At 41.8% G+C, this 72,089-nt stretch overlaps 1 long non-coding RNA gene across 1 annotated transcript; it reads left to right on the top strand.

Moving 5' to 3' along the window:
- Positions 1-10,642: 10,642 nt before the first annotated feature.
- LOC146027087 (uncharacterized) lies at positions 10,643-24,184 on the top strand. The gene is made up of 3 exons (XR_014454658.1): positions 10,643-10,727; positions 20,849-20,920; positions 24,047-24,184. It is a non-coding gene; the product is annotated as an uncharacterized LOC146027087 (long non-coding RNA).
- The last annotated feature ends 47,905 nt before the right edge of the window (positions 24,185-72,089 follow it).

Consider the following 72,089-nt stretch of genomic DNA (forward strand, 5'->3'; position numbering starts at 1 on the left):
GAGAGGAGGAGGGGAGCCAAAGGGACCCGATATGGGGAGTTGCAGTTCATACTGAGGACACCACTGCCTATCTTACAGCTTGGCAGGTGCAGTAGCAGCAGGATAGCAGAGGGCCTCTTGAGCCTGGCACCTCAATGCTTTACTAGCTCTCCTAAGCACGTTGCTCCTTCCCTGACTGTATACACAACACACTGCAACCAGAGGTGTAAGTAGTCCTAAAAAGGGATATTTCTCATACCATCTAAAGATGACAAGTGCAGGAGTGACCCATTGGAACCAATCAGATTATAGGGGGGAATTTACTTTAGGAGTAAAATGATGGGATGTTGCCCATAGAAACCATTTAGATTCTACATATTATCTTCTAGAAAGCGCTAAATAAATAACAAGTAGAAATGAATTGGTTGCTATGGGCAACATCCTATCTTCAATAGAACTCCCATCTTAGTAAATTTACTCCCAAATATAATTGTATAAAATATATAGATAAATGATGGCTAGAATCGAACACAACTAATTTAGAAGGTTTGATAAATATCTGCCTTAATGTCCCACCCCCTCTCTTTTCAATTAGTGTTGTCTGGAGGGGCACATGACAGATCTTGTTGGCTCTGATTATGTGGCATATTTTTATTTCATATATTTAATGAATATTTCAGAATCATGTTTACCTTTGCTGACTGGTATAAATCATGTGATATAATCAACTAAATACATTCTTGATTTAATAAATGACAGGAGCACCCTTGACAGAGGTGATATGAAAATGTATTTGACCTATTACAAAATGAAGTAGCTTCATGTAGGAAGGACCAAGCCAACTATAGATGGGGCTAACACTAAATTGGGACTAGTCCGAGCACATTTTCTGTAGAATTTAAAAAAAAGTAACACACACACTTTGACTCTGCATAGCTGTACCCAAATTTAGAGATTCCTATTGACTACAACACAAGAGCATCCTTGTGACCATCATAAATGAGAGATCATCCTGGTGACCTCTATAAAATATATAAATATAAAATAAAGAAAGTATTCTATTGACTGCAATACAGTACGAAGAGTATCCTAGTGACTTCTACATAAAATAGAGACCATACTAGTGCCCACCATACAACACCAAGAGCATTCCAGTGACTCATTGGATAATATACAATATGAAGGGCATCCTGATAACTGCCATGAAATAGCAAGTGACCACCATACAATAACAAGAACATATCAATGGCCACCATACATAATAGAGAGCATCCTAATGACTACCATATAATATGGAGAGCATCCTATAGACTACCATAAAATACAAAAAGCAACAGAGAGCAACTTAGTAGTGACTCCTCTACTAACACAATACAATGAGCATCATTGTGATCACCATACAATACAGAGAGCATAAACAGACCTTCAACACATGATTCTAATGTAGTGTATCATAGTAACTGCCATACAATACAGAAACTATTACCATGACCACTATACAATATAGAGAGCTTAATAGGAAACTAGCTTCCTATTTACTGTTATACAGATGTGCTTGCCATCAGCTTTGCCACTAGCTATCATGAGTAATTTGCAGCAACCAACATGCTTACAGCCATGCACGTGCACTATCTATGCACCCACGATCCATGGGTGCTTGGGCTCTGGCGGACAGGTCACATCAACCACCACATGATGTAGAGCACATTCTAGTGACCACTAGAATAAACAGAAAGCTTCATCATGACAGGCAATACAGAGAGGATACCATAGATCTTCATGGAATAAAGTGTGCATCCTAATTACATATCCAGACAGATACTTACCTGCTTAAGGAACCTGAACCAAGAATCCTTTTCTTTCTGCTTTTCCCAAATGTCATCTCTTTCTTCCCTCCCACAGAATACACCAGCCTGCATACCCACCATTTGTTCCATGTACAGCAGAAGTCTCCTCATGCAGGAGTAACAAAAAGCTGTGGACTTGAACTACCTACTGTACTTTCTTCCTTCTTATCTATCCTTCTCTAACCTCCTCCAAATTATCACACTTTCATCATTGCGGTACATGTCATAGTCAGAATATATTTTTAATTGAACAAATATGTCCCTAGTGCAGTGTTTTTCAACCACTGTGCCGTGGCACACTAGTGTGCCTTGAGCTGTTCTCAAGTGTGCCCCCAGATGCAGAGATGCCCAAACCAGTTTACAGCCATCACCAGTTCAACTGTCATTTACTGGTCTATTCTTTTCATGTAAAGGGCCAATGAATTTTATTTCGTTATCAGTGTGTTTGTTTTTTATATGGGGGCCAATAGGTTTTTTTTTTTTCCTGTGGGGGCCAATGTGTTTTGCCCTGTGGGGATCTCATGGTGTGCCTTGGCAATTTTAAAATCGTATTTAGTGTGCCGCAAGGTAAAAAGGTTGAAAATCACTGCCCTAGTGTATTTAGCATAGGCTAGAACACTCCTACCCCATCTGGACAGCTTTTAACCTGCAGCAGGATGGGATTCCGGATGAGTGACCGGCAGAGTGACCGGCAGTCGGGATTCCGACAGTCATTACACCGACGTCGGAATCCTGACTGCTAAGAGCCCGACAGACGGGCAGGGGCTATTCTCCTTTGTGGGAGTCCATGACCCCCATAGAGGGATAATAAAATAGGTGTCCGCAGGGAGCTTTGTTGCGCTTCCCCCGCTGTCTGAGTCCCCGAAGTCGGGATTCCGATATTGAGCTAATGACTGTCGGAATATCGAACTCTATAATGGGGAAACATAAAGGTGGTAGTATTTATTTTATGCCTTAAGGTCTCTTATAATTAAGTTTGTAATTAATATAGCTATGTACTGCACATTTTTCCATTGTCATTGGATTTTTCCTTACTATACCCCTAATCTCAATCAATTAGGAATACTGTACGCCTGTATACTGAGGAATTTGTAATTCCTTGTAAGAGTGAAATTATTGTAATGTTTTTTTAATCATTCAAGAGTTTCTTAGATTAATTAGACATCATTTTTAAATCAATAGTGTAGTTTTGAAAATGTTTTGCCTCTGCTGAACAGTAATAATGTGAGAACCTGGTACGCAGGATCTCTGCATATTCCAATGAGTCCAGCCATCCATATGGAATCTGCTGAAAATGTCCCTCCAAATATGTCTGCCACCTTGGAGGAGACAGATGCTAGAGGTCCTACTGTAGCATATTGCGCTACTTGGATGTTATGGATTCTTAGTAGCGATATATATATATATATATATATATATATTTATATATATATATATATCGCTATCCGGAATCCATAACTTCCGAGTAGCAAAATATGCTTTTGCCCCTGGAATATTATATATATATATGGCCCCTGGCAAAAAGAATTTAACTCCCTAGCTCCCTGGCAATGAGCATAAAACCCCAAACAGTGAGCATGTTACCCCTGGCAATAAGGATAAAACCCTTGGCAACGAGCATGTAACTCCTGTCAATGAGAATGAAACCCCTGTCAACAACCATTTATTTAAAAACATAACAAATGTAGGCAGGGTGGCGCATAATTTCTAGTTCCGCCACTGACAATGTGTGCACATATGCTGGCTAGATTATTATTATTATTATAATTTTATTTATAAGGCGCCACAAGTGTTTCGCAGCGCCTAGTCTATAGTTATACAAGCAACATATTATTCAGTATGTTAATGATATTTGTACCTTTCATAGATCAAGGAACACATGGCTGCAGATCATTAGACAGCCACCAAGTGTGCTACCCAAACAACCAATTACATTCAGACATATCTATCTCAGGACAACAGTGATGTAGTTTCGGGTTCCATGTGTGATATGTTAAGATACACCTGCTCAAGAGCAAAGTTTACGTGGAAATTGACTTCAATTTCTTGCAACAATGCCAACGCTCATCTACAATTCTCTAGGTGAAAACTTATGACAGTGGTGTAAGGAGAATGGATGGCAAAGGATGGAAATTGATAGCGGATCACCAAGTAAGTCATTCCGTTTGGATCTTTCTAAGATGATCCATGTGACACATGAACAGGAAAGGGGAATGTAGAAACTGGAAAGCAGCCTTATCCAAATGAAGTAGCAACATTATGCATGCAAGACTACAGCTAGCCTGAAGAAGCTCCCGGAGTAGTAGAGTGGAAAGGGCACTGCGTTTGATGTGAGCTGATCTGATTCAAATCTTAGTGTCAGATTTGTGACCTTGGCCAAGTTCTTATTTCTGAAACTGAAATGCGCGTCTTTCTTCTTATTACAAGCCTGTCTTGTTTTTTACCCATGTCACCATGTCACTGCCAGGAAAGAAAAAAAAAAAAGAGAGAGCATGTGATATTTTAAGTATAAGAAATTCAAATACCATCAATGGCTAGTTGGATTTTTCGAAGTAGAGTATTTCTGGATATGTCAGTGGAAGATTTCCAGCAAAATTATAATGTACGTAAAATTACAGTGAATTTTAGCTGTCAGGTATGCTCTCTTTATACTTTGAATCCAAAGATGTCTGAAGAACCCACATAGCTTCCAGCACTTTAGTACAATTCTCAGCGATACTTTGCTACTGGCCAGGTAATTGCTGTAAGTGCGTGGAGGTGGTTTCAGAGGGCAACGCGGCAACATGACATGTCCACTAGACATGATTATACACCACTATGATTTTCAGAAATGTAGATAGGTATGGCGTTGTGACCTCATTAAAAAGTAAGATATGGCATGATTAAGCCATTACAGACAGCTGACAACTCTCATACATCTATACTGCCGTAAAGGTCATTTATAAAAATATGTTATCTGCCTGATAGGCCATCCTTATTTACATATGCATATATATGATGGCACAATATAAAGCTTAACTTCATGATGTTGATACATAAATGATTATCTTCATCTTGATCTTAAATATGTCTTTTAAATAAATAATGTACAAAAATATTTAGTTGCCAGCCCCATTGCTCAAAGCATTGGGAAGCCCAAACAGCATGGGTCTCTGCAAGAGAGCCACTATCAGATCTTTGACAGGCTGTCACTATAAAAGGGAACACTATAGCGTGGCCTATCCCTTTCATAAGGCCTTGTCCTTGTCTGTTCTGCATAGGGCACAGTTTCCTGCCCACAAAAAAAGTCTGGGACTGGATGATATAATGACAGGGTACTATACATTGTCTTTTTCATTATTATAGTGTGGCCAACCCAACCTGCTGTATTTATAGATGAGTGATGTTAGTGACGCAATCATTCTAGGGGGGTTTCAGTCTGGGATTTGGGATGTCAGAACATTCCAACCGTCGGAATCCCAGGTCGTTTTCGGTCCTCTCAACTGTGACTTGACAGACGGAATTCAATGTTTAGACTGTCAAGTGTCGGAAAGTCCGAGGTTTGACAAAAAAGGCTGTGGATTGACAAAAAATGACAGAGAATTCGACAATCCGCAGCCTTTTCCGACAAAACAGAACCGACTTTTTGTTGGAAGCTTCCGTCAACAGCATTGAATAGGCGATGGATGCTATTTCCGCTGCTGGAAATAGCGGTCGAGATTGAATACGCCCCTTGTCGGAAACTGGCAAAACAGCCCTGAATAGGTTGGATGCTATTTCCGCCGACGGAAATAGTGGCCGATATTGAATACCCCTCTTAGTCTGTTAGTAGTAGTGTTGGCCACACTTTTGTGGCTATGGATGAAAATAGTTGCATGGTGGAAAGAGTAAATTTATCAATGCAACGTGTTATCTAAGAGTTATGTATTTGAGGTGGGAACAGAGAGGAGCGTGAGGACAACCTGTATGTATTTGTGGATATTTATTTCCGATTGTTGCAGCAAAGTGAGATGCTGCCATTAATGAGCAAGTTAGTCAGAGTGATATCATCTCTTTGCTGGGTTATGTGAAGTAGCGGGAGTTACGGGCTTAAAGCACTCTGAGATTTGTGACCAATTCTCATTTATAATTTAGTAAAGGATCTTACAGTAATACAGAAACTTTGGACCTATCTATATATGCTAATATATGCTTATGCTATATAGACATTCCACTGGTGTACAGACATGAATGTGTCATCTTTCCTGTATTTGATGTTTCATGATTGAAAAATTGCTGCAAATAGAGTTATACCGGTTAATGTCATTATTAGGGAGTTTGCTGTGTAGGAAGAAATATGAATTGTGTTTAATGCAAATTAGGGGGTTATAGGGGGTAGGTGGGTGTAGGCTTAAAAAAAGAGGATAAAGTAGATTGTTGTTGGGTTACTGGGCCTTAGTATAACTACAGTATAGGACAATACAAGATAAATATGTTTTTATCTAAAGGGAGATATTATAATTGTTGGAAGGAGAGTTGGTTAATTTATAATAATGTGACACATGTTGATATACAGACAATATAATAATATTATTAATGTGATAGTGAAATCTTTATCTGCATCCTCAAACTTACATATCATATCATACTCTTATTGGATAATTATTTATCTGTGTGTCCACAAGGGGGGTTATTCTGGTTGATTTGCAACGCTGTGAGTTTGCAGCCTTGCGAGTCCACCAAACCCCGCCCAGCAATTGCTGGACCACCTCCCAGCAGCATGTGGGAGCCGGTTGGTGAACACCCACATCATTTGATGGTCAACTACCATTGAATGATGTGGAACATGCACGCATATCTCAGTGACTCTCAGGTCAAGTGATGTCAGCTTCCCGCCACCGACATCACAGACTAATTACCATGGGAACAGTCAGCATTTACATGGGAACACCCATGAAACGCCTTGGGTGCGTGCACACGGCGAACAGTTTTTTCACCATGGCCACACGTACCCGGTGTATGCACTTATGCAGAAATGACTCTGTGCATGCGCACACGCGCACCATCGGTCAATGTGCGAATGTTCTGGTCCGTGTGAATAACCCCCAAGGTCTGGATAAGAACCTCATGCCATAGCTTGCGAGACCTTCTACCATTAACAGTATTTCTCTTGTATTATTCACATTATCATTATTTTAAACAAACACATTGCTTAGCAGTCATACCTAGGATTAGAACTTGTGACCTTTCTTACTGGAGGCAGACACCTTACTGAGAGAGCTATTTGCTCCTGCACAGTAAGTATGCAGATTCTGTGTATTATTGTTAGTTCAAACCCATTACTATTAGGCAGGGCTATAGAGTGTAGTAACTTCATAAAGCTAGAATTTGCATACTTCCTGAGTATGAGCAAATAGGTCAATCAGTAGGGTATCTGCTTCTAGTGGAACAGGCCATGGGTTCTAATATGAGTTCTAATACAGGGTGTGACGCTTAATAAAATTATATTTAGAATAAAGAGAGTTTGATGTCTAAGGTCCTACAACGAGAGGCAGTGAGCCACAAAAGCGATATCCACAGCTTTCTGATTCAAACTCGCATTGGAGGAGAGGTGCCCCCTTAAAGGCAATAGATGTTGTCCTGGATAATAAAAGTGATAGCCCACTGACCTTGCTCCTCCCCTATCATCACGTGTCACATGGTTGTTACATCAGAGGTCCTTTAGCCCACTAGGATTAAGCAACTATCAAAGCCTTTGTGCTCGGGCAAACTTAGATTTTTAGTTTATATACACAAGTTGAAGCTATAAATGTCAGCTTCTAATTGTATGAAAGCTTTAAAGTTAATGGAAAAAAAAGAAATAAAGACTTGATAAATAATGAACGAGTCGAGTAGCAGCTCAGTCAGAGGTATTTTATAAAAAGACTTGTTAAGATTTAGGTGCTCTAGACAAACAACATTGAAGTGATGATTAACAGTTTAAGAATAAAGTTGTTGACACCTTTATGTAGTCCTACAGGCAAACGTAGCAACACTAATAAATAATTGGGAAAACAATAGTACCAACACAAACATGTGTGATTAATTCTGGAACGTTTCCAATAGTTCCACTATCGTGGAAAATAACAGACAACAGCGTAATGAGTAGCAGGTGCTTAATGCTGTACCTTTCACAATTGAACAGGTACGACGTATGGCAAAAGTATTGAAGATTTCCAAATGTTGCTGGATTATTAATCCTATTTACACATCTTTTTTCCGATTATTATTTTTATTGTTAAATTGCAGGCACCAAATGTAGGCACCAACTAAAGTACATTTTTTGTTAGTAGGTATTTTATAGAAACCTACAAAGTAAATATGTTACGCACTTAATGATGTATACAGGTTGAGTATCCTGTATCCGGGCATCCCGTATCCGAATTATTCCAAAAACCGTGTTTTTTTGGAATAATTTGATTTTTTTTTTTACCCCCCTAACCCTTTTTTTTATACTTACCAAGTCAACCGGCATCCACGGCAGGCCTTCAGCATCCTATCCATCGTCTCCAGCGGTCCCAGGATTACATTAAGCGAGTGTGTGTGCGGCGGTGACGTCACCGGAACATCTGGGAGCTCACGCAATGCACTCCTGGGACCACTGGAGACGCTGGAGATGAAGCTGAAGGCCTGCCATGGACGCCGGAGGACTCCATGGATGCCGAGGGACCATCGGGGACCCACCAGGGGACAGGTAAGTATGTAAAAAAATATTCCAAAAACCGTAAAAATCCCTTATTCGGAATGCTCATGGTATCGATCATTTCGATTAAGGGATACTCAACCTGTACTGTAAATTGTAATACAGATGGGTCTTTTCCCATCTTGGCAGGGGATGGCGCTGGCGTCGCCAGCCGCCATCCCCCGCCAGCGCCATGGCGATCGTGAGAAGGGGACGCGCGCGCACGAGAGGCGCGCGCGTCCCCTTCCGACGGCGCTTCCATACGTTTCCCCGGGTCCCCGCCGGCTTGCCGGCGGTAACCCGGGGTCCCCGCCGACTGCCCGCACCCCCCCTAACCCCCCCCTAACCCTGTCCGTCTCCCTGAGGCGGAGACGGACAGGGTTTCCGTCGCGCCAGCGACGGAGACTGAGACGCGCGTGCGCGTGAGACGCAGGCGCGTCTCAGTCTCCTCGCTGGCGTGGCTGCTGGCGGGTCGCCAGCGCAGACGCCATGGCGACCCGCCAGCAAGGATGGGACAAGACCCATCTGTACCACAGTTATTTGGTGCCTCTAAATCTACACGTGTAGTAAATTACCATAGTGAGCATAGGATTGAGATTATATGAAGGATAAAAAGGGCAAATTAGAGGGACCAAGTGGTTCTTATCTACCATCAAATTGAATGTGTCTAAGAACCAAATTGCCTTGTCTGTCACATTACTGGTAAAACAGACAATTGCAAAAAATACTGGTCTATGAATGTACACATTATTGTCTCAAATAAAATAACACATTAATGTATAACACTTTAAAAATGCTGTTCTGCCTAATAAAGCAAATGCATCAGATGACCTTTTTTATCAAGTGGATTGACATCAGCCCACCATATTGCACTGTGTCCAGACTAGTCCTACTTACTAACTTGGATATTGGCCTATGCACTTACAGCATCCAGAAGCACCCTTTGGGATGAACAATCTGCTTTGCAGTAGGTCCTCTGTCCTGTAATTCCAGGTACATATCAGGGTTATAATCTGTAGTGACCATAAGGCTCAAGCTCACTGTTGGAATATACGGCCTCTGAGAGGCAATGGAGATGCCTGCCTCTGGGCTCCAAGCATGTACTGCAGCATTTGTGTGGTTCACACGGGATCAAAGGGTGACTGCTGCTCTTCCAACAGAGCTCTGTGGCACAACTGTTGATACATAGTTAAATGGCTATGTCCCAGGAGCTAACACCTGGTCAGCCAGCGCTGCAGCAAAAGACAATGCATGCAGATTCTGGTTAAAACGGCTATCTTTATAATTCTGTTATATATATATATATATATATATATATATATATATATATATATATATATATATATATATACGAATGACAATTGTATCTGGCACTCCCTGTCGCTGATGGGTGAAACTGCCCTGGTGCCCTCCCATGAGCAGGATGTCTCCTGCCCTGGTGTATGGGAAGCAGAGACGGGCGGCACTCAGGTGAAGGTGTACAAAAACCAAGAGGGTTTAATTGTGCATACAGGCAACGTTTCGGGGCTGCGCCCCTTTCTCAAGCCAAACGACAACAAGACAGTGCAGTGTGAAACAAAATGAAATAAATACCTGAACCAAAAGCCAAACGCCGCCCTGGCCACCTCCTCCTTGGTGCAGCATACTTCTTTCCCCCCCGGTGCGTCTTCCGCCCGCTCTCACCCGGCGGGTGACACATAAACAGAGGACACACCACTGACAGGATTATATGCTACAATCACATGTCTACAGCAGTTCACGGTAGACACAGCATTAATCTCATGACCTTCTGGTCATACACCTATAAGGACACATAACACTCGTTATTATAACACAGCACCCCCATGGTCGACATGTAGTACGGCAACACTGTAGGCACCCGACCATCGACGGGACCCCAACACACAACATTCACAGTCACGTCCTACACACACATAACACGTCACCACACTCATACACACATTTTCACTACATTTGACACGAGTGATGAGGGAGACATGCGCACCCCTGAGTGGCCGTGCAAGCAGCGTTTCATGTTGTGTTATTGTTGTGTCGCCTAGGCAACCATCCCGCCTCCAGCCACATGATGCGGCTCAGCTGACTTCCCGAGCCCCGCTGACGTCACCCGCTGGGTGAGAGCGGGCGGAAGACGCACCGGGGGGGAAAGAAGTATGCTGCACCAAGGAGGAGGTGGCCAGGGCGGCGTTTGGCTTTTGGTTCAGGTATTTATTTCATTTTGTTTCACACTGCACTGTCTTGTTGTCGTTTGGCTTGAGAAAGGGGCGCAGCCCCGAAACGTTGCCTGTATGCACAATTAAACCCTCTTGGTTTTTGTACACCTTCACCTGAGTGCCGCCCGTCTCTGCTTCCTATATATATATATATATATATATATATAAATATATATATACACACACATACACTGCTCAAAAAATAAAGGGAACACTTAAACAACACAATGTAACTCCGAGTCAATCACACTTCTGTGAAATCAAACTGTCCACTTAGGAAGCAGCACTGATTGACAATCAATTTCACATGCTGTTGTGCAAATGGAATAGACAGGTGGAAATTATAGGCAATTAGCAACACACACTGCAGACCTATGCTTTCTGGCTGATGTTTTGGTCACTTTTGAAAGCTGGCGGTGCTTTCACTCTAGTGATAGCATGAGACAGAGTCTATAACCCACAAAAGTGGCTCAGTTAGTGCAGCTCATCCAGGATGGCACATCAATACCAGCTGTGGCAAGAAGGTTTGCTGTGTCTGTGAGCATAGTGTCAAGAGCATGGAGGTGCTACCAGGGGACAGGCCAGTACATCAGGAGACGTGGAGGAGAACGTAGGAGGGCAACAACCAAGCAGCAGGACCGCTACCTCCACCTTTGTGCAAGGAGAAATAGGAGGAGCACTGCCAGAGCCCTGCAAAATGATCTCCAGCAGGCCACAAATGTGCATGTGTCTACTCAAACGATCAGAAACAGACTCCATGAGGGTGGTATGAGGCCCTGACGTCCACAGGTGGGGGTTGTGCTTACAGCCCAACACCGTGCAGGACATTTGGCATTTTCCAGAGAACACCAAGATTAGCAAATTCACCACTGGTGCCCTGTGCTCTTCACAGATGAAAGCAGGTTCAAGTGAGCACATGTGACAGACGTGGCAGAGTCTGGAGATGCCAAGCAGAATGTTCTGCTGCCTGCAACATCCTCCAGCATGACCGGTTTGGCAGGTATCCTGACTGCCATTAGGTACCGAGATGAGATCCTCAGACCCCCTGTGAGACCATATGCTGGTGCGGTTGGCCCTGGGTTCCTCCTAATGCTAGACCTCATGTGGCTGGAGTGTGTCAGCAGTTCCTGCAAGATGAAAGCATTGATGCTATGGACTGGCCCACCCATTCCCCAGACCTAAATCCAATTAAGCACATATGGGACATCATGTCTCGCTCCATCCACCAATGCCACATTGCACCACAGACTGTCCAGGAGTTGGTGAATACTTTAGTCCAGGACTGGGAGGAGATCCCTCAGGAGACCATCCGCCACCTCATAAGGAGCATGCCCAGGTGTTGTAGGGAGGTCATACAGGCACATGGAGGCCACACACACTACTGAGCCTCATTTTGACTTGTTTTAAGGACATTACATCAAAATTGGATCAGCCTGTAGTGTGTTTTTCCACTTTAATTATGAGTGTGACTCCAAATCCAGACCTCCATGGGTTAATAAATTTGATTTCCATTGATCATTTTTGTGTGATTTTGTTGTAATCATATTCAACCATGTAAAGAACAAAGTATTTATTAAGAATATTTCATTCATTCAGATCTAGGATGTGTTATGTTAGTGTTCTCTTAATTTTTTGTTGAGCAATGTATATATATATATATATATATATATATATATATATATATATATATATAGATTGTCGAGTGGATCGGTACTCTCACTTGCCGTGTTGGCAGTGCTCCGGTGCCTCCTGAAGGAATGGATGATAGGAGACAAAGAAGGCAGTGGCACTCGGAGACTTCAATAAATGCAAAATACTTTATCCCAAATACATGGTGCAATAAAGGAACCAACGTTTCGGGGGTGCGTGTCCCCGTTTTCACTTGTTCTGCACCTTGAAAACAGGGGTCACACACCCCCGAAACGTCGGTTCCATTATTGCACCATGTATTTGGGATAAAGTAGTGTGCATTTATTGAAATCTCCGAGTGCCACTGCCTTCTTTGTCGCATATATATATATTAGGGCGGAGTGAAAAAACTGAAATTGAGAAATTCAAAATCGGCTAGTGTGGGAAAGTTGTGACTTGACCTGAATAAGAAACGTGCAAAAGCATTTTGATCTGAGTCAACATCTTCTGTTCTGGCAAGAGGCCTGAAGTTTCACTTTTTAGGTGAAAATGACGAAACCTATGAAGATGCTCCAATCTAGTTATAATTATGTCAGGATGTCTTAGAGTGGTTCATTAATATACTTTAGCATAGTAAAAAATAGTACGAGCTTGTCCTAGTGCAAAGTGACTGACTGGCGGGAGAAAAAATCCCTAATAATTGACCCATTTTCATGGTCACAATTGTGAATATTGTGTGTTTTCTCCTGAACGTGTTTATAATAGAAGAAGCACAAATACTCTAAATGGAATTTCATTGACACTGTGTGAAATATAACACTGCATAATAGCCCTTAATCAGACCTGATCGCAGTACAAATTTGTTCTCAAAATGGGCAAAACAAATGCTGCATTGCAGGTGGGGCAGATGTAACGTGCTGAGAGAGTTAAATTTGGGTGGGGTGTGTTGAAACTGAAATCTAAATTGCAGTGTAAAAATAATGCAGCAGGTATTTACCCTGCACAGAAACAAAATAACTCAACACAAATCTAAAGGTGGCCATACATCTACAGATCGATTGTCAGATCTGGCTGGTTGGAACAAATACCTGGTAATATCTGAATTACAGTTTTTGGCAGTTTTCCAGCATTTCAAAGCAAAGTGCTCTCATCCATTACCAGTATTTTGTTCCAAACAGACAGATCGGACAATAAATCTGTAGATGTATGGCCACATTAACTCCCTCTGCACATGTTACATCTGCCCCACCTGCAGCTGCATTACAGCATATAATTATGCCAAAGATAAGCCAATATATTAACAGTTAAATACATTAAAGTGCATTATGCTGTAATAAGTATTGCTGATCAATCCTGCCTAGCAGGGCTGTCTTTTTGTATGGGCTTAATGGGCACTTGCCCAGGGGCCCCAGGCGTATAATGGCTCTATGTTGATAGCTGAGGATCCCCTTTTTCTAGGGATACCAGAATTTTGAAAATCGGCCCTGGGGAACTGCAGATATCCAACTTCAAAGCAGCAGTCCACATCCGACCTGTTAATTACAATTTCCAGTCATATTTCTCAGGTTCTCTCTGACACTAGCGGCTTGTCTCTATCATGCCCAGAACCAGAGATATCAGCCTTCAAGCAGCCGGTCCCTGCTCCAGCTCCAAACGTCTGGTGTAGTTTTATATTTTTGTCAATGGATTGCTCTGGCTCCTGATCTCTGATACCCAAGTTCCCAGCACCTCCTGAAAGTTGGGACTCTAGGTTTTTATACTAGGCTAAGAAATCTATTTCCAGATAATGGGGATATCTGCAGTCAAACAAGCTGCCCTTCCACCGGAAAATGACGAATATTAAGCCCACTCCATTAACCAACCCTCCTCTGCGTATAAAACACCCCCTACCTCCCTGGAAGTCATTTACAAGGGACCCTTCATACAGCTCAGTGCCCCTTTCCACACGTTAGTGTTCACCCTCCCACCACCTGTGCAGTAAAGGAGTAATTAGCAGAAGTTACTGCTCCAGGTCCTACATGTTGAATGGAAGATAGAGCACCCCTGCCACCCGTGGGACATCAAAGCTGCTGCTGATACCACCCCCCACCCCTAGGAGGGGAGAATGGGTAAGGGCCCCAGTGCATTGCTTTGCCCAGGTGCCCACACTGCTGTTAAGACGGCCCTGCTGCCTAGAAATGAACACAGTGATTGGCATATATGTACTGCTGGACACCACTCATAGAATGATTAACCTGTTATTTTTTGAATCAATGTTCTTGTTTTTTTTCCCCATAACATTAGATGTATTTGTTTATTTATTTATTTATTTACAGTTTCTTATATATCGCAGCAGTTTCTGTTGCGCTTTACAATAGTAGACAGTGATAAAACAAACTGGGTAATGACAGACAGACTTGGGGGTTAGAGGGCCCTGCTGCAAGCTTACAATTTATTACATCATAATACACTTCAACGTATTTAACAGTTAATATATTGGCTTATCTTTGGCATAATTATATGCTGTAATGCAGCCCAATCATGTTCCCAGTATAGGGGATGCAACACTGTTTTTCTGTCAATAAACAGAAGTGATATGTAAAATGATACATTAGACAGTTTACACTTACTTGTAATACTTATTGTAACAGTTACTGTTTTTCAATAACAGACTGCAACAGTTATTTCTTATTTATATACACAGGATTGTCTATCTTTGTATATGCACTGCAAAGAGAGCAGCATAAATCCAATTTCATGTATTTCAGTGACACTGTGTGAAATATAACACTGCATAATGGCCCTTAATCAGACCTGATCGCAGTACAAATTTGTTCTCAAAATGGGCAAAAAAATGCTGGACTGCAGGTGGGGTAGATGTAACATGTGCAGAGAGATTTAAGGTGGCCATATATCTACAGATTTATTGTCCGATCTGTCTGGTTGGAACAAAATCCTGGTAAAAGATGAGAGCAAATGACAGTTGACCATTTGCTTTGAAATGCTGAAAAACTGTCATTCAGATATTACCAGCTGTTTGTTCCAACCGGCCCAATCTGACAATCGATCTGTAGATGTATGGCCACCTTTAGATTTGTGTGAGTTATTTTGTTTCTGTGCAAGGTACTGTAAATACCGGCTGCATTATTTTTACACTGTAATTTAGATTTCAGTTGCAACACACCCCACCCAAATTTAACTCTCTCAGCACGTTACATCTGCCCCACCTGCAATGCAGCATTTGTTTTGCCCATTTTGAGAACAAATTTGTACTGCGATCAGGTCTGATTAAGGGCTATTATGCAGTGTTATATTTCACACAGTGTCACCGAAATTCCATTTAGAGTATTTGTGCTTCTTCTATTATAAACACGTTCAGGAGAAAACACACAATATTCACAATTGTGACCATGAAAATGGGTCAATTATTAGGGATTTTTTCTCCCGCCAAAGTCAGTCACTTTGCACTAGGACAAGCTCGTACTCTCTTTTACTATGCTAAAGTATATTAATGAACCACTCTAAGACATCCTGACATAATTTTAACTAGATCGGAGCATCTTCATAGTTTTCGTCATTTTCACCAAAAAAGTGAAACTTCAGGCCTCTTGCCAGAACAGAAGATGTTGACTCAGATCAAAATGTTTTTGCACGTTTCTTATTCAAGTCAAGTCACAACTTTTCCACACTAGCCGATTTTGAATTTCTCAATTTCAGTTTTTTCACTCCGCCCTAATATATATATATATATATATATATATATACATATACAAAGATGGGCAACAGGACTTAGTGGTACTTAATCTTTCGTCCTATATACCCACAGAAAATGAACTACATGTACTAAGCAAAGGATTATCCTTTGTAGAAACGTACAAACAAAGGGACTTTGACTGTGAGGTCGAGTTGTATAAATTTCATCGTCAACTCTGTTTAAAAGATTTCTTTTTGAAACACCCCTCTGATAAAGTACAGGTGAAAACTCCATTTAAACCCAAAAGTTTATTCGACTCCCATGCACTAATGCGTCGATTGACACCTTCATGAGGCTCATTAGACGTGACATTATGCCGGTACTTAAATCAAAGAAAAAGAGATTTTATGATCTCACTATGGAAGAGAATGTTGTCATGCCATTCTCTATTGGCCTACATGAGGCTTGGATGTTGTTATTTTAATACACTGAATTTTTGCAAGTTACTATTGCGTCCTGTGCTGGTTTTATCCTTGAGGAGGAGGAGTTTCCCCCAAACCTTCTGGATGTATATTCCCTACAATATTGATGACCGGGCACAGACATTTGATCTATAGGCATTGTGCAGTATATATATATATATAAAATCACATGATATCAGCATCACTCCGGTCTTGATGATATAGTATTAAATAAACTAGACTGCAAACATGGATCCTGCAACGTTTCAACTCCTTTAATGGAGTTTTTGTCAAGCCAAAACTGCATTAAAGGAGTTGAAACGTTGCAGGATCCATGGTTGCAGTCTCCTTTATTTAATACCATATCATCAAGACAGGAGTGACACTGATATCGTGTGAGCAAGCTCCTCGTGCTAATTTCAGAAGGCACCCGGCAATTAAAACCTCATGGACTTTCTGAGTGCCGACCATACCTACTGCTATTGCCTCATTATAGGTTCCTCCCCTATTATAAGATGGGGTCGATGATCAGCAGTATACTGATTTCTTCACACTTGCCTACTTTTTCCAGATTTCAGTAGTCTCCAGGTGGTTTTGGTAGTTTTGGCATTTGACAGTATGCCACGTCTGTGAGCAATGAAGTATTTCAATAACATATTTCAGGACGTGGGCATTTCTTCGTAGCCTTCCTTCAATTCTCAGAGACAATGCATACCTGCAATCTTTTATAGTGAGTCTTGGGTCACTCCTTGGGCAATGGTCTCTCCAGTTATTAGGAGTTCTACATACAGACAGAGCCGAATTTCCCATTAGGCACGTGAGGCACCGGCCTAGGGGCGGCACATGTTTGGGGGCGGCACTTGGATGCCTGTGATAGTACTGTCAGCCCAAAATGTACCAATAACTGCAAAATATCCACTGTACTGTACTATATTCCATCTTAAATAGAGTGTAAATGGATAGGACATGCAGATACTGCCCCTATAAACTGTCCTACTTAGTAAACATTATTGTTGTGCCTAGGGGCGCCCTCATCCCTAAATCCGCCCCTGCATACAGAGCACAACAATTTATAATGACATATAGTAAGCAGGGGAGTGTTCATGTGAACCATTGATCCAGTTCACATAGGACATAGCAGAGCTCATTGAAGGGTTAAAAATAAGACTGAGAACATACTGTAGATATTCGTATATATTTAGAGTAGTTTAACTGAGGTAACCTGACAGCACTAAATGCAGCAGATGGCTGAAAAATCCCAGCAGAAAATTGTTGCAAAATTTCATGACAAATTGTAAAGACTTAAAACTGCTTAAGAAAAGCATAAATACCAACTAGACCTATGCAAATTTCCAGGAAAACACAAAATAAATGCTTAACATAGCAGCTGTTTTTAACTCAGTTGCCAACAAGGAATGAATAAGACAGAAAATCCAAACTGATGTTATGGCGATGGAATGTCAAATCTTGTCCTACTTTAACCGACAGTACTGCATTGCACATGTTGCACATAATAGTCTTGTACTTTACTTAGTAATATGGTAAGCATGAATAATAATAATAATAATAATAATAATAATAATAATAATAATAATAACAATAATAATAATAATATCTAAACTGATAAACTCTAAGCTTTACAGCTGAATTGTTACTGATAACACAGGCAATAAATAATTGACTTTTAGCCATCAATATAATGAAATATTTGAATTGATATATTTCAGTGTACGTAACCTGATAGCAAATACCAATGTGCAGTTTTAAAGGATGTCAAGTAAAACCTCCTGTATAACATAATGAAGTTTTATACAATGACATGCAGTAGTATATACTGTAGGAAGGCAGATTACAGTATTACTAGAAATTACAATAATATTTCATAAATTCACATTACGGAGGTGGTTCTGGTTGACCCACAAAGCTGCGAAATTTACAACATGTGAATGGAAGTTTAGCATAAACCTCCATTTGCAGGCTTGCGTGCGGGGGCCAAATCATTCGATAGTCACCGACCATCGAATGATTTTGCAAGTGCTCACAGATCTAAGACACATCTCTGGGGTCTTAGATCTGCAAGCAGCCTGTTCTCGCTGACGTCAGTTGCCTGCCCCCCACATTTGCGTCACAGGTAAATTTCCATGGCAACGCCCAGCATTTTCATGGGAAAGCTCATGAAATGCTGGGTGTTCCCATGGGTACAAAGACAGCCCACCTTCCAACGCCCTCCACCCACACTGCTGTGTTGTGCGAGCTGCCGGCGAATAATACATTTTAATCAATACTTGGGGCGACTCCCCATCATGCGAGAGACAGCAGTTGCAGTTTTGTCTAAAATTTGCAACTGAACCTGAATCAGGCTCATAGAGCTCACAGCAAAGAAGGTCTGGCAAAAACTCACGGTTACATATCTGGGCTGTTTTTTACCCTTGTTTAAAAGATTTGTCAACTGTAAAGAAGTGATAAACTTATGGCCTGAACATACTATAACACCCATGGTATGGTCGATATAATTACTGATATCAGCCGTGCCGCTGGTGGACTGACTATATTGTATACACAATGGACAATATGGTCAACTATATCATCCAGTGACATCACTCATGGCCACTGAACATGCAGGACATTGGCCACATACAGGTATGCCATCAGAAGTTGTGGGGCCCAGGACTGAAAAATAAGCAGGGCCCTCTTCCCTTTCTTGCACATCTGGAATGCCTTGTAAATCCTGTGTCTCCAGCACTGGCCGCACTACTCAACCTCAACATTGCTTCAAGGGAAACGTGACCTTTGTTTATGAAAAATTATATTTCATAAACTCCAGTCCTTGGCCCCCTGTCTGACTGGGCCCGGAACTGGAGACCCTTGAAATGTCCCCCCCCCCCCCCGATGGCTGCCCTGGCTATAAATTGACCCACATGTTACGACTACTATGGGGAGCAATATTGAGTGTGTACACTACACATTTAAATAAAAAATATATATAATCCTAAGTGTTTTTTAATTATATAGTGTGTATAGGGATTAACCAAAGCTTGTATTACTACAATCAGTGATGTAACTATAGAGGGTGCTGTAGATGCAACTGCTATGGGGTCTGGCGGGTTGGGGGGCCTGGGGGCCCAGCAGGCAACCTCCTGCACCCTTTTTCTTTTTCAATATTGCTGCACTGATGTCCAGTGACCTCCTCCAACCCCTGCAGCCACCAGCCTGCTTGGGTTGGAGTCAGAGCAGAGACCCGCCGATGTCAGAGCACAAAACACCCATCACCCACGACATCTAGAGAGAGCAATAATATGATTGATAACAACAATGTAGATAAAAAATATGCCACAGATCTGTGTGGTATAAGTTAACATATGTATCATATATCATTCAAGTGTATAGTCTGGAACTTGATCCTTAGAGAAGATGTGCTCCCAGTTAGTGTGACCCACAGAGATTTCCCCCTGTACTCCAGTAAGCCAGTCTTACCCTGGTGTCACGTGTTTGTTTGCAGCACAAGCCATTGAGAGTGCCCAGAAAGGTAAATAAAGCAGTGTACAGTAATTCAAATATTAATGTATTATTTAGATAGCTTTCATTGTGAAGTCCCTCACATATACACACTGGGTACTTGTGTAGTTTCACGGCGCCAGCATGGCGCCGTGCGTCTGAGTCCCCTTGTGGGGCTCGCTTCGCTCGCCCATGCTGCGGGCTCGGTGGTTTGCTATGCTCGCCACGCTATTTAAAATCAACTCCATGCCAACATGGATAGTGGAGGTATGAACTATCCATGTTGGCATGGAGTTAAGTTACTTTTTTTAACATAGTTTGTGGCGAGCGTAGAACCCGGAAGTAGCTGGCGCCGTGAAACTACACAAGTACCACACACTGTTATACTGGGCCTATTTTAGACCTGATCGCAAGGTACATTTTGTTTGTAAATGGACAAACCCATGTGCACTGCAGGTGGGGCAAATGTAACATGTGCAGTTCATGTATGTGTGTGTTCCAACGGAAATAATGCAGCCAATATTTACCCTGCACAAAAATGTAAAAAAAAACCTAAAATCTAACTCTCTCTGCACATGTTACATCTGCCCCACCTGCAGTGCAGCATGGTTTATTTTGTAGTTACTAGCTTTTTTGCTTTATGTACAAACATGATTTTGGCCCAAAGTGTCCATGTGGGCCCCTTCACTCTCAGTTCCCTAAGAGGTAGACTGGACACCCAATCTTTGAATCTTTGGTTGAAATCAGTTCTTTATTCCATATAGTTCTGGACCTGGCCAGTAAGAACTTGAACCTTTGTTTGGAGACTCAATATAACCATTATTACTGGGTTAATGCAGAATCTCCTGTTGCAGACATCATGGCTAAAGTTGGATCAGAGCAGATGTCAAAATCCCTCATTTGGAATGGATCAAGAACCAGCAAAGGTAAGTGCAAGCAGAAATGGAAGCCAAAGTCATGACAAGTAAATCAGATAAAGATGTAGTCAAGGAAAAAGGGGCTGGAGTTTCTGTAAGCTGGGAAACTGAGGTTAGTTAAACAGGAATCTAGAACTAACCTCCGGGATAGGTGCGTGGCATACAAAACTCACGGGTCATTATATAGCCCACCAATATCACCAATTGCCAACTTTCTCCATCTGATCAAGATGGGCAAAACCGGTAATGCTACAACCTCCGCTCGACTGGAAATCTTGTGCCCTTAAAAACCTATCCCTAGACACTAATATTGTCATTAAATGTGCCGACAAGGGGGGGGATAGTTCTGATGGACCGTGAGTTCTATGTGAATGAGGCATATAAATTGTTGAATGATGAGGTCTCATACAAGAGATTGGGGAACAATCCCACTAAAGTGTATATAGAAGAGTTGTATACTTTGTTGAAAAGGGGGAAAGACCAAAAGGTTATTACCCTAGATGAATTTAACTACTTGTATAATACTGCACCTTACTATGCAACCTTCTATCACTTACCAAAAGTGCACAAAGACCCGCTAGCACCACCTGGGCGACCAATTATCGCCGGAATAGGGTCTTTAACATCGAGAGTTTCTGAGTACGTCGATGTGTTCATCAAGAGATATGTTCCAAAACTCGAATCATATGTGAGAGATTCCACACATCTTTTACAAATTTTAAAAGATGTGAAATGGGAAGCTGGTTTCAGGTGGGTCACGATTGATGTCGCCTCCCTGTACACCTCGATACCCCATAAAAAAGGGATCGAGGTGATCCGGGGTGTGCTCAGTGGTGACCCAGATATTTCCGATGAAAAAAGGGATTTTATCTGTGATTGTTTGGCTTTTGTTTTGGATCATAATTATTTTGAGTTCTTGGATGAATGGTTTGTCCAGGTTTGGGGTACGGCGATGGGGACGATTTGTGCCCCAAGCCTGGCAAACCTTTACATGGGTGACTGGGAAACCACCACCCTGGTCGGTTCGAAAAAAGATAACATAAAGATGTTTAAACGGTACATTGATGATATCTTAATTGTTTGGGGGGGAGGAGACTCCGATTTTACAACTTTCATGGAGGAATTAAACTCCAATCAGTATAATCTTAAATTCACCTCAAACATTCAACCGACCAAAATAGAATTCTTGGATTTGATGATCAGTGTTGAAAATTTCCCGGAGATCACTAATATAGAAACTTCCACGTACTTCAAGAAAGTAGACAGTAATAGTTATTTAGAGTATTCTAGCTGTCACTTGGAGTCGTGGAAAAATAACATCCCCTTCTCCCAATTCTTACGTCTTAGACGCAATTGTACGAATATGGTCACCTTTGATGAGCAAGCTGAAATATATGTAACAAGGTTTAGAGAACGGGGTTATCCACCCAGCTTGGTTCAGTCTGTACTGATGAGAGCTAAATCAGGGGACCGGGATGAAATTCTTAAGTACAAAAAGAAAGGGGAGATAAAAGAGTCAGATAAGGTGGATTGTCTATTTGTAACAAAATATAATGACAAACAGAAGGAAATCAGGCAAATTATGGAACGTAATTGGCACATTTTAAAATTAGATCCGATTCTACAGGGACATCTTGAAGATAAACCCAGAATTGTGTATAAGAGATCTAATACAATAAAATCAATGGTGGCAAAGAGCCAGCTTGAGAATCCCAGGAATACCCAGACACTAGAAATATGCTTGACATAAAAGGTTGTTATCCCTGTGGAAAATGTAAAGTTTGTACGCATATTGATAAGGGGTCAATAATTAAAGACAATATGCGTATAAAACAATTTATTAACTGTAATTCTGTATTTGTCGTATATATGTTAACCTGTGGCTGCGGGCAGGTTTATATTGGAAAGACCAAACGGATGTTAAAAATCCGAGTTTTGGAACATATAAGGAATATCAAAAATAATGTCTTGAATCATAGTGTCCCGCGCCACTTTAAATTATTCCATAACAGTGATCCTGCGAGCCTAAAAGTGAAAGGCATTGAAATGGTGTTCCCTAACAGAAGAGGGGGTGATAGAGATCAGGATCTGATTAAAAGGGAAACCTTTTGGATTCTAAATCTCAACACACTAGCTCCGGTAGGGTTAAACGAGGGGTATGAAATAACTCCATTTTTAAAAGTATGAAATTTACATGTTTATATATACATTTGATGTCTTTTTAAAAGAAACTGAAAAATTTAGTTTTTCACGTTTTTTTATGTTTTTTAAATATGCACATTTTGCACTTTATGTACCATATAATGATTGTAATTATGTATGATTGTACTATGAAGGCAAAAGCAAATGTTGGAAACATACAGAGAGCCAGCAATTATGAGTTTTGTGCGCTGACTTTTCTCTAAAATCATCCTGTCAGCAGCGCTTACAGTGAAAAAGACGCTACCCATGTTTAACATAGAAACATGGAGATTGGCTAAGTGACCAGTCCATCAAGCGATAGAAGTGATTCTATTGGTTAGCGCCTTATCCCTTTGAGTTCAGTGAGAGAGAACTCTTGTGGACGGAGCTTCAAGGCACGTCGTAGATACCCATGCCTTAGGGCTGAGTTCTGATAGGACAATAGTATTGTCAATCATAGTGGCGGCCTATGGATTGGCTGGCTACTTTTAAGCAATGTTTGTTGAGAGACAGTGTATCTATTGGCTGATGCCGATGCCTGTCATCCTTGTGTTTAAGCTCATTGGATGTTTCCAGCTTTTTCTATGGGTCAGCGAGCGCACCTAGACCACGCCCTCTGACGAAGTGTTATCACGAAACGCGTAGGGGCGTGGCTACGGTGACGCTCGCTGTCTGCTCCAGGCTGTCCTCCCTCCGTCTGTCCTCAGAAGGACCCGGCACGCTGTGTATCCCCTAAAGAGAAGCAGCGTGGGCCGCGTGTATCCTGACTGTGCTCCGGATGGTGTGCTGAACCTGCCTGGTAACATTTCTAAAATCTTGTGGTATCCAGCCCACTGCCGATGTATTATTTGGTACGAGCATTTCCTATGACTTGTACTCTGTGCTGTGTGCCTTTTAAATATTAAATTGTTTTATGCACTATGGAGCGCCCCTCTGTTCCTCTTTTCTGCCTAGATATCCATTGCTCCTGAGGATCCCGGGAGTCTCCTTTCTGAGGGTGCTGCAGTCCATATATTCTGGGACTTGGTGAACTTTATGACCCATTGAACTATTGGTCTATTATTTGCTGGACTGAGATCTATTTGTTAGCGCTGATATCCTTCATATATCTTTGTTATATATACATACATTCATAAATATATGTACACAAATAAATAAGTAAATAAGTCAGTAAGTAAGTAAGTAAGTGAAAAGCAAATAAGACAATGCATACACCTGGTAATGGATGATATCTAAAATATACTTTCATTTACATTTAACTCAATCATTGTAGGGTGCCATAGATTTCTAGTGATATATTTCAGACTGTGGGAAGCCTATTAGGCAAAATAACAGTATTTAAACTTGGGAGGCCGCCTCTGTATTATAGCAGTATCCTTCCAAAGCATTATACACCCTATTGAATGAAAACACTTGTTCAAGTTCAAGCTGTTTGGATTTCTTGTTCACTCAATAGTATGTCAAAACAGGGCACTGAATGGTTCATGTAGCAGAATGGTCACTTGCCTAAACTGTTCCTTCTACTCTACTGCTTATGGTGCGGCAGAAAAATTTCCAACACATTTCGAAAGCAACATAATGCTTTGATATGGGCAACACTGCCATAACAGGCTGCAATAGGGAATTTATATTTTATTCTTCTTTTCAGTGTACATAAAAATCCCAGCTTAGTCCTTTTTGTCTTTAAGAGTCTTTGAACCTTTTCAAGCTATTTTGCAAGGCTCTCTATACTTTCTCTGTGGTGTGCATTCCCTGTTAAAGCGGTCAATGCCGCAATAAGACCACTAGCAAAACTGAGTGTTTTAAAGAGGGACCACACAGCTTTAGCACCATTTACATATATTAGAACACAGCCACCAAGATATATTAAAGAAACTTTTTGTGTATATATATACTTTTTGCCTTTACCATTTTCTACAGCATACCAGTACCTGGAAGACACATTTGTATTGATACGTCCTATAAATGTACACAGAATCCCAATAACTAGGGAAATGGTCTTCAGACGTTCACAAAAAGCACACACCCTAAAGTAGACAACCTTGAGCTCAAAGAGAGCATGGCCAAAGTCGGACTGCTCAGTTCATTTTCCAGCTCAGTAGCTGTAGTAATCCAGCCGAGCCAGCTGCTAACAAGATTGGGTCTGAAGTTTACCTCCACAATGAGATAATCAGATTACCAGCAACAAAGATCAAATGACGACCCAGCTTTGGAGCAAGTTCAGCAGGCCCTTGATATCACTGTGTGGTCCTTGAGACTTGATTAAAAAAAATTAAATGGCAAAACTTTACCTCAATATTTTGCATCCGTGACTTGGTGTTTCTTTTAGAAGCTATTCCTTGGCTTTATTCCGTTGCCTTTAAAAGCAAGATCTACCATAGGATTTATGTGGAGGATACTCCTGCTGTGTTCTTACTGCTAAGCCCGGATTTCTGTCAATTGTAAGGAAATATTAATGTACATTTTTTTTAAAGATGAAGAAGCGAGTAGAGAGATTGAGAATTTGTTCTTGATTTTGTTGTCTCGTGATACAGTTTTGTATTTCAATATTCCATTTACTTAGGGATCCATATTTGTTTACCAAATTATAGCTCTTACAAAAGTTGCTATTTTAGTTACCTTATCATAGCTATTTCTGAAGTAAAGGGGATTATTCGGAGGCATACAAATGGGATTGTCTCACAGCAGATGGTGCGCACTGCTTCACCTTTGAGAAAAGTTAATTAAGCCAAGCATATTGTGTCCATAGAGAGAAATATGTAGATGAATATTGAGCAATCAAACTCAGTGTCTCCTTTTTTCATGCCTTTGCAATAGGACACTGAATCCCATTGAAGAAGAATTATGTACAGAATCAAATTAATTCACGTCCAACTTTTCTCTCTTCCCACGTTTAAACAGGGGAACACACCAGGCTCTTCAGAAGTTTTGTCCACAATCAATGAGCCACGCTGCTGTGTCCACTAAATTAAATGAATCAGTGCAGAAAAAAATCTCTTGAGGGATATTAAAAGATTCAAATACTGTTTAATTCAAATCCTTCCGCGGGTCTTTTCAAACCTCCTTTTGCAGAGCACTGTTGCAGTAATATAGTAGTACAGTACTCGTTGTACAGTCTCAGAACAAAATAAAAATGTTTCCTTGTGAACATTTTAGAAATCATGCTTATTTTCTTTGAAATTTAACAAATTATTTATTTTTGGATTTTACGCAAATGTAATGGATGGAGATAAACTCATAGCAAAAAAAAAAATGCATATAAATAAAATTACTGTAATGGATGAAGATAAAAGGACAGATCAAAGTTTTTAATTTAACTTTTTATTTTTTAAATTTTCTTTTTTTATAGGCATTATTTTAACATTTAAAACCTGGTTTCGGTTTAATAGCATGTCTTTGTATAACAATGTGCTAAAAATATTGTTGCGAAACACAATTTTGAATGACACTTCATAATACATACTGAAAAGAACTTTGTGTAAAAAGATTACAGAATAAAAAACATTTCCTTTAAGCTTGTTCTTTCACTCTTACATGCAAACAAATTGTTAGCATTGAAATATCAACAAATATTTTGCCTTTCTTTCTCAATTACGCGAATTGCCAAAGGTATTACAAAAATATGTGTGTCAATAAAAGGAGGTAGTAAAAAAAGGGTAAAGCAGAAACAGAATAAAAAATACAAAAGACTAATGGGGCCTACACACGTGGCGATTTAGGGGTATTTTCAAAGCTATCTAACTAGATCGCTTAGAAAAGGCCCTTACATCACTCCGTGTGTAGGGGCCATAGCGATAGCTATGCGCGGCCCGCGCATCGCTATCTGATGATTAATATCCAGCATGCTGGCCAGGGTCAGTGTTCTCACCGGAGAACACTGGCCCTGACACATCACACAGTACACAGTGCTGACACATCACTGTGTGCTGAGCGATTTTGCTGAGCGTTTTGAATGATCTAGTATTGCTCAGAATGCTCGGCAAATCTCTACATGTGTAGGCCCCATGAAGTAGCAACTTATGAGTTGCAAATTAATAAGGCACAAGTATAGACAAAGATTTACGTTGTGTCTATAATTCTGCTGGGATTTACTTGTGGCATTTGCATTTGGGTGCTCTAACTTTTGGAATACAAATATAATTGTATGTACAAATATAATACATACAAATATAATACATACAAATATAATTGTATGTAAATAAATATGTGATTTTTTTTATTTTTAGAATGAGATTAAATGGGTGGAGACAATGAAATTAAAGAAATAAGGTTTTGTGTGAAGTGTGCAATCAGACATGTTCTCTGTATCCCTGACACAGGGACTTAATATCAGGTCACCTACAATTAATACAATTGACCGATAATAATAAAGTAACGGATGGCCTTTTACCTTCAAATTGTGTGTTAATAAAGATATTATTAAAAAATTGTTTCGGTCCGGCAGGACCACGTGGATGAGGAGTGCATCCCAGCAGAACTGATTTCTTTTTTTTCTTACTTTGTATAATTCATATTCTTAAATCAGTCGATAGCACCCACAATCTGAGAGGAATATTATATATAAAAATCCTCTCTGTTTGAACAGAAATTGGACATCCACGGGATTATACTCCGAGTACATCACTTGGTGCGGGTCAACTTGTCTGTGTGTGTGTAGATCTGGTACTTTGTCAGAGAACATTTCTAGGTTCACTATAACGCATGTAATAACAAGATTCTAACACAAAAAAAGACACATAACAAAAACAGAACATATTTTCCATAATTCTAATTAATAAATTAAGCATGAACAAGGCTAAGCTGAGTAACAGTTCAGAAGTTTAAATAAGTGAAATTAAAAGTATGATGACAAAAAGTGGTTAAATGTGAGATGATGACAACGTTGTATGGCACACTTGTTCTGAGTTTTCCACCTGGCTGCATAGCTCGTTGCATTTTTATTAGAGATGTGCAGTTCAGGTCTCTAGAAATCCAAAACCATCACCAATTTTGTGGATCCAAATCAAACCAAACTAAAAATCATGTGCACATCACCTGGAGACATCCAAGACCTTTCGCACTCCTGAGAATGTGCAGCGGCCAGCGATCAGCTAAGGTGCTGCCCCATTAAAGTGTAATCCCACCTTGTGAATTAATGTGCTCGCTGTGCAAGGATGTTTAAGGGTGCAAATCCATTTAGTTAGTTCAAATCCCATCACAAGCTGCTCACCATCGAATGATTTTTAAACTGGCCACAAGTCATCGCAGGCACCACATAAACCAAGACTTAGTTGGTGGTGTGATGGAAAATGGCATATCCTGGCTGAAGCTGACATCACAAACACTCCCCTAAAAGACTTTGGCATGCCTAGCATTTTCTAGGCACACCTGCGTTTTTCTGGACACTCCCAACATTTTTTCCGACATGCCTGCATTTTTCTTATCACTCCCTCTAAAAGGGTGGTTGCCACCACCAGACACCTGCTTCCTGTTAATCACACAGAAAAAATTGCATAAACTCATCACAGCCGAGCGTCGTGCATGTGCATTGTTGCCCATACGCATGTGCAGTTCTTTGATAATCGTCCATCATGCGAATTTGCAGTCGTGCAATCAAATCTGAAATAGGCCCCAAGTCCTGGTTTGAATATTCCTATGGCTGGAATTTGGATTTTAAATTTGGCGTTTTAGATTGTAAAAATTACAGGGATTTAGCCATTTTTATCCATTTGCACAAAATCGAAAAACTAAGATCTGGATTATAAATTCAAAATTTGCACCAAAAGACTTGAGGGTGGTTTTTTAAAACCAAATTATGACAATGGGATTAAAAATAAATAAGAAACTACGCACACATTTCTAGTGCCAGAGACTGGAGAGTACACATACACCTTGATGGCCCTCATGATGTGTTTGTGCAAAACCAAAGGCTCAGGAACGAGGTCTAAGAATAAGAAAATGAATACAGATGTGTCCTCATCCATCTAGCCTATTTGTGTTATATGGTGCGAGACACATGGCTTGACATGCCGTGCAATGGATAGCGAGCTTTGCACTTTTTCACTTTAGAACCTCTTTTGGCATTGGAGCGGAAACAGTATTTTTATTAGCTGGATGGCTTTCAATTTGCCCTTTTGTCACAATCGTTGCATTTTAAACAATATTGTGTAGCAGGACACCGATGCAGCGCATACATAACAGTTCCCTGTCTTTTACGCAAATGGGATACTGGTGTGCAGGTTATGCAAAACTTGTGATTTTATTGCATTGGCAGTGCAAATAAATATTATAGTGCTAGCTAGCAATCTACCAATTAACTAATATTTTATGATACAACAGAATGTTGCAACTTACCTTTTTTTGTTAGGCTTACAATGTCTTTTAACCCCTTGAGTGCCAAGTGAATTTGTTAAAATAGGTGTGAAATTTGGCAAGCAAACATTTTTATACATCACAATGACCTGTAATGTTTATCTTATATAGGAAATATAATCTTTTTTTTTTTTTACACGTTTTGTTTTACATTTATATAAAAAAATGTGAGCAACGCTGGCATTTTTAGCATATGTTTTGCACATCGCTCAATGAGATGTTGGCACTTAAAGTTTTAAATGTATGAAAATACTTTGAAAATTCTCTGGCAGATAATAAAGTATCAAAATATTGAATTATAGCACATTGTTATGGTTTGTGAGCTACAATACTTTATGTACTAAAAATGAAAATGACCACACCATATTTTTTGATGGTTACTTACGTTTTTTGGGGTCTGCTTTACCAGTGTCATCACTGAGATACACCACAAATATGCAATAGGTCATAAAGGGTTAAAGAAACATATTATTATAGCATATAATGTCAGAAAAAAAACTGTATGCCCATCTAAACTATATATGTGCATTTTGACATTGTTTTGTTTCTATTATTTTTGGGTAAGGAACTTAACATTGTTTCAAAATCCTAAGTAGCAAGATGCTTATCTCATTCACACACGTGACCGTCTCACTCCAGGCAGGGACGCCAGCAGGAAGCGGCGAGCGCTCACACACTTCTATTCGGCACAGCAGCAGACCTCATCCCGGCTCCCCATTACCATACCGGCAGGGTCTCCAAGGTAACCACTGGTTTCAACCAGTGGACACATTTCTTTCTTACCTCACTGTACCTCATTGCAAATCAGCATTACGTTGATTTATATGCTCCCGCACTGCTGCACATAATATAACATTGCTGCACCGCACACTGCACAAATCCCTGCCGCGCTGTGAGACATAACTGGTCCGGGAGATAAATCCTATGATTTAATAACTCACCCCAACACAACAGACCACAACCTGGTGTCAACTGGGGGATTAATGAGGATTTCCAATATCCATACTAAGACCAGTGACAGTCTCTACATCACCATCACACATATTTTTGCTGCGCTTTTTTTAGAAATCTATCTTGGTACAGGAACCTACTATCTATTTTAGAGCATAATAAAGGCTATATCTTAATTAATTTCATAAACCCTGATCTGTGATATAAGGGTGCCCCCACCCAGAGTTCTTCTTTTCTTCTCCTCCTCCCTTGGCATTGTCTCATTCATTCCTTGAAAGTTTTTTTTTTCCTGAAGGAGTCCCCACTACAATTGGTAGGGGAATATACCAAGTGTTTAACACCCTTACTGCAAACATATACTACTTGGTGAAACTATTCAGTCTTCTTTCAATTTAAAGTGTCTCTCCTTTTTGAAAAGTACTAAAAACTCAAACTCTTAAATGACCCATTACATATGCAAATTGTATGTAATGGACATCATTATGGGTCCAACAGGGCTGCTTAATATTGAACAAACTCTAAAAACTTGAGATTTTTGGAGTGTGCCTCCGCTGCCTTATCACTGTCTGACCAGCAGCTCTATGCATATGTGACCTCGGGTCACACCTGTGCAGAAACTGGTAACAGGGGAACAACGTAATGATGCTTTTGTCACAGTGACAGTATACGTATGGATGACTGGTAGTCTGGATACCGGTGGTCAGAATACAGACACCATCATCTTGAAAGAGGGAATCCCAAAAGGTATACTTACCCTCCCCTGACCCAATAACCCTCCATTCTATTCTAGCACCACCAGCCTGACCCTAACCCTCCCGGCTAGTGCCTAACCATAAACACGGTACACTTATGTCAATACCTAACCCCCCAGCCTGACTCTACCCCTCCACAGTAGTGCGTAACCCTAAACACTGTACTCCAACATCTAAACCTAACCCCCTACCCTGCAGTCTAAGCCTAACCCCACTTTCAAGTGCCTAAACATAACCCCCCTCCCTGCAGCCTAACATAACCTTCTCCCTTACAACCTAACCTTAAGTCCCCCCACTATTTGTTAAACCAATCCCCCTTCTCTGGCGCAAGTTATTCCCTTCTGCATACTCTCTGTCCAGGATGCCAGCTGTCGGGGTTGCTGCATTGGCATCATGAACTGTTCGATGTTCCGGCACTGGCATTTTGATGGCAGTTAGCATACCAGTGTCGGTTTAATGAACACCAGCATCCAGACCACCCGGATGCTGACTGTAGCCAGCAGGGGTACAGTTGAGTGTCTATAATGGATGGAAGCTTTGTGGCTCACATTACAAACCTGGCACTACAAACCTGGCACTAACCTGGCACTAACTCTCCGGAGTCCAGTGTTGGCATCAGCGCTAAACAAAATATATGGAAAATGGCTGGGCAACCATTTTGTATGCAGTTCTAACATGTGCAATAGGAAATCCACCAGAAAATGGCCACTGTGCCATTTCATCAAAGACCTGCACATGCACAATAGACTTAACTCTAAGACAGCGCTACAGTTTCCAAGTGACTCTGGTGATCAGAGTCTACTGAACTGTCAGGTAGAGAGAACAAAGACTGCACATGTATGTACCCATTCTCTTTTAAGTCACCCCTGTGTGGACATTTGATTTTTGGAAAGGTTGTCCCTACACCAGAGAAATGCTGAACCTCTATGGTGAAAAGCATCCTCAGCTGCAATGATAATGAATATGACCCTGGTGATTAATATACCGCTTAATACTTTTGATACTGTATATTTGAGTGTCTACAGAAGGAGCACCTCCCAGCCAGCCTGTGGAATTTCCAGATACCCTGAGCTGGCGCAGGTTGGCGGTCAGGCGCTCCATCTGACGGGGAAACACGAGCATCACACGGCGGCAGGGAGCGGATTCCCTGCTGGTCTTCACTTCAGGGAGATGGGCAGGGTTAGTGGGAGCAGCGGGGAGGTGGCGGCGGGCTATGATAGAATAAGGTGCACTAGCGTCTCCTGCATTCATGACCCCTTCTGTCGGATGGTGAACGGTGGCGGATGTCGATCCATCTGTATGTCATATGAAACTATATCTGTATTAATGCTTCAATGTTTTTATAACTATATAGTTAAATAAATATTTGCATAGTTAATAGCATTTGCTGAAAAATTGCTCTGCAGCTAAAAAAACAAACAAATGTATTAAAGCCTTTAGGAAGCAGATATGCTAGGTGCATTCTTCATACAAAGCATAATTTGTTGCAAATTGGACAATATATTTTCACACCTTTTAAATTAAATCAAATGCTGATTAATAATATAATATCCTAGTAAATAGCAAAACAAAAGTACAAAAGAATATCCGGTACTTGTGTACTATCACGGCGCCCACGATAATTAGTTGCGCGATTTTTAATCGCATCGCATGCCATACACCGGATGACACGAGATGTGATGCGATTTAAGCCCCCTATGCGATGTAAAATTGTATAAGCACCCTAATAGGTGCTTACAATGTTAAATGCACCCCACGCCACCCCACCGTATAAACGTGAACCCGAAGCGCAGCGAGCCCGCGAGGGGCGGCTGTACGCATCCTCTGACCTTTTCCTACCCCCACTATCCACGTCGGCGTGGAGTTGATTTTATAAAGTGTGGCGAGCACAGCGAGCCACCGAGCCCAAAGCGTGGCGAGCGCAGCGAGCCCCGAGAGGGGACGCGTATACCTGTGAAGTTCTGCGCGTCCACTCGCCACGCTTCGGGCTCGGTGGCTCGCTGCACTCGCCACACTTTATAAAATCAACTCCACGCCGACGTGGATAGTGGGGGTATGAAAAGTTGTAGGACACGTACCGCCGCCCCTCGCGGGCTCGCTGCGCTCGCCACGCTTCGGGTTCACGTTTATACTTGGGGGGTGGCATGGGGATGCATTTAACATTGTTTGCACCCATTAGGGTGCTTATACAAGTTATAATCACATCCCATCGCATTGTATGGCATTGTATGCCATATACAATGCCATACAATTTTAAAATTGTATGACATTGTGGAACATCGTGCGATATCGCATCGCATTGCATGCCTTATGGTCTGCGATGCGATGGGCACCGTGATAGTACACAAGTACCGAATATCCACTTCATATATATTAATTAATACCTTGTCTCACTCTCAACCAAGGAAAAGTCAGTTATTGTGTGTGTGACTTAAGGTTGGACTGGCCAACAGGTGTACAGGGGAAAGTCCCAGTGGGCTTCACTGCCTGGGGGTCCATCTCCTCCTCTGGGGACCATGTTCCAGATTTTGCACTTGAATTTTACATTATACATATGCTGCAGCATACTGAAGCCGGCTTCTTGAATGACTTCAATAGACCGGCACTGGAACTTCAAAGAGGATCAGGAAACCTACATACAGCCTCCCAATTTAAAGGCAGATTTAGAGCTCATGGGGCCCTAAGCAAGATAGCAGTTTGGGGCCCTCCTCCCTCAAACAATCCTTAGTTCTAAATATTTGCTGCTGATTGCAGCCTGCGTTGATCGAGTACCTTGCAGTGTGCACGGTTGACCAATAAATGTTCAGTTACATAAACATCAGCATTGCGTAACAAATCTGAATACGGTGTTTTGAAAGTAGGCTTAATACCCGTATCACATTTAAAGTAAACTGACTGCCCACATACAGTGGATAAAACCATTTTGTGTGTCCAAACATTTTTTATCCTATTAAAGAGCATAGAAGGGACTTTTGGAGTGTGGGCAGGTCTGAATAATGTCAAAATATAATGTGGTATTCACGCAATGCTCCTCTGGGAACATTTGAATTGACAGGATATCTTTAAGGGACACCTTGGGACCTACTTGGCCCTATTTAGGCACCTAGATTGCCTGGTTGAAAGCCCTCCTCTGTTCCAATTAGTCAGTACTGTATGTGGGGTAAGTTATGGTCAGGCTGCGGAAGGGGCAGATTTCGATCTAATCACTAGTGGGGGCACTTAGTGTTAGGCTGTGGGGATTGAAAGGTTAGGGTTATGCTACAGAGAGGGGGGGTTAGGGTCACACTGTGGGTTAGAAGGCTTGTGTTTATGTGGCGGGGTACAGGGCTTAACGGTAGGCACCAGTGGGCATGTTTAGACTGATAGAAGTAGGGTTAGGGGAGGTAGGGGGAGGGTAAGTTAACTTACCTGCCTCATTCAAGATTCCCTCTTTTGAGACGCTGGCGTCGGTAGTCTGACCACCAGCATCCTGGCCCATGGTTTTCCTTATGCATCCCGTTACATTATATAGCACAGGACTACAGTGTCTTTTCCAGTGCATTGCTGGTATTAATCTTTTACATTATCATGCTTGCACTAACAATATTTACAATATGTATTTTTTTGAAGGGGCACAGACGAACAATAACGGTTAGCCAAGCCTCTAAGCATAGACCCCTACAACTGCATTTCCCTGGTGGGCCTTTTATGCCCAGTCCAACATTGGTGTGATCTATCAGGGGTGTGGGTGCATTTTGGGGCAGTGTGTAGCATGCTGCAGCAGGCACAGGAGTGGTTGGTACACATTTGTGAAGTGGCCATTGTTCCATGGTTGCATCTTTTTTTTCTCCTCAATGAAATTGTAGCTGCAGAAAATTCACAACCATTTAAAAAAAAGGAAAACTATGGGTATAGCGAGCAAGCATACCTGTGTTAATTCTAAATCGGCCACATGGTCCGTGAAATTTTATGCAGACGAAATCCCCTGCATAATTAAATATGCCAGTAAATGTTCAGTTCATACTGAGGATCCTGAAACGAGGCATTCTAAAGTGTTCTTATGCTGGTCTTAAACAGGTAAAATACCTTTCAGTCCTGAATTTGCAGGGTTAAATTATCCCTGTATGTTTTCAATGGTATGTATTGCAATAAGACGCTTTCTTTCTGAATCTTGTGTCAGAAAGAAACGTTACTTTTCTTGCATTATTTTTTGTTACAAGAAAGTAGGTAATAGTATCCTTTTATTCTAGATCACTATCACTAGGGCTAGATAGCTCTTCAATGCGTTTAATGTGTTTTACATAAATCAGAGCTTATTCTGCTTTATACATACACTCTGTGTCCTGCTGCTTTTTACACTATTAAGCCCTTATTCTAGTTCTAGACGGATGCGTATTTCGGACAGGAACCGAGTGTTCTTAGCCCCGCCTACCATACGGATCGCTCGCACCTTCTGAATGCGGTAAGACACTGACCGAACGGACCGCGAGTGGATGTTTCATGCGAACACCTCCCCCATCTGTGGGCACCTCCCCCATTCTCAGATGGTCGCCGACCATCAAATGATGACTGAGCGGTCAGACCGCAACGAGTGCTCCAGACCACTCGGACATTTATCCGTATGAAAGCAGGGATATGGGCTGGCAGCTGACATCCGGCGGATTACCATACATACGCCCAGCATTTTCATGGGAACGCCCATGAAACGCAGGGCGTGCGCATATGGTAATGAGCCCAAACATCCGTTCACGCTCCTCTCCACCCCCTGCTCGGGTGGTTCCGACCGATCGTTTTCTGCATGGAACTCTTTAGACAGCTAAAAAATTGCACCATATCGCAAAATATTTCAGCCAAAATTCGCAAATGTAATAGGGTGCAATTTGTTAGACAAAGTCAGAATTCACATTTCTGGTTATTTTTAGTAACAAAAATGTGTGGTTGTTTTAGACAAGTGCAGGTTTTTAGTAACGAAAATGTGAGTTTTTAGTAACGGGAGTGTGCGGATTTGTATAAAAATCCCCCCCCTGAGCATAATCATCCCCAGGCTCATTGAGCCAGTCCTGTTTCCACAAATAGGGGGGGGGGGGATCGTAGGGTCCCCTGAATTTAAGAAACCAGCATCAGGCTCCATATGGTCGTAGCCTAGTGAAGAAGTTAACATCCGAGTCCCGTCGGCAGCATGTGAGGGGATGTGTTACATCTACTCGCATTCAAACAGGGAAGAAAACATTCGATCATCAGACACCATTGAATGATTTCTCTCCCCTTCTGGCCGAAGAAAAGGGGGCGGCCGCTGATGTACTTATCCTAACCTTAACTAAAATCTGCAATCTCTGGTACTGGAGACTTTGCTACTGGTACTTTTCCTTCTTTGCTCAAGCATGCAGTGATTACTCCCATTCTGAAAAAACACAATTCTGACAATAACTTGCTCTCTAACTACCATCCTATCTCTCAGCTCCCATGCCTCTCAAAGCTACTGGAGAGACTTGTCTACTCTCGCCTCACACACTTTCTTAACTCTCACACCCTATTAGACCCACTTCAGTCAGGCTGTTGCTCCCAACACTCCATTGAGACAGCACTGACTAAAGTGGTGAATGATCTGGCAAGTGATAAGTCTAAAGGCCATTACTCACTACTTATTCTTCTAGATCTTTCTGCTGTGTTTGACACTGTGGATCACACTCTTCTCTTACAAACACTACACTCCCTAGATTTTAATGATACAGCCCTTTCCTGGTTCTCATCTTATCTATCTGATTGCTTTTTCAGTGTTCGCTTCTATGACTATACTTCCTGTTTAATACCTCTGTCAGTTGGAGTTCCTCAAGGCTCAGTCTTGGGTCCTCTGCTTTTCTCAATCTATACTTCCTCTCTTTGCAAACTAATCAACTCTTTCAGATTTCAGTATCACTTATATGAAACACAAATCTATCTATCAACCCCAGAGTTGTCACCAGTGGTTTTGGGACGAGTCTCTGAGTCTCTGATTTCTCTGCCATCTCATCTTGGATGTCTTCTCGCCAACTCAAACTCAATATTTCCAAAATAGATTTACTTATATTCCCACCAACCAAGAACAGTTACCATCCTGATTTCTTCATAACTGTTGACAACTCAACAATCTACCCTACCCCACAAGCTCATTGCCTAGGGGTCATCCTTGACTCTGAACTGTCCTTTCTTCCCCACATTCAATCTGTCAACAAATCATGTTACATGCATCTAAAAAACATATCCAAAATACGACTGTATCTCATGTAAGACACTTCTAAATCTCTTATCCATGCACTCATTATATCCCTCATTGATTATTGCAATAGTTTCCTAACTGATCTTCCCATGAACAGACTCCCACCACTGCAATCCATTTTAAATGCTGCTGCTAGGCTGATCTTCCTTGCAAGATTCTCATTGTCTGCTGATCCGCTCTGCCAGTCCCTCCATTGGTTGCCTGTATCTTAACGTATCTCTTATATATTTGGCTACATCTGTCACTCAAAGTGTGTGAGTGTGTGTCTAACGCTGGGTGGAGCCTCTGACTCACATGACTGACTCACATGACAGAGAACCAGCCCAGTGAGCCCACAGTGCCAGACACCCTCTTCCTCCCCATGTTGCCCAGCTACTCCATAGCCACCAGGTGAGCGTCCCACAACGCCCCCCCCCGCGATTCGCGTTACCCCCCCCACCCCCGCGACCCCCCCTCCCGTGATTTGCGGCAAACCCCCCCCGCAACCCCCCCTCCCGCGATTCACGGCAGACCCCCACCACCCCCCCCCCGCGATTCACGACAAAACCCCCCGCCCCCCCTCCCATGATACACAGCAGCCCCCCACCACCCCACCCCCCCGTGATTCACGGTAAAAACCCCCACCCCCCTTTCGTGATTCACTGCACCCCCTGCGACCCCCCTCCCGCGATTCGCAGCACCCCACCGCGCCCCCTCTCCCGCGATTTACGGCAAACACCCCCCCCCCCACGACCCCCCCTCCTGCAATTCGTGGCACCCCCCGCGACCCACCCCCTCCCGCAATTCGTGGTACCCCCCCATGTGACCCCCCTCCTCCCGCGATTTGCGGCAAACCACCCCCGCGACCCCCCTCCCTCGATTCGCGGCAACTCCCGCGATTCGCGGCACACACACCCCCGCGACCCCCCCTCCCGCGATTCACAGCAACCCCGCCCCCGCGACACCCCGCAATTCGCGGCACCCCCCCGCGACCCCCCTCCCGCGATTTACGGACACACCCAACCTCCCCCCCCCGCGATTCACGGCAACCCCAGGATTAAATAGCACATGCAAAACACTGACATGGCTATGGTCGACAATGAAAAAGGTTGACATGAGTTTTTGAAGAATTATTTTTCAATTTTTTAATGTTTTCATATTCATTCTCATGTGTCGACATGGACACCAATGAAGTGCTACACTTATGTCAACATTTACATGTGTTGACCTTTCTGTGTTGATTTTTTCTTGTGGCAATTCGTGGCACACCCCCCGCGCCCCCCTCCCACGATTCCCCCCCCCCTCCCGCGATTCGCGGCACCCCCACCCCGTGACCCCCCCTCCCGTGATTCGCAGCACACACCCCCACCCCCCGCGATTCACGGCAACCCCAGTATTAAATGGCACAAGCAAAACACTGACATGGCTATGGTCGACGATGAAAAAGGTTGACATGAGTTTTTGAAGATTTATTTTTCATTTTTTGAATGTTTTCAGATTCATTCTCATGGACATGGACACCAATGAAGTGGACACCAATGAAGTGCCACACTTATGTCAACATGGACACCAATGAAGTGCCACACTTATGTCAACATTTACATGTGTTGACCCTTATGTGTTTATTTTTTTTTTATGTGTTTATTTTTTCTTGTGGCAATTCGCAGCACACCCCCCTCTCCCGCGATTCGCGGCACACCCCCCACCCCATGGATCCCCCCCTTCAGCAATTCGTGGAACCCTCCCCCTGCGACCTTCCACGATTCGCGGCAACCCCCCCCCGCAATTCGTGGCACCCACCCCCGCGACCCCCCCCCCTCCCGCAATTCGCGGCACCCCCCGCTACCCCCCCTCCCCATATTTCTCATATACAAACGTTCTCAAATTAAGGGGGCACAGCCCCTTACGTTGGTGTGAAGAGCACCCGTAGGGCGCGATGAATCACCTAGTTCAATATAAAACACTTCTACTCGCATATAAAGCTATTAACCATACTGCACCAGCTTATATCTCTTTATTTATCACAAAATATCTCCCACCTCGACCAGTACTCTCTGCACAAGATCTGCGTCTCTCTTCTGCACGGATCACTAGGTCCCATTCACTATTACAGTACTTTCATCGGGCTGCTCCCATCCTATGGAATGCCCTTCCATGCAAAATAAGACTCTCCACTAACCTCCAAACTTTCAAGTGTTCCCTGAAAACTCCGCTCTTCAGGCAAGCCTATCATAGTTAAGATCTACATGCATAACCCTCTGAGGCACTTATGTATTATATAGCTTCCCTTCTGGACTTGCAACTTGGTGGGACTGCTATGCTATTACTGGTGCCTGTCCATGTGTCTTCCTCCTATATCCCTATAGATTGTAAGCTTTCAGCAGGGCCCTCCAACCTCAAAATCTGTCTGTTGTTACCCAGTTTGTTTTATCACTGTTTACTATTGTAAAGTGCAACGGAATCTGCTGCGCTATTTAAGAAACTGTAAATAAATAATTAAATAAATCTGACTACATTTTTTGCTTCTTGATTTGTAACATCAGGAACAGATAATTGGCTCAACATTAGTTGTCCTGTCCAACCTGAAAAGCATAGACAGAAGACCATAGCATTGAATGGTTAAGAATGGGTGCATTCGTACCCATTCGATCTGAGTAAATTTCCCCAGTGTATTTAAACATTCTAAATACACATTAACATAACTTAGATGGCCCTACAGTTATTGGTATAGAAAGATTTAGATTTTTTTTTAGGACCCATGGAAGTCATAGAACAAGGTAATTCAAACTAAGGGAAAGACATATTGACATGTATCTGGTTGCATTCATTTAATCATTAAGCCAATAACTATCACTGAATTATGGTCCATATAGGTTTTGTTTATAATCCAGGTGTATCACCTCATGTTGTTTGGAGCAGCAACTGTTGGACATCAGTGTGATAACTATCCAAAGCCTGTCTGAGATCCCTCATTGCCAACCTAATAGTCAGAAAGCATAATATAGATACATTAGGCCTAATTCAGACCTGATTGCAGAATCAATTGTTCTCAAAATGGGCAAAACCATACTGCACTGCAGGAGGGGTAAATGTAACATGTGCAGAGAGAGTTAGATTTGGGTGAGTTATTTTGTTTATTTGCAGGATAAATACTGGCTGCATTATTTTTACACTGCAATTTAGATTTCAGTTTCAACACACCCCACTCAAGTCTAACTTTCTCTGCACATGTTACATCTACCCCACCTGCAGTGCATATGGTTTTGCCCATTTCAAGAACAAATTTGCCAAGCGGTCAAGCCTGAATTAGGCCCAAAGTATAGTATAAACTGCTTTTTAACCAATAGCACCACCATGATGAAGATATGATTAGTACAAATTATATTCTTATACAGTACTTTAGTTATTGTTGGAAAAACAACATTAGCAAAATCTATTCATCTAATTTATTATAAAGAAACCTAAAAAGTCTTGTCATTTTTTTAATTAGTAAAGTTGATCTACCATTTCAAATATGTAATATTTTAATACCTATACCTATGTAATGTGTAATATGTAATTCTGCTAATGACTATGCTCTATTTTCCAATTTAATTTATTTAAATGCTTTAGAGGATGTGTTAATAAAATATGTATTCTAAAATACTGTATTCTCCTGCAGAATACAAAAATATTTTTAAATCTTTTTTTGAATTCTGCACATGAGCTTGTTATGTAATCACATAATAAAAATGGTAAATATATGATATTATAAAAAGACTAGAATATCCAATTCTTCTTTATGTCAAATTAAATTAAAGCGCTCATAGATCACGGCATAAATGGAAAGCTATATATTCCTTACTGTCATAGGCTTAAAATGTCACAGCAAACTTTTCAGATAAGAGACCTAGGCTGATTCTCATTAAAACAAAAAAAAGTGTTAGAGAGAAGAAAAATTACAAAGTTAAAATTAGATAACTCACTAGTCTTTCTGGACTAATTTGACAATAGGAGATTTATATAAATCCATAATTGTATCTCATTTATCAGCTGTTAGCTGTTAGCTGTTCATAATGAAAAAGTACATAACCCATCACATAGTTTTAATGAGGATTTTTTACCGTGTTAAAAAACCCTACTGTATTAAAATCTTCCAATTTACTCTATTGCAAGTTGAGAACCACCTCGTGTGCAAAAAATCATCAAGTATCTTGTATCAGTTAGGGCTAACTGTAAAAGCCAGCATGTGCTTTAGCCTTTAGCCATCAAGAGTATATTAGATTTTTAAAAATAAATGGCTTTCTGCTGCGTTGTCATTGCAATGGTCCTTTGACTTTTAATTAAATTTCAGATATATGCGAACTCTTTCTTTGCGCCTGGTCATATGACTTGTTGAGATTGTATCATTAACTGCCGTGAATATCGTTAGACTTGTTACTTTTTTAGTGTTAAGTAGTTGCAAACTTTTTCTACAGTGGAGACAAATTTTCAGTAAACATTAAGACATGCAGTTGTTATCACAAGAGTTTAGATTGTGTCTGTTTCACTCGGGTTGGATGGATATCTTTTAAGACATTATTTAAGTTACTTCAAGATTACAGAGCAACATTTTCTGCGGGGTGATAATGAATATGTATCACCTTGTACTAATGGTTTTTAGAAGCCTAACAAGCCCCATTCCCAGCAAATTAAGGCAAGCTTCAGATTTTTGATGGCTTCAGATTCTTGATGCTGTATCGGATGTTCTGCATAATTAAATAGTTTTTCATTCAATTCCATTCCAAAGTTTTCATTTTCTAGAGCAGAAATCTCTGACCGACAAGGCTACATTTTAATTTGTACAGTATATGTACTATTTCACTGAGTTACTAATATAATACAACCAGTATAATATAACCAGTAATTGTAGGAATGAGTGGGATTTTACATGTATGCCAAGCATAAATTTGTACAATCATTAGATACGCTAGACAATACATGAATATTTATTCCGGTTATTAATTGGTACAGTTTGTGACAAAAAAGTGTCCCAACTAGAAAAAAATAAATGTTTTTAGTTAATATTGATTATTTCCCAAAAAAGACAATTTTAAAACTTTTTTCTCCCATTTTTAAATGAAAAAAAGGATTATTTTCTAACTTAAATTCTATTCCTGTCATTTCTTTAAAGCAGCAGTTCCCAAACCAGGCATCCTGGTATGCTGCAAGACACTTGCAAGGGAGTTTCGGGTTGGTGATACAGGACCAAAACACATTATTTATAGTCAAAGTGATAGAAAAAAACAGTGTTCATGGCTGAAAATCATAACGTGGACCATTTAGGGCCATAACTAGGGGGTGGGGGGCTATGGGATCACATGACCCGAGCGCTAAACACCAGGGTGCTGAAAGCTGCAGCAGCAGTCAGACACAACGTGTACCACCACTACCAAGGAACAAGCCACTACCTCTGGCTTCTGACGGCTCCATGCAGCCTTCAGCACTCACAGGGAAGTTGCTGTAACCCAGCTTCTCACAGCTGCCTGTCAACCAGACGTACAACCACTGCTATCCTGTAAGCCACCTGCAATACCATCCATCATTTGCACAGCCGCTGCCACCTGGCTTTTAAAGGCTGACTACTATATCCCTTTCTTTTGAAGTAAAACTCTCCTCCATTCTTTGCCCGGCACAGCTTATTCCTTTTATGTACTAGATAAACCCGGGTAAACCCAGACAAGCAACAGGGATAATATACAAACTCCACACAGAGTATATATATTTAATTCACTCTGCATGTTTCAAATTCTGAACAAGATATCTGGATATACCTGTAAAAAAAAAAAAAAGAACTCAATTAAATTGGTGCTGTACAACGCTTTGAAAATAAAATCCAAGTTAATAAAACTGTTGAATTCACTATGTTTTCATTTTTTTTTTTTTACATAAAGGTCAACCAATATAACCTGCACTCTCACTCACCAATGAGCAACCGAGTGGTGCTCATACGGGCAATCCGCCATGGAAGGTGGGACCCAAATACAAATATACTGTTTCCCAAATGGGAAATTAGCACTCTAAAAAATAAATCAACAGATATCTATTTATTTAAGACACATACCAAATGGTAGAAAACTGCTCCAACGTTTCAGTCCAAAACCAAGGTCCTTTGTCATGGAGAAATTGGAATCAACAAAAGTACATCAGATCATATCCAGAAACACAGTTAAGTGACCTGCCACAGCCAAGAAGCAGGAGCCTGACAATTACGCGCCCAAACCAAGCATTCCGTAACATGGAACGTATTATGTCACTTCTGGTTTTACCAGAATTGGTTGAGCATTTGTTAACAATGTTAATGTATAATATTCCTATAGAGCAAAATATAGAGCGTTGCAATTTATTCCATGGTCTGTCTATTGTGAGCCGGAACTCAAATTGCTGCTTTCAGCTGATGGACCACATGCACCGATGCATGCACGAAATACAATCATTATAGAGACAGCATTGTGGACCTGAGGGGCCAGGTTACTAAGGATGGGAGTTGAGATACATATTTCTGGCGTTTGGAAGGCAAATGTGGCACATAGAGGCAATCATGCTTGTGCTGTCTAGCTATATCAACAGACAATAACATATGATTCTGAAGGGAGAGAAACATTCCAATTTGTCTAATAATGATTTACATATAAGTAATGTATACTGTATAGCCAGGGCTATTTTTCAGCAGGCTCCAGCAGGAACTGTGGCCCTTATTCAAGTTCACTCTTTCTGACAAAATATTTCTTAGATGGACGAAACCATGTGCACTGCAGGTGAGGCAGGTGTTACTTGTGCAGAGATAATTAGATTTGGGTGGGGTTTTACACCTGCCTCACCTGCAGTGCACATGGTTTTGTCCATCTAAGAAATATTTTGTCAGAAAGAGTGAACTAGAATAAGGGCCACAGTTCCTGCTGGAGATTGCTGAAAAATAGCCCTGTGTATAGCTATATAGGGTAGTACCGGGACCTCAAAGCCCGTAGAGACTGTAAAATGGCTTATGGTAGGTTTGACTCCCAGCTGTATACTGGAATAAGCCCTCTGGGATGGACAAGGCTGTTTTTACCTTAGCAGCTTCTGTTAACTGAATCTGACAATAACCTTTTGTCAAATCAAGTGTAGTGAGCTGCTGACTATTGGCTACATTTTCTACCAACTCATCAACCCAAGGCAAGAGGTAAGAATCAATCTGGGACACTTATTTAGTTTAGAGAAGTCATTCCAGAACCTTAAAGCACCTTAAGACTTAGGTACTAAAACAATTGGATTATTCCACTCACTGGTGGACTCCTCTATTACCACTAGGCATAACATCTCTTCCACCTCCTGCTTTACCACTGCCCGCTTTGCTTCTGGTATGCGATATGGCCTTTGTATTTAACAAAGGCCATATCGCCATATTGCCATATCACCATATTGTGTATCCACCCCAGGTGGAGTCACAACATCATGTTGGATGATATGTGTTTTTAACAGAATGGCAGAAAACACATTTTAGTAGCATTTCACCAAGTTCAACACTTCCCATTTCTGTTCAGCACTAAGCGTGACTTCACTGGACACTTGGCATTCTGGAAACTTTTTTAGCTACCAAAGAGGGCTGACTGGCAGTTTCCTTCCAGGGTTTTAACAGATTTACATGGTAGATTTGTACCTTCCTCCTTCTAACCTTCTATTGAACCCTGTAATTGACTGGTCCTATCACCTCTATGATCTCATAAGGGCCCTGCCATTGTGCATTCATCTTGCTTTCTGTAATGGATTGGGGTACCTCACTGACTGCAAAATCAAGTAAGGTAGAAGCAGATCCCAATCTAATTTTTCTTGTGACAATGCCCTCTTTATCATTTGCTTAAGTTATAAAATCTTTCTACCAGGCCACCTGTTTGCGGGTGGTACACTGTGGTGGTAATCCTGTCTACTTTTAGCAAACGGCATAAATCCTTCATGATTCTAGACAAAAAAGGTTTACCTTGGTCCGTTAATACTTTTTTTGGTATATCTAAGCCAGTATACATGGTTAGCGGCTCTCTGGCAATAGTGCTATATTTCATATTGCGCAAGAGTATAGTCTCTGGGTACCTGGTGGCATAATCAACTACCACCAATATGTATTGATGCCCCGAGCAGATTTTTTCTACTGGCCTTATCAGATTCATACCAATCTGTTGAAAAGGTACGTAATTGATAGGGAGGGGTACCAGTGGAGCCCTAAACTCTGGCTGTGGGGCTGTCCTCTGGCACACTGGGCATTCCTGACAATAACTTTTAACATAGATGCTGGGCAAAAAGAACCTTAACTATATGCGTTGGAGTGTTTTCTCCCCCCCCCCCCAGTTGGCCTCCCCACAAATGCGTATGTGTGGCTTCTAATACCACCTGCTTCAGTTTTACGAAACTAAGGGCGGATCTACCTTTTTCCCTTGTAAAGTAGCAACCCAATATAGCAGATCATTTTCAAAACAAAGCAGAGTACACCCTCTAATGGTAAACCATCAATTACCCTGCAATTAAACACTTTAACAGTCTCAAAGATGTGTACCAAATTGCTATCATCAAGTTGATCTCCCCCAAAGTCCTGTAGTGATATCTTTTCTTCAACTGGGTTCCATTGGGCCTCAGACTCAGTCTCTTGGGGTAGTTCAGGACCGGCAGCATCTCTCCAGGATGCCAAACTTTGGTAGTCTCTGGTCTCTGGCCCCTGAGTTGCTTCAGTGGCCATCATTTGTTGGAGTCATGCCAGGTAAACAGCTCCTGCAGCAATGGAAAGTCACTCACGGCCAATGATCAGTGGATATGGTGGTTTGGAGGTCACCACAGCTACACTCTTTAATTACCGACCTTGAAGGTCATTAAAGGTGGAAACTGTAGGTAAGTAGACATATGGGCACTCCTCCACATTACCGTGGATGCACTGCACCCTGACAGGAGGCTCGAACTTGTCAGCTCCTGGATGTACCACGTTGGTAGCAACAATGGTGAGTTCACTGCTGGTAGCCATCAGGCCTTCCAATTGTACCTGCACCCAGAACAGGGAGGTCTCTACTTAGGATAAACCCACAGCTGCTATGCTGACCAACAGGAAAGCTGTTTTTCCCACACAGTAATCCATCCTTTCTCCATGGTTTTGGGCAATCCCGCCGCACATGACCAGGCTTGTCGCTATCAAAGCACACCAAAAGAGGCGGGGCCATTGGTTTAATCACTGGGACCCGAGTACTGGGTTTCGGTATTGGCACGTATCCTTATTCAGCTTTTCCAGCATCAGGTGCCGCACAATCACCACCAGAAACTCCTCAAATGTCTGGGGGTCCACCTGAAGGGCCCACTGCTGCACCAAGTAGTCTACCACCCACAAAGCCTGGTCCAGTGTGACTATCTCCCCAATCCTCACTGTTGAGTTTTTATCTGGCTGCAACAGGCTCCTGCCAGTCGGGCTTGTTTAGCCAGCTGAATTCTTGGAGGCTCAAAGCCCTCTAGCTGCCTTTCATGGAACTCTTGGGCCTTGTTGGGCCCCATCACTCCAATCCTGTCCAGTATTGCCTTTTTCAGGCTAGGATAGGAGTGTGCCTCAGCCACAGTCATATCCATGTATGCTCGTTAGTATACCAACCCTCTCCCCCTTATTTTAGAACCATAACCCTCCCTACCTGCAGCCTTACCCTAACCCTTCCCACCCAGTGCCTAACCCAAACCCATGCCCCTTAAGTGCCTAACCCTAACTTTCCCTTCATAGTGCCTTACCCTAACCCTTTCCACTGACTTTATTAGAAGTCATAGAGCTAATTGTACTGAATTGTAACTAAATAAAATTGTGTACACCGAAATTCATTTCCACATCACAGTATTTAGGGCCTGATTCAGAGTCGATCACTGTTGTGCGAATTCTCAATCCACTCAAGTATCTAATGACTGCGCACGAGCACAATCGTAGCACACATGCATGTGAATCGTCGCGCAAAGCCAAAATAGCAACACATATAGCAATAAGGTCTAATCGCAAAATATTATCTGGAAGTCAACGTTTGCATGTGCATGGTGCCTTCCACATCATTCGTTGGTTGGCGAATGGATATTTGTGTCAAAACATTAATTCGCAGCCAGTGCGTGCAAACACACGCTGTAATTGGGTGGCGACCAGGCCACCATTTGCAAGGCGGGGTTTGGAGGACTCGCAAGGCTGAAAATTCACAGCCTTGCAAATCAACAAGAATATCTATTATCTTCTAGAAGGTGCTAAATAAATGAGAAGTAGATTCTGATTTGTTGCTATGGGCGACATTCCATCTCCAATAGAACTTTCAACTAAGTAAATTTAACCCTTATAGTCTACAGTATATAGGGAAGATTTATAGTCAATATTTTTACTAAAATAAGGGACAAGCTGATCACAGTGTATATTAAATAAAATAAAAAAATGTAATAATACTCTGATACCCAGGGACTGCTGATTGGTGCTCCAGTGAGGGCTGCCAGTCATTGGGAGTCCCTTCTGCTCCATTTACCCTCAGTGCAGTAAAGTGGCAGCTCACAGCAACAGGAGCCCTGGCGACCGGTAGCCTTCCAGGAGCTCCAATCACTGATCCCCGATGTATATGAGTATGATTAGGGTTGGGGGTGTCACCGCATGGGGAAGGGGGTGTGTCACCATGATAGGAAGGGGATCCCATTGGGGTTGTTGGCAGTAGTGACACATTTCCCAAAAAATACATCAATGTGGCTGTGGAGAGGATTTGCAGGGACAGAGCTTTCTTGCAAGCGCTTTCCCTTCCTTCAATTATTTATACATCTATTATCGCATTGGGGATTGGGACAATTATCACAGCACATCTGCATCCTCAGATGCCAATGGTGATAAAATGGCCCCTTAGTGACTGATTTCAGGGTGGGCCCTTTTCACCTTGTTGACACGTGGAAGTTTGCCAGTCTAAGCCACCATGTAGTTACAGGTATGCCTCTGAGCTTTTCACTAACTTGCCCCAGTGCTCACCACCTTCCCCCTCACACAGTGATGGACTGGGCCACCAAATCGCCCCTGGCATTTGTGCATGCGTGATCTTTGTCACGTGCGCGGACATGCTGGGAATGCGCACGCACACAAGCACTGCGCATGCATGCTCTGCCTCTCCTGGACCTCAGCAGCGCACAGAGAGAGCCACCACAAGTCCAGCGGCTCTCGCTGTGCGCCGATCGGGAGTTGGAGCTTCCAAGAAATTGGCCCACCTGGCCATCGGCCCCTCTGGCATTTGCCAGAAGTGCCAGATGGCCAGTCTGGCCCTGCCCTCACATGTTACCCCTCTTTACCTGTGTGTCCCACATTGACTATTCTGTATACCTGAATTTCCCCCAAATATGTATTTTTTTATTTTTTTGTGTGAAGTTGCACAGTATCTTCTCCACGCAAAAACCCCACACCAAAATCACCACCAAGAATAAGTTGTAGTTGATTGTTTGCCATTTTGTCTCCTTCACACGTCTTTATATCTCTATATATATTTGCAGTATTTTCTGCCTGAATAACCCCATCACCAGTTTGTTTTCTAATGAACTGACACCATCGGAACTGCCATTTCAAGTGGGCGGGGCTCTTTTGCATGCTCCCGTCCATTGAGCTGTCAATCACCAGTGGCTGTTCAGTCGAACAGCCGATATATTGGACAGTGCGTCTGCACTTTTAGCCATTTGTTTTTTAATTTGCACCAGACAGATAAAAGCTAATTACTGATTACTGGTTATTAGCTTCCTGCGCCTTGGAGAAATGATCAGTAAATAATCTCTTTGCCTTCTTATGCCGAGATAGTATCTATGTGCTGAACTCTGTCTCACCCAGACTAAGAATGTGCATCATCTCAGAACTGCACCTGATGTATAATATCTGCAAGAACACTTTTTCATTACTTCAACATGTATAGAAACCACACAACTTGAATTATTGTACTTGTAAACACAATTTGCGTATGGGTATCCAAAAAGAGAGGGAAAAAAGTCTACTACTTCATCATTTTTATTAGAATGAAATTATTGCACAACAGTGATTTCTGCAGGAGGCATAGTTTCTATGTCACTGAACCGCGCCTGAACATATGATTTATCTTCTTGTTGGATATAAATTGGACCGCCTAGCTATTGAAAAACATAAAACTGAAAAACAATATTGAAAAAAACATGAACTTACTGGCGATGATAAATAGCCTGAAGCTAATAATGTGATCATCAAATGAAGTAAATCTTTCAATGTAAAATCATCATTGTATAATGTGTGCTTTGTTGCAAGCAGATTTCCAAACCTTATATCTACGTGTTGCTTTGTTCTGACAGCTGTGGAAATTACTGAATGTCATCCCCTATAATCACTGTCTTTTATTCCAATGCTGTTTGGCTGCTGGTACTCTATGTAAAGTTTCAGCCATGCAAAATTATCTCACATACTGTGCACATATGCACTACTGCATACATACAAGCACGGGAATAACTCTTAGGGGAAATTTGCACCTAGTGGGGTATTACAAAGGATTACAGCCAGAGGCGGAACTACCATTGCTGTAGCAGGCGCATTGCACCGGGACCAGTGAGGAGGACTTTGCTATCACCCACTGCTGTTTGGAATATTGGGTAAGGTTGGATTGGAGCAGTGGGGCTGAAATTATATTTTTGCAACTTGGCCAACCACTCATAAGTTCTACCATTGGTTACAGCGGTGTCGGAATGGAGTATGAAGCGCCTACCAGGATAATGAAGTGATAGTGACCCAAACCTTAACTGTAACATGGCGTGTTAGAGGCTACTTAACTTGGACTTTATCTCTGTCAGGTTTATCTCTCGCCAAGGGGCAGATTTATTAAGCTTGGAGAAGAGATAAACTGGAGATAAAGCGGAGAAAAGGTAAAAGGAGATAAAGCACCAGCCAATCAACTCCGACCTGTCTTTTTCAAACACAGCTGATTGGCTGGTGCTTTATCTCCTTTTACCTTTTCTCCGCTTTATCTCCACTTTATCTCTTCTCCAAGCTTAATAAATCTTCCCCCAAAAGCTTAGTGCATAGAACCCTAATGCACTGTAGAAAATAATCCATAGTTCTGTGCAGTATAATGTAACATGTATAGTGCATAATATACCCCTTTTACACCAGAGCTTCGAACCGGGTTATTGCCGCTCCACTTCGGGCCGGGCTTGGTGTAAATGGGGTTAAAACAATCTGGGTCCTGTTCCCCAGGAATCTGACCCTGCAAATGCTCAGGTTTGGACATGGGGTATACCCGGAGTCAGGGGCCATGTGGATGGGTATGTTCTTTTGTAATATCATGTGATAACTTGATATGCCCCAGATTTCATGTATATGTTGATTGGAGGCCGGCATCTACAGTGGAAACATAAATGACTATGCGCATGTGCAGTTGCGGGAAATCGGTCCCCTTGCTAACGCGCGTGCACAGTTACTTTTTTGTGCTTTACTTCCAAACAGAATCATTGAATCTAGGAGAGAAATTTACTAAGATGGGAGTTCTATTTCAGATTGGATGTTGCTATGGGCAACCAATCAGATTCTATCTATTATCCTCTAGAAGGTGCTAATTAAATAAGTAGATCCTTTTTATATGTGATAAGAGCGCTAATAACTAACATAAAATAAAAAATAAAAATAAAAAATAGAAATAAAAGAAGTAATGAGTGAACACCTGTAGAAATGAATTGGGAGAGGACAGCCATTCGGGCTGAGGAATACAGCTACCACCTACTAAGTAAGATAGGGAGAGTGCTGGAACCGGGACATTTTATCCTCCAAAAGGAGTGTAAACATTCTACTAACCCAATTCCTTTCTACAGGTGTTCACTCATTACTTCTTTTATTTCTATTTTTTTATTTTTATTTTATATTGGTTTTTAGCGCTATTATCACAAAAAATCTCTGCTATCAAACCTCATTAAGAGCTGCTGACATATATAGATAAGCTCGGAAATCAACATAATTCATAAGAAGTAGATCCTGATTGGTTGCCCATAGCAACATCTTTGAAATAGAACTCCCATCTTAGTCAATTTCCCCTCTACTGTAGGTATTAAACTGCACATTTAAATGCTGACTTAAATTAACAACCCATACATATTGGCAGCTAGATTCATGAACTAATAATTATTGCCCCCCTAAATGGGCAGTCATATTTTTTCTAATATTTTAGATTTAATCATTTATATTATATTTTCTGTTACATCCAAGACATCATATATGTCATCAACTGATGCAATAGTAGACAATAATGACAATTATGATGTGCAAGCTTGGTTCTAGAAACCCACGACACACACACACACACACACACACACACATACACACACACACATATTTCAGAACTCCATAGATTGCTGGCTTTCGATTAATGGATTTAAACTGGCAAGGGAGGAGAGGTGCCCCCTTGGGAGCAGGAGCCCGGCAACAGATGACTCCATTGCCTCCCAGAGTTCTACCTCTGTTCCTGATGTCGGATCTTGCAATATTTGATTAGGGCACCATTCACACAAGACAGCAAGAGAGAAAGCACACTGGACTGCCAGGGCTGCATTATATCATTTACTGGTGCACATAGCCCCCATAGCTCCTCCAAATATATAGGGTAGATTTTATTAAATATAACCCTTTACTGGTGCACTGCTCAGTCACACTGATGCTGTCATTCCCTGCAGTGCAGACCAGTGCTCCTAGTACAGGGGTAGCATTAACCTTTGTTGGTGTTGTTTTATGTCATTGCCTACAGCAGTGGTCAGGGAACAGGGGTAAATTACCCCAAATGGGGTAAAAATGAAACTCCTGGGGGTAATGGACGGTCGCACTGCTGAGACACCGCCTGGCATGCATATGAATCTGTATGCATGCCCGGCTGTGACTCTGCAGTGTGACCATCCATTATTATTTATTATTTATTTATTATCAGTCTCTTATATAGCGCATACATATTCCGCAGCGCTTTACAGAGACTATTTGAACATTCACATCAGTCCCTGCCCCAGTGGAGCTTACAATCTATGTTCCCTACCACATGTACATGCACACTCATTCATTCATTCTAGGGTTCATTTTTTTTGTTAGGTGCCAAATATCCTACCAGTATATTTTTGGAATGTGGGAGGACCAGGAGGAAACCCTCGCAAACACGGAGAGAATATACAAACTCTGCACCGTTAGGGCCATGTTGGGAATCAAACCCATGACCTCAGTGCTGTGAGGCAATAATGCTAACCATTACACCATCCGTACTGCCCCCAGGCAGAGCCAGATTAAGGTCTAAATGGGCCTGGAGCTGAAAATGATCCAGGGCCTATTATGCACAATAATAGGGGTTGTGGCCAGCACCTAATAATGTGGGGGGGCGTGACCAGTGTTCTGGTTGGGTGGTCTGCACATGGGTGTGTCTGTATTTGTGTAAATACTGTACTTTCAACTAATTATATATACCTGGAAAAGGCAGGGGGCAGGCATAAGAAAAATGCAGGGAGACATATTGGCAGGTGCACTCCAAAGGTGCACCCGCAGGATACTGATGTCCTAAGATACTTGCAGGGTGAGGCACTGCAGTCATAAAAAAAAATACTTAAAACGCCAAAACTTGGTAGACAACATTTCAGCACCTTTTATGTGGTCACCTAAATTTACCACACCATATACCCCTTATACAAATCATGCAACACAATAATAACCCCCTCATACTGTACTTGTCTCTTCCACATTATGCCACATGGAATGAGCCAAAATTCACACAGATTGAGCCAAAATTCACACTATGGCACATGGATTGAGCCAAAATACACACTATACCAGGTATGTCCAAACAGTGGCCTTTCAGCTGTTGTGAAACTACACGTCCCAGCATGCCTTGACATAGTTTTAGCATTCCCTAATAGCAAAACTGTGGCAAGCGTTGGTGGGACTTGAAGTTTCACAACAGCTGGAAGGCCATAGTTTAGACATGCCTGCACTATACCAAACAGATTGAGCAATAATGTACAATATGCTTCATAAACAGGAGCATTGTGCGCCAAAGGCATGCTTTAAAAATGTACACCATAATGCCCATTACATGTTAAGCCACACACCATAATCTCCATTATGTATTATGCCAAACAGCATAATGCCTATTAAAAATTATGCTACATAAGTGTTGGTTGCCTACATGTTCATTGCCAGGGGTTCTATGTTCATTGCCAGGGGTTCCATGCTCATTGCCATGTGGGATTACATGCTCATTGCCAAGGAGGAATATATGCTTGCTGTAACTGGGGGACAGCCGCCGCCTGGCAGAAATGACAGCCGGGCAGAGAGCAGGGGGCTCACTCGCCACGCTTCGGGTTCACGTTGATCGCGGGGTGGCGTCAACTACTTTTGGGGGGACATTCCACTGCTCTGTGGTTTTTTTTGGGGTTTCTGGCCCATTTACCATTCTTCCCTATGCTGATTTGGGTAAATTGATCCATTTAACATTGTTTCCTATGTGAAATCGGGGTCATCGCGGGTAAATTGAGGCATTTAACATTGTTCCCTATGGGGAAATCGGGGGCATCGCGTCTGGACCATTTAAGCATTTTTAGGTGCACACGACGCGACCGACCCGATTTTTCACTGTTTTCAATGCATTTCAATGGAAAAATCGGGGGCATCGCGTCGGTCGCGTCGCAGGCCACTAAAATTACCCCCGATGGCCAAGATTTGTGGCCGTGCTAGGAAACAAGTACCGAATTTTGCAATATGTATTAGACATAATAAATAAATAATGTGTTATGTTCTGCAAAAATTAACCCTTCCCTGTTTTTAAACTTTACACTAACAACTAGTATGGTCCAATGGGCCAAATGTATTTAACAAGTGATAACGTGGAGGGTGATAAAGAGTAATAAATGACCAACCAATCAGCTCCTAACTGCCATGTTACATCCTGGGTTTGAAAAATGACAGATAGGAGCTGATTGGCTGGTCCTTTATCACCCTCAAATGTATCACTTGTTAAGGTTTAATCATGGCCCAATGTCTGCCATTCAAGGGTTTGTTCCAAGCTCAATTCTCTTGCCAGAGATGACAATATTCCATTCTCTGATTGGATCATCTTAGTGTTATTGATGCAATGTAGAATATCTGACATATAGGGCCTTATTCTAGTTCACTCTTTCTGACAAAATCCTTCTTAAGGTCCATACACACTGGGCGACTTTTCCCAGCGTGTATGGACAGCGATGATGCCAATCATCACTGCGGGGAAAGCCGCTCAGTGCATACACGCTGAGCGGCTTTCCCCCTTCCCGGCACCGACGGAGGCGGGAGGACGGCTTTGCGTAGCGCAGAGCCATACAAAGCCGTCCTGGAAGCCGCTCATCTGCTGGTATAACCAGCAGATGAACGGCTTTCCCGGTGACGATGCGGGAGCGCGCAGCAGCGCTCACCGCTCATCGCCAGGCCATACACACTGGGCGGCTTTGAGCTGAAACCTGCTCAAATTGGGTGTTTTGAGCGACTTTCAGCTCAAAGTCACCCAGTGTGTATGGGCCTTAAAATGGACAAAACCATGTGCACTGCAGGTGGGTCAGATGTAACTTGTGCAGAGAGAATTAGGTTTGGGTGGGGTTTTACATAAAAGTGAGATCTATATTGCAGTGTATAAATAAAGCAGCCAGTATTTACCCTGCACAGAAACAAAATAACTCACCCAAATCTAATTCTCTCTGCACATTTTACATCTGCCCCCCTGCAGTGCAAATGGTTTTGTCCATCTAAAGGTTCCCATACACGTAGCGATTATCACATCTGTTTTGTACTTTTAAAGTAAAAAACGCATCTCATGTGCGATAATCGCGTCATGTTCCTGCAGGGATGCGATGCTCGTACCCGCAGGTACAATATTGTAAGGACAAAAAGTATGTGCATGCAGTACTTTTTGTGCTTCATTGCATCGCATCGCATCAGTACAGGAGTACATGCGATGCGATGTCCATTAGTAGCTATCAACTTAAAAAAAAAAAAGATTGCATTGCATCGCACCCGCACATGTAGGGGGATCGCCTCGCATCCCCCTCCAAGTGCCAGAATCGTACGCCACATTTTAAAGTACAAAACGTACAGCCCCATATCTGAACGTATATGGGCACCTTAAGAAGGATTTTGTCAGAAAGAGTAAACTAGAATAAGGCCCATAGTGAGATGGACCAGAACCTTGTTGATAAATTCGGAAAGGAATATCTATATATTTATAGCCACAGAAGGATGACTTTAATTTCTATGATGCTGTTGTCCGAGCAAGGCACATACACTATATATTAAAGATCTTGGTCTGTAGATTTTGCAGAATTATAATGGTGTTTTGATTGATTGCTTTGTTTCAGAGTCATGTGGTAAAATGTCTGCTTTCCATTTACAATTCATCACCATTGTGACAGATGGTGAACTTTCACTGTGCACCTGCTGGGTAACCTGGATCATGTGACCTGCTGGATGGTCTGGAAACTGTGACAGTTATTTGCAGCCACCTACTAAACAGGGATTTTTTGACAGCTAAGGGGGGGGGGGGGGCACATCAGCTAGTTTCAATTATTTAAGGTGGATAGTTTCAGAAATTCAGTAATAGTTGTTTAACGTTGAGCATATTCATTTTGAATAATTAGTAAATCCTAAATTGGACTCCAATTTTTTAATTGTCATCTTATGCTACGTATTAACTATACAGTATCACAGAGCAATTTTAATCAACCAGTAAATAGGTTTATTAGAGTTCCCTATTAAAAATGAGACATATGTTGTTGTTTTTTTGCATTGTATGCAAAATTATGACGCCACAGGGTTTATATTGCTGAGAGCATTTACATTTCTGTTTCCTACTGGTTTGCTCACTGGATTAGTGACAAGTCCCTCACTCCTTGCTGTGAACAATCATTCACTTACTGCAGGTATTATCAGATGAAAATAGGAATGAAGGAATTAGCACAATACTGTATGTAAGAAAACCTGGGTAAAGCAGACATTCCTATTAATTTGTTACACTTATTAATGAACCCCCATTCAGTGTCATTTGTAATTTTGCTTTATGTACTGTAAGAGATTAAGGTCTCAAATGCCTGATTTTATGTACCCCAATCTGCTTAAGCATCTATTAATGTAACAGTACTAACCCAGCATAGACAGATTCAGTGTATTATTCATTAGGTGGCATATTTTGATTTTAATGACCATATTATAAAACTGTCAGAAATCTATCCCAAGTCTCTTAAAATCTTTTTACCATTGACATTCTTCATGAAGAAGCTCTGTCTGGTAACTAATGTCATAGATACAGTATAAGAATACATAGATAAATAAACATACTTGCCTACCCTCCCGCAAACTGCAGTAGTCTCCCAATTTTTGGGGTAGCCCCCGCAGCAGCATTTAAGTAGGCAGCTCTCCTGCTTCCTGCCAGATTCCTAGTGAAATGGGCAATACTGTATGTTACTCACAGCAACCACAGAGCTGCTGGAAAAGGGACGGGCTAGATAACGGACACAATGTTTAGCTCCACCCCTCACTGTAAACCTGTGAATTGTGGGTGTTTCCCTATGTTGGGTGTGGGGTCTAATGACGAGACCATTCAGCCCTGCAACCTGAAGTGCTCTGCAGGTTCTCTTTTACAGGCTTCTCCCAGAGGCCCAGATTTACCAAGCTTCAAAAAGTGATAAAATGGAGAGTGTTAAACAACCAGCCAATCAGGTCCTACCTGCCATGTAACCGACTGTGTTTGAAAAATGTCAGACAGGAGCTGATTGGCTGGTTGTTTATCACTCTCCACTTTATCACTTTTGAAGCTTAGTACATCTGGCCCTCTGGATACTTACCAGCACTTATGGGGCCACATGGGGAGATTTGCTGAGCGTTCTTAGCGATTGTAGATTGCTCAAAAAGCTCAGCAAGATCGCTCAGCACACAGCCCTGTGTTAGCGCTGCATGCTGAAAGATCTGTCAGGGCAGTGGTTCCCAAACTTTTTTGCACCACGGCACCCTATAGTATCAGAATTATATCCATGGCACCCCTAGGCCAAAAGTATCTTATTGGGAAATTAAAAACAAAAATATTAATTAAATAAATTATGTTAAATGTCATCTTTAGGTTTAATTATGTAGTGAGGGACAACATTTGTTACTGTTTATATTTTATGACTGGCAACCACAAGCACTGGCTATATGGACCATAATTAATATGAATTGGTCCTGGACCACCTAGTCAAGGCACCCCTGCAAGGGTCCCAAGGCACACCAGGGTGCCACAGCACACAGTTTGGGAACCACTGTGTCAGGGCCAGTGTTCTCTGGGGAGAACACTAGCCCTGCCCGGCTGATATTGATGTGCGGGACAGCGCTGCGCATCGCTATCAATATGGCCCCTACACACAGAGCGATATAGGGGCATTTTCTAAGGGATCTAGTTAAATTGTTTAAAAAATTCCCTTAAATCGCCCCATGTGTAGGCCTTATTACCTTCTCCTTAGTATATGCTGCCAGCTTTAAAACCATCATACAGTATATAAGCAACAATAAGTAAGTCCAATAAACCCATCTAATTTGCACTGCTACAATCAGCAAATGCTTTGTAAGCATACAGTACATAGTAGATAAATAATGTTTGAGATGTGCGCAGGTTGCTACATTTTATTATCACTGGAATGATTGTTACTGTGCAAAAGAATTGAGTCTGTGTTTCAAAGTAAAAAAAAAATCCATAAAACAAACAAAAATCACATTTTACTCTATAAAACTGAAAACAAAAAAAATAAAGTAATGAACATCTTTGGGATGTGACATAAATCTAGTTTGTCAAGAATGCTACACTTACTCATTTGTGACTGAAGTTGCTCTGAATTATGAGACCTTCTGTCTACCCTTGTGACAAATTCTTTACTCCGCAGACAATCGTTACATGCTTTGATATCGGTATCATTCAGTACAGCTGCTGGTTAACACCTTCATTTACTTACTAAGAGAGTCCGCACTCATCCCAAACACATGTAGCATGTAGCACGTTCTTGGATAAAAAGTTGCTACAAAACACAATTAATGCGACAACTTCATTTCACTTCTTTAGTGTACTGATCTCTCCATTGAATCGGAGCCCTCATTTATACAATGTTTCACATCTCTGGGACGGCTATTTAATCTCTGTTTAACTGGAATTTAGTGGGCAATGTTGACACCTCTGCATTTTAACACTGGGATTCTCATTGTGTGATACAATCCTTTTCACTGAACTTAATATCCCATCTTGGGTCTCTAAGGGACAATAATTGAGTTTAGGCTACTTTTAAATAGTGATAAGGATAGGGGACACAGATGGGTATTTCATTGATTAACACTAACACTGGCCTAAGGCCTTGGTGTCAGGCATTAGATTAGGACATTACACACAGACTGATAGAGTTTTGGTACATTATTCCTCCTCAATAACATTCTTTCACATATTAAGTTTATCCCACCCTAGGTAGCTAATTTATCATGCAAAAGTCCTTAATCCACTGATGTGACTTTATCTGCTCTTACTTTGATGCTGTCTCTGTTTACAAGAGCCATACACCCCGTGTAAGACAAAGTACTCGTGACAAGTACAATGAAAAAAGGCTTTTGGTTTGTCTTGTGACTTGATCTGAAAGAGTCTTTATAAAATGAACGTATATGTTGTTTGCATCAGGAAGAAACAGACGTGAGATTTTCATCAAGAAGATTCATCTTTACTGATCTTCTTGTGCCGAGTTCTATCTTTTCTTCATTTCTGACCTCCCTCTTGGTGCCCCCAGGCATTAGAAACATAAGTATTGAGGCTTTTTTTTACTTTCTGCTATCCCCTCTGGTGAATTTAAGCTGCTGTTGGAGTCGGTGACATGGTCTGATACAGATTTGGTACACTAGCTGGGAAAGAGATTATGGGTCAGTCCCCAGTACTGGAACACAAAAGATTCAAGCGGTTAAGGATTTTTGGGATATCCGAAAAAGATTTCATGAAATTTGTAAAGATCTAACCGTGCATTGCGTGTTTCGTGTGGTCTAAACAGCTTATAGGGAAAGAATGTTAAGTAACAGGAAAGTAGCAATTTCACACTTCACTTTCAATTTTTTCCCCCCCATAACTCGTTATGTGAACACATCAAGATATCGCTTTGAAAAGGGAACAAAAGTAATGGAAAGAAGTTTCGCATACCAGATGGACGGATTCAAATACAAACTTTTCTGTTTTGATATTTTATGTTTACTATGTATATGTGAGGAACGTGCAAGTTGTGGTGAATTTCAGTTCTTATATAAACTGAAGGAACAATTGCATATCATGCATAGCATTAGATAACATGAAATAGGAATGATGAGTCACAGACTTACACTAACCAATCAGCTCCTACCTGTCACTTTTTAAATACAGCCTGTGACATGACAGGTAGGAGCTGATTGGCTGGTGGTTTATTACTCTCCATTTTAATATGTTTTCAAGGTTAGTACATCTGGCCCTATGTGCCTAATTCAGACCTGATTGCCGTGCTGCTAAATTTGGAGTGATCAGGTATACGCCGCCACGCCAGAGTGAAATCCCATCCTGCGAGTTGCTTAGCACAGCTTGCAGAAATATTGCAGGCCTGCGAATAGCTGCCAATCAATTTGTAAGTCAATCACCATCTATTGATTTTTCCGTTGTGTGCAGTCTGTGCATAGCCCGGGACTTACTCAGCGGCTGTGATAGAAATAGGCTGTTCAGGGCCGGAGCCATCTGGGAACGTCTGCCGCTCCTAGAAAATGTCCGGTTACCACCCACAAAATTTGGCTTCCTGGTGAATGGCCAGCAAAGAAAAAAGTAGCAGGATTTGATCACAGGACAGCCTTGCACATGTGTACTATGGGATGTGCACAGTCTATCACTATGTTTTAATATTTGTGGCAGGGAACAATCAGCCCCACATTGTACTAAGGGGGTGATTCTGGTTTGAAGTTTAGCATCAACGCGGCATACTGCTTGAAGGGCTGCACCCATGGGATCGCACAGTGTTTCATGGACATTCCCATGGAAATGGGCCGATGATGCAGGTGCGGGGGTGGGTAGCTGACAGCCACTGCAGGGCACTTGTAGATGTGAGACACCAGCGAGGTATCTCACATCTGCGAGCACTATAGAAATCTTTCGATGGCCATCGACCTTTGAATGATTTCCTCCCTGCATGCAAGCTACAAATGGATTTTTATGCAAAACATCCATTTGCATGCATGCAGGGAAACTCGGTATGTGAGTGGTGGGCGGGCCGCCGTGCGGTCGGGGGGGGGGGGGGCATTTGATAATTGCAGCTCTTCCAGTCAACCAGGATAATATGTTGACCCTTTGAATTACTTAATCATTTTATAGGAGTCTTTAACACTCCCCTGAGGTGGGTCTCTGCATACACAGGGAATTAGCATCTTTAAGCATTACTCATGTCAGATAAACCAGGTTGCTCCATGTACACGGCAATGTTACCTGTATCTTTCCATGTAGCGACCCTGGGGCCAGACTCCAGGGCCACTCAAGCAATGTTATTTTTTACTACAAGCCCCATGTCTGGGCACCATGGCAAAAACTTGGGTTATTGTGGGTGTGAAAAAGTGGTATTAGGGGCAGATTTATTAAGCTTGGAGAAGAGATAAACTGGAGATAAAGCAGAGAAAAGGTAAAAGGAGATAAAGCACCAGCCAATCAGCTGTGTTTGAAAAAGAGAGTTGGGAGTTGATTGGCTGGTGCTTTATCTCCTTTTACCTTTTCTCCGCTTTATCTCCAGTTTATCTCTTCTCCAAGCTTAATAAATCTGCCCCTTAGGCTCTTAAGCTGTTTACACCATCTGAAGTTGGAGTAAAGTTTCCAAACTCCAAAAAGCTCAGCTTTTCAAGGCTAGTAGGTGTCAGATCGCAGGCCCGTTTAATAATAATCTACAGTACTAATTAACCTTCTGCAGGAGATATCTGTGAAATGCAATTTAGTTTTTGCATACTTTTATGGAAAAAATGCTTGATAAATAGGGACCTACAGAATATATTCAAATGTATTTTTCAAAATGTTAGATTTTGAGTTAGGACCTTATATATTTCATGAGTCTCTCTAATATTGTTGTTAATATCTTACAGAACTACAGCATAGAACTCTGGGCAACAAGTTGGCAAGGAGCACTTCTTAACAACATTTTTAAAAACAAAACACAAAAACATTTTAAGTGCCAACGTCTCTGTGAGAGATGTGCAAAATATCTTCTAAAAATGCCAGCGTTGCTCTCATTTGTTATAGCAATTCAAATAAAAACTGTTTTGTAAAAAAAGATTATATTTCCTATAAAATATAACCATTACCGGTTAATATGATGAATAAAAGTGTCTGCTTGGCAATTTTCACACCCATTTTGATAAATTCTCTAGGCACTTAAAGGGTAAAGGTAATTAAACACATAAAAGTATATTTAAAAGGATGATGCCCACATCAATGCATATCTCCTGTATGTGGACCAGAGGCGTAAATCAATCCCAGTTGCCCGGAGGCAGGTTGATATTTGGCGCCCCCCCCTCCTTAAAAAAAGAATTGTGTGTGTGTATGTGTGTGACAACGGTCGGTGGGACAGGGTCAGGCTGCTTAGATTTAGCTGTCTGCAGCATACAGAATAAGCATTCAACGGTGGGTCCCATCTAACAGTCCAGCAGCAGGTGGCAGGTGGCTTTCTGTAATACAGGCTGATCGGTACCAGGTGGGAGCCATCCTGTTCTCTATTCTAAGGGATAGCAGGGCTCCTGAGATGGAGCTGACTATGTAGCAGCATGTGCGCAGCAGAACTCTGTTGAACGAGCAGTACACACACTTGGATAGCGCTGTGAACCGCACAGGTGTTGCTGTACATGCTGGTACCCCATCACGGCTTGGAGTCCAGAGGTAGATGACTCCATTGCCTCTAGTATTTACGCCCCTGGTGTGGACGATAGTTACATTTCCTGTGACCGTAATGTGCACCACCAACAAGTTGTTGATAAAGGTATTTTCAACGTGCTGAGGACACTTTACAATGATGGCTGAAGCAGATTTTCCTCATCCTCACACAGCAAGTGCCCATGCGGACAGAGCAAGCATTCGCCAGAGGATTCACTGATCCTGTATTTTCTAAGCTTTCACATTGCGTTAAAAAAGTATTCTCGGTGCAACATACTGCAGATGCCTTATCGGTGCCTTATTAGCACCTGTGTGTACAAGGCCTTTGACAGTGCATGTTACAAAGGGTTTTGATCCCTCTGCTGCTAACAGATGGGATGTGTAAGTAAGTAAAAGCTGTGGCGATCAGTTAGGCCACAAGCAAAGAAAGATGAACACTCCCCTGTGGGTACCTTTAAAAGGCCATAAGCTTGAGTTGTGAAGAGAAAGAAAAGGTCTAGTACTGGTGTTAATTACGCAGAAACCACACAGAAAGTGTTCCCTGTCACAGAGTTGAGAGGTTGTGCATCCTTTCTAGCACAGATAAAAGACATGGTATGAAAACATTTTGCAGAGGACAATGACGAGGAGATTAGCATAATCTTTTCAGTATCCTCGGTAAGCTGTCCATGAGTGAGCTCTCTTTCTCTCTTCTTCATTCCTTTTTCTCTAATGTCTGGATTTAAAGCACAGTATTGTAAGAATAGGCTTTGTCTGAGAAGCTTGAACGTTGTGTTTCACCGCCTTTATATGATCATCCATGTTGCTTCAGTATTACGCTTGTGATAATTAGACAATGGACAGAGAAGTGAAGTGTCAGTTCATTGACAGGATCTTATCCCTCTTTTTCTTAATCCAGATCCATCAGTCCTTTCACATATTATATGCTCTGTTTGGTACTCATTACACAGCCATTCTTTTGTGCACCACAATACGAGGTACAGTACAGTAGATAACCACTGTATTGATTTCTGGGTCGCACAATCGTCCTCGGCAATACATATAAAATAAATAGAACCTTTGCACAGGTGCAACTTATTTTGATCTTGTGCAGGTATATCAGCTTGCATTAATGTAAGGTGCATTCAGTTTTTGCCTTTGTGTTAGGTAAATACACAACATTGCCCTGTCCTCATGGTAAACGGTCATTATGTCAACACATATTGGCTGCACTGCGTTGATTACTGAAGGTTGACATGGCTTAATTCAAATCATGAAATAGGTCAACATGGCTACGGTCGTCAGGGTTGGAAGTTCGACACGGGCATTAGGTCAACAATGGCAAGGTCGACAGTCAAAATGTCAACATACGTTTTTCACTTTTTTTTTAATCGACATGTGCCGACAGGCAGTATTTCATGCCCTACCATCCACGAGGTCGTGGAGGTAGAATAGAATAGTGTACCGAGTGCAGCGAGGCACTGTGTCCAATGCATGGCGAGCACAGTGTGCCATGCGAGGGGACACAGTACACTTTGACAGTGTCTATGTTGACTCGACATTCGGGACAAAAAGTGAAAAACTCATGTCAACCTTTTGACTGGTGAAATTGCCATTGTCGACCTAATGCTTGGGTCGACCTTCCAAATCTGGAAGTCATTTCAACCTTCAGTGGTCAACCCAATGCATGTTGACCTAATGTGGGTCAACTTAATGAGCCGTACCCGTCCCGACAATCACTAAAAAGGCAGATACTTACGTACAGTATTTTGCATCATGTTATAAATATCGGAACACAGAATACTCAGGAATTTCTTTCAATTTCAAAACGTCAGAGAGATCAAATTGTCCCTTAAATGTATCTATACAGATCTATCTATACAGTATAGTAAAGTACAATAGTACATTTTTGTATTACGTTATTATACACAGACAGAATTACTATACCAAGTATATTGTATTTTACATGTGTTTTTAGCTAGCGACTTGCTGTTCATGAAACGCAGCATGGTCTGTAGACATTTTAGGCAATCATCTTGTTTTAGTTTCTACTTCAAATAGACTTAATCTTGTCATCTGAAGAGACCTTATTTTGGAGATGGTAAACAAAAAGCTAATTTTTATACTTTGGCCATCCAAAGCATTTTATGTTGTGATAGTACTGGTTAAGCTGCCACTTTTCGCTACGGGAGATAGTTTAGATTCTACATGTTGGGAGGCTGTATTCCCAAAATCAAAATATAGAACTAGAAGGAGGTCAGGGAACCATATATACACCCAGAAGCTCTTCAGATTTCCAGCTGGAGATTGTCTCTTATGTATATGAATCGTCATTAGGATTCTGACAAAGAACTGCACTCTGGGATGGCTGCAGGGCAGACTCTTTGAATCTTGCTCCTGATAAAAAAAAGCTTCTGGCTGGCTGACAAGAAACAAGGCAAGTTCAAGGAAGGCATTAAAAACAGCTTAAATCTATTGATGGCTGTAGAAGTGTTTGGACGAATGGTCTGGGATTAAGATGAAGGCTATAGAGTGCCAAGAGACCACAAGATTTTGGACATACTTTTGATTCCAAAAGAAAATGACTCTGCACAGATGTTGGGTGTAAATGAAACACAGATACTCAAATTCCCAATTTAAACCCAGTATTTGAAAACTTACCCTTTTCTGGAGTAACCTGTAATACCTGTTTTTGGGGGTTTGAGCAGTTGGAAATAAATGACAAAAAAATCCTTGGATTGACTTCTGTCTCGATTTATAATTAGGAATCTCAAGTGGTTTAAAGTTACCTACACACTGATTTCAACATTCTTTAATCCAATCTCTACAATCCAAAATGTTGCTGTATTACAATGACATGGTCAACGTGTTGAAGAATGATATTACTTTACACAATGCACATCGGGTAACTGCCAATTTTGCACAAACTAAAGGTGTGTAGACACACGCATCGATTTAGTTTCAATTTGATTAGCTTTCGATTTCGCCAATTCTACCCCCTTTTTAATTTGGCCTTTGCTTTCACATTCGATTTCACACTCGGTCTACACTTTTGCATTCGATATCAATTTCTAATTCAATTTACATTCAAGGTACAGTGTACACATTCGATTTACTGAATCGAATTCGATGCCTGCACAGGCTATTTTTCTTTTCAATATAGAGAAAACGTGAGTGCGCATCAAATCGAAAGTCGATCGAAAGTGTCTTAAAAACCATTCAATTTCGATTGATTTTGCTTCTATAAGCAAACTCGAAAACCTGTCAAAATCGAAGCATGTGTACACCCCTTAAAAGGGTTCATTTCATTCCCTTACCCTTGTTAGTCTCTTTATATGGTGTCACAGTTCAACACAGATTAAAAGCATTGGGGTTCCAAAAATGGTTGCATCTCAATTCTTTTTATTTTGTGATAATTTGTTGGGCATCAAAATCCTCTGTTTTATCTAAAGCCGTTATCTGTACGATGAAAGAAGCAGCATCTCATTATGATATCCCAGAGAAATAAAAACATTATATTTTTGACTTATTTTTGGCTGTCATTATGGAAACTGTGACTATGCATGGATTATTAAAATGGATTTATGTACTCTAATAGATACACGAAAATGATCGTTTGTAAAACTAGCAAATTCAAAGTAATATGTATAGGTAGCAACTGCTAACATATGTGTCTGAGTTCTAATGAATCTAGTCCAAATTCTTCCCAGCTGGGTTTCCAGAATACTGATTGTGGTTTAAATTACAACAACTATTCTAACATAATATTTGTGAATAAGTCACCCTTAATACAGCGTTAAAGCAAAACAATATTTTGGTAAAGAAATCGATAAAATACAATGAAAATGTTTGAATCTATTTTATTTTGCACCATTGCAATTGATTTCTCTGTTTGGCGACTCTACGAAATTGTTACACACTCTGCCTCGGCCATTATTTTAGCCCTATAACACTGTCCAACTCAGTGGCGTAACTATCATAAGCACGCCACCCCCACGGGAAGTTACAGAAGTGCCCCCGTAAAATAAATACCCCCCCCCCCCCAAACCTGCCTTACCCCTCCAATGTGATGGAGCCACCGCCTCCTCTAGCATCCTCAAAAACGGTCTGCTGTTAGGGGGCAACCATTTTGTTATGGTCATTTTCAAGCAGCAGCCAGGAGGAGTGCCGGGACCCGGACTGCAGACAGGGAGATTTGCAGGTCCCAGCGGTGGCATCACATTGGTGGTAAGGCAGGCTGCTGCTCCCGAGCAGTGCAGCGTAATAATAGCCTCGCAGACCCCTGGCGCCCACCCTTAGCTCAGCGCCTCCCCGCGACCGCGGGGTCTGCAGGGCTATTGTTATGCCACTGGTTCAACTACTTTTCTATACAAGTCCATTGGAAATATTTACTAAGGTGCAGTATAGTTAAGCTGACAGTTTTATTATTGTAATAAAAATATAAATGTATAAATGCACATTTATATCTGTGCATACAGTTTAGGAGCAACTTATGTCCAATTTACATCCATTTTGGAAGCAGACCAATTATACTGTCATGTGTTCCTTAGCAATTTTTTAAAATTATACATAATTTGGAGTGTTGTATCCGATGTAATGAAGCCAATAGCGAATGTATATTTCACATGCTACTGTTGGCACCATGAATGCATACTGCAATAATTGCAGCTTTACATATGACTGGAACTGGGGCCCCAATAGTCAGAATGCCGACATTTAACATGTCGACATGTCAAAAAGTCAACATAAGTTTTACATGATTTTTTCTTACAAACCAACTTGTTCTTACTTCACTATCCAAGTGGGCACAGAGTTAGATTATAATATTGTGTCCGAACCATGATTGGGGATGAGGTACATTTGTCCGGCGACACCAAAAAAAGCACAAAATGTGGTCTTTTTGAAATGTTGTCATTTTGACCGTGCCAGCATTTTGGCCATGTAAGCATAATGCGTTTCGGCATTTTGAACATGTCGGTATTTTGACTGTCTGACAATGGTTATTGGTATTTTGACCTTCAGGATTTTGACTTTTTGGGAAATCATACTGAACTCGGTCAAGGTAAGAGAGATATACTTGAGTTTCAACAGTGTAAAAGTAATATTGTACACAGCAACAGGTTAAAGATAAAGGGGATGGCAGGTGTAATAGAGACAGAAAAAGAAAATAAATGGTATGATGATAATAATAATAATAATAATAATAATAATAATAATTTTATTTATATAGTGCTCTCTCTCCAAAAGGATTCAAGGCGCTGAACAGATAGAATTAATGTAATACAGTACAGGGACACTGAAGTACAGAAAAGCTTTTCAGAAACTATACTTAAAGGAATGATAGAAATGCTTAAGTAAACAGGAAAATCTTGAGTCTGGTTTTTGAAGGTTTTTAGAGTGGGAAGTCTCTCAAACTGTGCGGGGAAGTGAGTGCCATAGAGTTGGAGCCGCATTAAGGGGATCAGTATTAAATAGAGTTGGAGCCGCAGTAAGGGGATCAGTATTAAATAGAGTTGGAGCCGCAGTAAGGGGATCAGTATGAGTTGGAGCCGCAGTAAGGGGATCAGTATGAAATCCTGGTGGTCGGAATCCCGACGGTCAAAATACTGACGCCGGAATCCCGACCGCCGCAATGCTGACAAAGGGGGGCCATGGGTCGCCCCACCTTGCGGGCTCGCTGCGTTCAATATTTTATTCTCCCTCTATGGGTGTCATGGACACCCATAGAGGGACAAAGTGCCGGCATTGTGGCAGTCGGGATTCCGGCGTTGCTATTTCGACCATCGGGATTCCGACCACCCGGATTTTGAACGTATCCTGCTAAAAGCTCGACCCCCAGATTAATTTGTTAGATAAAGTATATGTTAATGTTAGATAAGGTATGAAAAGACAGAGACATGGAGATCATGGTGTCAAGTCAGCAGCGTAACTATACCACCGCAGCCCCCGCCACCGCGGGGGGGCGCTGTGCATGTGGGGGCGCCGGGGGCTGCGGTGCTATAGTTAAACCCCCCTCAATCCCTATCCTATCGCGCTGGTCCCGGCGGCTCCGTTCTTCTGCTGAAGACCACCACAAAATGGCCGCCCCCATATAGCACACAGTTCTCTGAAACTGTCTGCTGTATGGGGGCGGCCATTTTCTGGTGGTCCTCAGCAGAAGAACGGAGCCGCCGGGACCAGCGCGATAGGTAAGGCTGTGGGGGATTGAGGGGGGGTTTGCATGGGCGGCGGGGTAGGGGTGCTTGGCGGGGCGGCGACGGGGGGCGCCCAAAACGTAGCTACGCCACTGTGTCAAGTATATCAAGAGGATAATGTCAATGGAAAGCAAACCAAGATTGAGGAGGGCCAAGAAGGGGATGAGAGAAGAGGAACATGGTGAGTGAGAACAAGAACTTCCTTCAATTGCATCACTGTTATATTATGTGAAGTTTTGAATTGAATATTTGTCTTTTTTATATGTATAACAGCTGATGGATATAGAAATTGTAATAACACTGTTTTTCCGTAAATTACATTTTATTGCAATAGTTTGTGTATGCAGCTTCCACATTTATACTGTAGCTAAAATTGTCAAGACACAACTCTATGCTAGATTTGGGCATAAATATATATCTTAGCATATGCCTCATATACAGGATATAAATATTGCTGTATTGAATGTGTTCTGAAATATGTGAATTAAAATTCACACTCAATGATGCATTGTTTGAGACCCAGGGCCTAAGTAGGACCTGTAAGCAAGGCTGCATTTTTTGCAGATGGACAAAACCATGCTGCACTGCAGGTGGGGCAGATGTCACATGTGCAGACAGATAGAGTTAGATTTGGGTGGTATGTGTCCAAACTGAAATCTAATTTGCAGTTTAAGAATAAAGCAGAAAATATTTACCCTATACAGAAACAAAATAACTCCCCCAAATCTAACTCCAATCCACCCAATTTGCGAAGCAAATATTTGGGGTGCACAATGCATCAAACCCTAAATAAGCCCACGTTGTAGGGTGGTACTGTATGTTTCTGAAACCAGCAGACTTCCTGCAATCATATATACTGTACATACAACTGTACATACAACATAAAAAAGTTTTTTTAAAGTTTGGGGATATTTATGACTATACAGTAGCTCTACGAATGTTTTCAGTAGATTCATAATTTACAATTTTATATGTTCAAATATATGTCTACAAACTTGAAATGTGCACAAATGAAAAAAGAAAAACCCACCATAGCACTGTGGAAGGAGACAAAGATCTGTTTATTGCATTTATATTGAAGGGTGTGGTATATGATTCCGACAGTCGTGATCCCGACAGTCATTAGCCCGATGTCGGGATCCCGACTGGCCAGACTCAGACAGCATGGCGACAACAACAAAGCCCCTTGTGGGCACGGTGGCTCGCTACACTCGCCACTTATTCTATTCTCCCTCTATGGGGGTCGTGGACTCCCACGAGGGAGAATAGCCGGTGGCCATCAGGAACCCTGCTGTCAGCGTTTTAACAGTCGGGATCCCGACATCGGGTAAATGACTGTCGGGATCCCGACTGTCGGGACCCCGTCCGGCAGCCATATTAAAGTTATGATTTTACAGTTCCAACCAGCATTTCTTATTGTCTTGTATTTAATTTTTTTACTTTTAGTATTTTTGGTCCTTAGTGTAATGCTAACATTTTAATTGCAATTGGTTTATACTTTAAGATTGAAGAATGGTCATCTTTCAATAAGTAATAGGTGTCTAAGATATGGGGCAGGATATAATGGAGTCCAGGATCACCAGACTTTGGCTGGTCTGGTCTTGGATGTTTTTTAAATGTCCAAACAGGAGCATTTTAAGAAAGGATGAGGCCTGTGTGCAGCATTGCAGAGTCTTAACACAAGAGCACTAAGACTCTACTGCACATGCGCAGTTCTCTGGAAAAATGGCTCAGCGATCATCAGTGGCGTATAGAAATTTTTCTCCCCCAGCCAAAAAAATTTCCGGTGCCCCCCTTAAGAATGGGCGAGGCAATGGACTATGAGCGCCGCTGACTGAGCTGATAGGTGTCCCAGGCAGCAGTGAGAGCTGAGCTGGTCCCGCTCCGTGCATATCTAATGAGCAGGGACCCAGTGCAGTGCATATTTAATGAGCGTGTCCCCACTCCCCGGGCATATGTAATGAAGGACAGCGCTGTTAGTGTGTTCAGCACGTCCTGAGCCCTGGCACTTCTACCCACTGGAGAGCAGATCCCAGCTGTCAATCACCACCTCAGAGAGTTCCCTGCACACAGCACCCGCCACATTAGCCCGAATGCCCTCACAAACCACAGCTATTAGTCTGCACGCTGTGCCTACTTCAAGCCTGCTACTAGAGAGACCTCCAATACCACAAGCACCGCTATATACTCTGCAAACAGGTTATGGGCCCAGACCCTGCATGCTTGGAAGATTAACCCACTAAAAGCTGAGTAATAGCACTGAATATTAAAGAACACACAGATACCTCTGAAGTGACATTTTTTATAGTAAAGTTAATAAGATGAATAACACAGGGCACAGTATGAGCTTTGCTAAGCTAAAAGGCTCGGAGAACTATACCACGTCGAAGTTCACTATGGAAATGCAACTTAAGAGGGAAGAGCTACAGAAGATCACGGCAGAGCCAGGAGATAGATCAAACCCAGACAAAGTTGACAGAGCCATCTGAATGATAGGTTTAGCTGTGGACCAGCATGTCTATTCGTTAATTAATTGGAAAGAGTCCACCAGGAACATGTCGACTGCCCTGCAAAGTGCATACGAAGATAAAGGTCTGATGAGAAGAATAAGTTTGAGGTCCATGCTATTAGGAATGAAGTTGAGTGCCTGCAAGGCTATGAATGACTACATCGATACATCGATAGCTCAGCAGTTGGCATATGTGGGAGCACAGGTGGAAGAGGAAGAATGGTGATGCTGACAGCAGAATTTGAGTAGTTGTCTTAGAGTCAAATGACACCAAGCTACCAGCTGAAATTTTAAGAGCCAAGCTATTGCAGTTCCCGGAGCATATTCCTGTGGAGACCAAAGCTGAGGGTTCTGTGTTGGACACAAAGGGCATGAAACCTAAGAAGCACAAGTTCAAGTACCTTGTATGTCACAAGATAGGGCACTAAGCTTCAGATTGCAGAAAGGAAAATACCGGTGGCACGCAGAAGCGTCATGACAAGAAAAACTGAACCTAGCAAACAACTACAGGATGGATTGCTGGTATATGGAGTCGGGAGCTACTAGGCACTTTAGCTGCAATTAACATTGGTTCAAGTCTTCAACACCGTGTGTACCCACAACAGTATGGGGGGATCGGGAACAAGGTCGTTACTGCATTACAAGCTGGGTAAATCACAGTAAGTTTATGAATTGGAGGAGAAACAGTTGTTACAGACATCCAAGATGTGTTCTTCATTCCAGATTTGGGAAGTAACCTCATCGCCATGAGCGTGCTGGTAGAAAAGGTCCAACTTGAAAAGGGCAGGTGTATGGTGCATAACAAAAGTGGGACTGTAATTGCTTCAGCAACCCGATGCAACCAACTGTATGTCCTGAACACAGAGAAATGTTCAGCAATTACAGCCTTTGACAACAACGAATCAATGGAGCTGTGGCACAAATGCTTGGGTCATCTGGGATATGACAACATCCAGAAACTGATTGATGGAATGGTAACAGGAATCACCATGAACAACGAGGAAAGACCTGTGTGTGAGAGCTGCATAAAAGGGAAGCACTCCCGCAACCCATTTCCCAAGTCAGTCAGTAGTGCAGAGGCATCGCTAGCTCTAGTGCACACCATTGTATGGTCCAATGGAAGAGAAATC

Source organism: Crinia signifera, chromosome 8 (assembly GCF_055691185.1).
Source record: "Crinia signifera chromosome 8, ASM5569118v1, whole genome shotgun sequence".
Lineage (NCBI taxonomy): Eukaryota > Metazoa > Chordata > Amphibia > Anura > Myobatrachidae > Crinia > Crinia signifera.